Source organism: Sinohyriopsis cumingii, chromosome 1 (assembly GCF_028554795.1).
Source record: "Sinohyriopsis cumingii isolate HCF-2022 chromosome 1, ASM2855479v2, whole genome shotgun sequence".
Classification (NCBI taxonomy): Eukaryota; Metazoa; Mollusca; class Bivalvia; order Unionida; family Unionidae; genus Sinohyriopsis; species Sinohyriopsis cumingii.
In genome coordinates, this window is record NC_142961.1 from 154,198,990 (window position 1) to 154,271,078 (window position 72,089).

A 72,089-nucleotide genomic window follows, 5' to 3' on the forward strand; every position below is an offset into this window, starting at 1 on the left:
GTTATATCCGATAAATGATAAACCCAATGAAATTTTCAAGGCTAAATTGTGTAGCCGAACGACTCGTGGAAACGGACTAACGGATAAAAGACGTAAAATAATAAACGAGTGAGGAGAAATAGTTAAAGATACCAGAGCGTCTGTCAAAGACGTTGCTGAGCTAGGAAAGAAACTAAAATTCCCAATAATAGTAAAAACGATAACCGTAGAGATTTTGTACGAATCGAAGTATAACTCGAAAAGAGCTTCGATTGAAATTATTAATCATAATGCGCATGCGTGGACTAATGCAGTAACGATATTTCCACGAAATCGAACTTTTAAATTTTTTAACGATGATATATTCGATTTTATGAATGAAATAAGTAAAAACGATCCTGTATCCGTGTGGCTGTTTCAAAGTTCTGATGATGGAAACTATGATCAGTTTGTACAATCTAATGGAGTTATTTATTGCACAGAAGTTCTCCACGAAGAAATGAAAAATCTTGCGTTAATATATAACGATGATACTGAACAATTACTCAATAATTGTTTTACAGTTTCGTCAGTCACTCATTTTGCTGGTGAGAAAAATTCGTGGAAACACTCGGTTTTATTTTCTCAGTGATATACTATCGAGTTGTGTCGAATACGGACACGGTGGATTATGGAATAGTAAATACGATCATAAAGATGTTATCTCGGTTGATATGGTTCCATGTTATCCCGGACGTGTTCTTGGAATGGGAGAATATTCTGGATATTTTAAGAGATTTGGACATCCAACACACGAGATGACCAGAGTATCGATGAACGGACGATTGCCAGATCTTGACTTGACTAGATTCGCTTGTATTGAGTCATTTAAGTTTGCCGAAGGTCTTCATCCAATTTGTTATGTCTGGTTTGGCAAGCATTTTTCAGAAAAATTTGGGCTCCAACAGTATTGTTACGATATATGCTCATGTAAAAATACTGATATTTCTAACAGTAATTGAAGCAATTATATCATATCGTCCGCAGAAAGAAGTTTGGTTACCACAACAAAAGAACTAATCTGATGATGAAAATCACGATATAACCGATTAAGAAAATAAAATCGCAAAAGATCTCGGCAGAAAAATAATCGGTAAATTTACCCAAGGAGGATCATATCATCCTAAACGACATTGTACAAGACTGATTATAGACGATACTAAGTTAGATTTTATAATTGCTGATACAACGGAAAAAAAATTACGTTTATAAGTCGAAGTAATGTTAACTTATCGGACGGAACTCAATTAAGTACAATTGTGGGTTACATTGATGGTGAGTCACCGCAGTTTACTCATTTAAGATCTTCAATGCTCGCGTAAGTTTCGAAATTTATTATCGATGATAAATAGAGTTTCTAAGTTTGCTGTCAGAGTCACTACGAATTCGTTTTATATCAATAAAAAATATATTCAGGATTATTAAAAAAAATTGAATATCGGCACTTTTGCACCATGCGGCAAATGGAGAATAAAACAAGAAAATATACTCGATTATTCTGAATCCGCCGACGTTGAAATCAAATATATTTATTACAAAAATAATCAAATATCAAAATTTTATCAGCACCGTCAGTGTATAATCCTGTAGCTAGACATGAAACAGTTTATCTTAATGTATCTGGTGGTTCTGGTAAAACAACTCGTGCGATTGAACTATTTCAGAATTTTGATATGGTCGTTTTAACCCCTACACCTAGACTCTCAAGAGAAACGAGAGAAAGAAATATTAAATCATGTACTTATCATAAATTCTTTTGATGGAAGGGAGATAAATGGTCTCCTGATCGAATGGGCGAAAAATACATTCCATAGATTATCGTTTGGGATGAAATATGTACAGTGTCGTTAGAAACATTAAAAACATTTCTTGATTGGTTATTCACAAAAAATACTACTGTAATAATGTGCGGGAGGCCCGAGTGGCCGAGTGGTCTAAAGCGCTCTCCGTTACGGATCACTGCCATCTCACCTCTGTCTGCGTGGGTTCGAGTATAGGATTCGGCTAATGTGGGTATCTGAGAAAGCTTGCCAGTAGCTTCTCGTGGGTCGGTGGTTCTTTCTGGGGTTTTCCCGGGTTCTTCCTCCACCATTAATACTGGCCGCCATGTATAGCCTTTCGTGTGCTGAAAAAGGCGTTAAACCCTACAACAACAACAACAACAACATAATAATAATAATAATGTGCGGCGATCTTGGTCAACCGCCACCTTTTGTTGGATTGTCTCCACACGAATGGTTGAAAAGCTTTGTGAATTATTATGAAGAAATAACAGATGATCATTGAGCGCTTGATCCAGAATTAAGAGAGCTTAAGAAATTAATCAGACCACAACCGAATAAAGTTCAGTGTGAAATAATGCGTGAAATAATTTCAGAAACTTCTATTAATAATTTTTGGAATTTACGGAGACCTAATGATTTGATAGTTGCAAGTAGAAAAATAGTTCGTGATAAACTTCAACAACAATTATTTATGTTGTTGTTGTTGTTGTGGGGTTTAACGCCATTTTGCAGCACATGATAGGCTATACATGGCGGCCAGTATTAATGGTGGAGGAAGAACCAGAGAAAACCCCGGAAAGAACCACCGACCCACGAGAAGCTGCTGGCAAGCTTTCTCACATACCCACATTGGCTGAATCTTAGACTCGAACCACCGCAGACAGAGGTGAGATGGCAGTGATCCGTAACGAAGAGCGCTTTAGACCACTCGGCCACTCGGGGCCCCCAATTATTTATGTTACATAAAGAAAAAGTTTTCAAATCTACCCGTACCATTGTGTTATTGACCGGCTGATACGCGACGACAGAATATCGACGTTGATATACCAGGACACTTGACAAAAGTCAAGGAGGCAACAAAAGCTTCTATTAAACGATATTGTTTTAGTTCCTGTCAATGTTGTTGAGAGCGCATTAATCATGGACAAAACTCCGTGGACGCTAGGATACGCAATGACAATTGATTCATCACAATGATTAACCATCTCTGATACAAATATTTGGATCGTCGATGATCGTATCGAATGGTCAAATTTAGTTTATCTCGCAGTGTTTCGAGTCAGAAGAATATCTCAGCTGCGGAGAATTGTCAGAGACTTTACAGAAAATAATAATCAAACTGCTAGCAATAAAGATGATATAGTAAGAAAAAATTAATTAGTTATAAACAGTGTGAAAAAAGAGCGCGACTTTGATCTTGATGCTGAATTTATAATGACATTGAAACAACAGCAAAGTAATCATTATGCGATCTGTAATACAGTAATGTTGTGACAGTATTCAAATAATGATCCAAGACAATTTACTGTAGATAGAATGAATAGTAAGTTTGGTCATACACGCGAAAATGTGATGCTGACCTGTCTTGAATGTAATCGACGACGAGGTGCTAGTTTACAAAAGTGAATGTAGTTGTAATTGTGTGCCTTCAGGAATTACTTGCAATTGCCCGCGTACGAATCCACGTTGAGGAGCAGTTGTATCTAGTCTGTATATTGTAGGTCTACCCGTGGATCTTACCACGCTAGAAATTTTATGTGTCGTAATACTCCAAATAGGATCAGTCGCCTTTAAGTTCGCCAGGTTCATATAAATATCTTACAGTAACATTACCTAATACTGGTTGCTTTGAAAATTCATGTATTTGTATTGATATATATATATATATATATATATATATATATATATATATATATATATATATATATATATATATATATATATATATATATATATATATATATATATATATTTAATTGCATTAATAGGTTTCATGGCAGTTGTTCGAGTAATTTCATTATTTAGCGCAGCTATTACATTTGGTAATCTTGCAACCCATTCACGAGATCTCATATCTTTCTGAATTATTTCCGTTGCATATTGATATCCAAATAACCGCTCAGCTAGTGTTCGATTAAATCGTTCAACAATTGCCTGATCACGATGAATTGCAGTATGTCCTCGTCTGATTTTGACGTTATCTTTTTTCATCTGAGACGATACTACACCAAAAAATTCTTTGCCAGGATCAACCTGTAATAGTTGTGGCCATCGCAAGGGTCCTTGTTGATAAATTCGTTCAAAAGCAGATATAGCTTTATTAGCTGTTTTAGTTGATAATGGTCCTGCTTCTTTATACCTACTTGCAACGTCAACGACACTCAACGCATATTTTTATGTTAATTGACGTGTAACAATTTTGATAGTATCGTGTGGTAAAATAAAATATCAGCCTGATGAGCTTCATTAGAAGCGCTAACATCAAAATGTGCATAGTGAATTCGTTTAGGTGGTGGTAGTTAAATTTGCCATATTGCCTGCCGTGCTAACAATTTTGCAGCAACAGAACGTGTAACATTTGCTGCATCAGCAAGTTTACTAATTGTTGCTCTACCCCTCCAATATCATCTTGGGCAATAAATAAATCGATTCCATTATTTTAATAATTGGTTGATTAATTACCGGCTCCAAATAATAATTTACCTTTCATCTCAGATTTTATTTCCAATCTAGCTAATTTTTCTTTAAAAGATAAATCTTTTATGGTATTTAATGCATGAATTAATTCCACATCTGTAATATGTCTTTTTTGTAAATCATTGCTTTTATACGCAACATCATCAATATGACACGCTTTATCAATTTTATTTATTGGATATTCACCAGATATTGTTGATTTGGGTTATCAAGTCCAATATCAAGTCGAGTTCCAGGACCGCAATAATTATATCCTGGAAGATGTTTTTCTCCTGGGTATTTAGCCCAAGGAGTTCCTGGTAATTTTCCTAATAAAGTAGCGATATCACCATTGATTTTACTGGTAGATATAAATTTATATTTTGTGTACCACATTTTACACATTTACCTGTAAGTGCAAGTCTTTTTTGTTATCATTGTTGTCAATCCACTTGTAGGGGTGGATGCTCTACATCGAACACAATATAGATTCATATTATTTCTTATATTTATGTAACATGGATGTCATTGATTTCTCAGCGACACGAAAGCAAGAGCCAGTAAGACATATTTCAGCATTACCGAATTATATCAGAATGATAATAATAGGTCCTTCCGGATCAGGCAAAATGCAATTATTACTTAATTTGATAATGAGATGGTTAAACTGGGACAAATTATATTAGTTGCACCTTCAGTTGATGATCAGAGATGCTACGATGTACTTAAAGATTTTAATAAAAATGCAAAATTGTTAAATAAAGATGGTGACGACATTATTAATTTTATAACTGATGTTGATGAAGCACCGTCCGTAGATGAATTAGATTTATTAATAATCTCGTAGTATACGACGACGTAATACTGGACAAACAAACAAATCCAGCAAGAATATTTTCTCGAGGTAAGCATAAAAATACTGATGTGATTTATGTTACTCAGAGATATACACAAATATCTAAAGTGATCAGAGATAACTGTAATATTTTATTTGTGTTTAATGGATTTGATACACATACTCTGCGAAATATTCACCAGACTTGGTGTAGTGGGGATATGGACATGATTAGGTTCAAAAACTTCTTTTCAGAAGCACAATCTGCTCCACACGGATTTATAACAATAAATTTGTACGATCCTAGAACAAGATATCGTGTAGGTCTTGATAAAATATTTGGTTGATATAATAATGATTTAATTATAGCAGCAGAGAGGGTGCGACCTTAATGTAACGTCGGTGGGTAAACGAAAACACGCATACAAATTTAGAAACACACTAATGACAAAAATAAAGTAACAAAAAAACTAACCCAATTAGAGAAACTCTCGGTAAGTTAGAGGTTTTGGTTTAGCGTTAGTGACCATTTTTTCCCCATTTTTTTCGTATGATGTCTTAGTTTTCAAAATGACGTTTCAGCAAAAGGTCTGTTCACCCTTTCTGCTGCTACATTCAGTACTGCGAGAACGCATTAAAGTGACTTTGTATAGGTTCAAGCGAAACGTAAACTCACTTTGTCTAGATTTTTAAACTATTGCTTTTTCCATAGTATTAAAAGCAAGAGGGAGCTTCTCTCCCCTCCCAAGTGAAGCACAAAGTAAAAATCATTAGATTTTTCAAACCAGTGCTATATTCATACTGTATACAAGGCTGAGTCTTTGTAAAGAATATGTCAGGCACATAACTCTACGTATATATACGGCTCACGATATCACGACCGCTACCATCCGCGTGACACATTACTTTCTTTGATCGTAATTTGACAGATTAGAAGAACGCATTCATTTACAAAGAGTTTGTCAAAATTCAAGTGAAACGCAAAGAAAAGTTGCATAATCTGTGACATAACGTTTTTAACCAATATCCACCTCTGGCAAAACTTTCAGTGCCAGAATTTTTGCCGACAGCATTTGGGTGCTAACCCGAATTCTGTGGGATAAAGAAACGGTTCGAGACTTAAAGAAGTTAGCGACAAGACTCCTTAAAAGGTGTCGTGTGTGAGTTAAGGACTGCATTTCCTGGATCTGAAGGTTCCATTTGGCGCATGTATTGTCATTCCATCAAAAAGAAATTACGGTGAGTGGACTGTTTATTGGAGTACATTCAAAAGCTGCATGAGCGCATCTGCAACTGCTTTTTTTATATTTTCAAGAGAAACATAAAGAACTATTGCATCCGAAATATCATAGACATTTTAAGTACTAGCATCTGAATGCAACAAAAAGCCCGTTTACCTCAAAAATATTCAAATGGTCAAACATTGATAAACTGCGAACAAGCTAAAAATCTTGCGGTGTTACATCACGTTATGTTCAAGGAAGTGTATCATAGCTTGCGGTGTTACATCACGTTATGTTCAAGGAAGTGTATCAGCTTGTGATGTTACATCACGTTATGTTCAAGGAAGTGTATCATAGTGTTCAAAATGTAATGGATTACCGAGGACTGATAAAAGAACGGACTACTCCAGACGAGACGATTCCTTTGCATTTTGGACGACTTGTCGTGTGTGTGTGTATGTATTTCATTTGCCGGCAGATTCTTTTTGGTAAATGTATGAAGAGTACGCGCAAAGACATAACCAACAAAACTGTATCTATTTACCAAACAACTTGTGTTAAAACTGCAACGAATTTACCACCGTGGGAAGAAGATATTCGTGGCACTTATGGACTATTCAAGATTACCAGGAAGCGCAGTGTGTGTGTGATGAAGAAATGATATTGTACTATATCACTGGGAGTCAAGCCTAACTCTACAATGTTGCCAACCTAATAATTACGTTACTGTGTAAAGTTAGGTATTAGTACAGGAAGTGAAAATTACTAGCCTTTATTATATCCTTTCCTTTTTCGATATCTAAATGAGCCGGACTTGTGCTAAGAGAATATTGATTGTAAGAAAAATGGTGCTTATTTGTATTGCGCAGCAAAGTTATTCTCTCTCTCTCTCTCTCTCTCTCTCTCTCTCTCTCACAATCCTAACTTCATAACGGCAAAAATCGTTAAGGCTGAAAAACGTAACCAAATTATTGCTGCGCTGAAAACAAAAAGTCCAAGAGTAATTTTCTGCACTAAACAACTTCAAGCTAAGGCACGCATTTTGAAACGAAATGGGTCAGTGTTTGCCAGTTGGTTAAACAAACTGTGTAGCTTATGTTACGACTCTATGGTCATAAACTAAGTAACAGAAAAGAGCGAAAACCAACAAGTTTTGTAAAAAGTCAACAAATAGTTTATTTCCCTTCAATACAAAGTGAAAATTTAAGAAGAACTTAGAGTATTGTGGATTAAATCCCAAATTGTCCTAAAAGTTTGATGTCAAATCCAAATTTATAAAGCTCGAACTGAATTCCAGTGGTATTCCAAATAAGTCCAATATTAAATGTTTTGATGTGCCTGTAGTCTCGAACATGCTAGTGTGCTAGCAGCCTGGGTTGTGGCAATGTGCTTAGAGTCTTTTGATGTATCACAATAATATGCTCCAACAAATGTGCTTGTCTGAATTTACTATAATTCCAAATTAATGTTCCAGTCCAAGAATATTATTGATGAGCACTTTGTATTTCCAGTGAAGAATAATTTGAATAAATGAAATACTGAACACAATATTAGGATTGATTCTGCAAACGAAGTTAATGCAAGACTGAGTAATTTCTCAAATAAACAGTAAATAAAAAACTAAGACAAAATAGTAGAACCAGGGTGAGTGTCAAAATCTCATTTCTAGAAAATTCTAGGTTGTCAACAGATAACATCTGTTATAAAATTATAATAAAAATCATGCTAAACATCAGGTAGATAAAATTTGCCATGGGGGTAATTCCAATGTCCCAGACTCATACTAAGATAAACAAGTTTACATGAATCATTTTCTGAATATTTAGTATACGCTCATAAAGAAAATTTCAGCTATGTATTATGTTGTTTAACAAAATGAATGGCCCTAGTCAGGTACACAATACACTTGATTTTGGACAAGGTCAGTTACAAATTACAATTATGCACAACATAATGAGGAAAAAAAGAACAAACAATACAGATCGAATTTACACAACACTTATGTGGAGGGTTGTTATGGTTGGGGTGGGGTACTCCCAATATTTTATTCAGATTATTATAGAAGTCCCACCCAGGCTCGATTTTGGTTGGAAGTTAAATTAGTGAAAGATAGATGTAAAGCTCCTAGCCCCCAGTCAGCAATGCTGACGGTTAAATGATTGAATATACAAAAGAGGTGAATTAAACGAATAACAATTTAATAACAATTCAATGGTCAAATGATTAAAATTTCCCAAGTACTCTCCTTCCGCTCGACCTTGTGATAGCCTATTACATTACTTGATTAGTAGCGTGAGATAGATTTCCACCTGTTCTTATATTCTACTCATCTGTGTATTCTTCTCTCCTATTCCTCCCAATTCCTTCTCCTCTTCCTCTCGACTTTATCCAATTTCTTCTTTTCCTGAACTTCTCTATACTCCTCCTTCTCCACTTTTTCATCCTCGACTCCTTTTCCTCCTCCTCCACCTTCTATACAACGACTAGACTTTGGTCGACTCCGACTGCTCTGCTAGTCTCACTTCCGTCTCCACCTCTTGGAAACTCGGGAGTCAACTGAACCGGAAGTTCTGTCCCCTAGAAAGCTTCCTTTTTGAAAATTATGATTGGCTTCCGAGGAGTAATCCTATTTGCTCAGCAATATTCACAGGAAAATTCGGATCTAGATTGTAATCACACCCTCTATCTCAATTCCGATTGTATATCGCTGTGAACCGATCCAATCAAACTTAGCGGACAATGGCCTTCTCGCTGTCTGTCCACATGGGGACGGATGAGAACATACCCCGTTCACCCCCCGGATTTCCTCTGATCTCTGAATAAACTTTTAACATGTAGGTGTGATACGGCAGGCCTTTGTCCAGCTAGCACGATCCATCGCCTGTGTCGATTCAAGATTCCGCTCTCTGGCGGGTTACGGTAACCTTGAGATTAACTCTAGCCCGCGGCAAAGTTTAGACATCAAACACATGACAGCGGCAATTATACATGTCTTAATCCCTGGGGTTAGCAAACGCGACCCCCCACCCACGCTTGAGAATAAAATCGGGATTTTAGTCCCCCAAAATGGCTCCAAATGCAAATGTGCGTTACTACACGCAATAAAAGAAACAAAATCATAACGACGCTACACGCTGACTACGAACACAAATAAACACACAACATACGGTTATCCACTGCGCGATCTATGCCATTTCATCGCTCCTGCTCATGAAATTGGCGCCTACGTTCTCGGTTCCTTTCATGTATCTGATCTGCATCTGGTACTGCTGTAAGAACAGCGACCATCGCATAAAGCGTCCATTCGACAATTTCGCAGTCGTTAGCATTTATAAATTATTGAAACGAAATATTAGAAACATGCAATTAAAAAACACATTTATAATAACGTGAGATTTGGAAAATCAACAGTAGTATTTTTTTTCTTACATTTAAAACAGGCTAAGAGTAACCACTGACACGAAAATTCCAGGAATCAGAGATAAATCTTTTACTCACAGATGCCGAGTAAATGTTTATTTTCGGAAGAAACAAATTGTCTGGAATCCGTTGGTTGCAACCGAAGGAATTCATTTATATCAATGTCAAGTTTTGTTATCGGATCGAAATGGGACAGTTTTCTCGGCTTACCCATATGGGGAAATTAAAGTTAAATTGTGCACAGAAATGTACCAAACATGACAAAGATGGATTATTTTGATTCCTATATATTACCTCTCTTTGAAGACGTTATCGACGACTTTATGGGAAGAAATGCAGCCTCTGCTCAGTTCACTAATGTGAGATTAGAACGATTGTATTCCTATACAGTGGGTACTTAAGAGTACACGTATTTTCTTGATTTAAGTCAATTTGTATATATTGCAGAAAAATCAACTTTCGGTAGGCCTATATGTTTTTGAAATCTCATTGTAATTTTAATGAAAGGGAATATATGCTATAATAAGTGCCAATACTGTATGCGGTTACTTGTTTATGGTCACCTTGAATTTGTGGTCGAACAAGTACTGACTTGTTTTAGACGTGATTTCTGTAGTAAGAAAGACAAAAGATACGTTTGGGATGCGTTTGTAGAATTTTTTTGTACTATTAGGAGAATATACTTCAAACAACAACAGCAACAAAACATATGGTCTCGATGTCTTTATTTGCTGTTGTTGTTGTGTTAAGTATGTACAATATATGCACACACAGACAGACAGACACACACACATCGAGAGTGTTGTTATTAAAGGACCACTTGGTGAAACAATGTGACACACCCTCTTTCTCTCTCTCTCTCTCTCTCTCTCTCTCTCTCTCTCTCTCTCTCTCTCCATGCATAGTTTTGCCCGTCACCCCTGCCGGGGTATAGGCCGCCCACAAAAGATCGCCAGAGGCTTCTGTCCTGTGCCATCCCTTCAAGCTGACTCCGGGTGTGACCCATCTTAGTGATGTCCGCCTCAAGGTTGCGTCGCCAGGTGTTTCTTGGTGGTCCCCTTCTCTACTTGCCTTGAGGGTTCCATTTCAATGCCTGTCTGGCTATGTTGGTTGGTTTACGTAGGGTGTGTCCTATCCAACCCCACCTTCTCTTCTTGATCTCGTCCTCTACCGGAAGCTGGGAGGTTCTCTGCCACAGGTTGGTGTTGCTGATGGTGTCTGGCCAGCGGATCTGGAGAATTATTCTTAGACAGCTGTTGATGAAGGTCTGAACTCTCTTTACGGTCGACTTGGTGGTTCTCCAGGTCTCTGCTCCATACAGTAGGACTGACTTCACGTTGGAGTTGAACAGCCTGATCTTGGCAGTTGAGGAAATTTCTTTGGAGCTCCAGATGTTCTTGAGCTATATGAAAGCTGCTCTAACCTTTCCGATCCTTGCCTTGACATCTGCGTCTGTGCCACCCTGCTGGTTGATAATGCTGCCCAGGTACGTGAAGGACTCTACCTCTTCCAGGGGACTTCCCTACAGTGTGACTGGGTTGTTACTGGCATAATTGATCTTGAGGATCTTGGTCTTGTCTTTGTGGATGTTGAGGCCAACCTGTGTTGATGTGGCTGCCGGTACGTCGGTCTTGTCCTGCATTTGCTGCTGACTATGGGCCAAGAGAGCTAGGTCGTCGGCAAAGTCCAGGTCTTCAAGTTGACTCCACAATGTCCACTGGATCCCATTTCTAGGCCAATTGGTGGACGTCTTCATAATCCAGTCGATGGCGAGAAGGAAGAGAAAGGGCGACAGCAAGCAGACTTGCCTCATGCTAGTCTGCACTAGGAAGCTGTCTGTGTGCTGTCCTGCATGAATGACTCTGCAGGACATTTCGATGTAAGTGTTCTTGATCAGGTTCACCAGCTTGGTTGGGATGCCGTAGTGGCGAAGAAGTTTCCAGAGTGTCTCTCGGTCCACGCTGTCGAATGCCTTCTCATAATCGACACATTTGATGTAGAATGAAGAATTCCACTCCAACGATTGCTCGACTATGATGCGTAGAGTAGCTATTTGGCCCGTACACGATCTGTTCTTCCGGAAGCCCGCTTGCTCATCTCATAACTGTGAGTCAACGGCCTCCTTCATCCTCTCCAAGAGGACCCAGTTGAAGACTTTCCTCTGTAGCTGCAAAAGTTGCTCAGGTCGCCTTTCTTTGGGATCTTGATGAGGTGTCCCTCCTTCCATTCGGTCGGTATTTCTTCTTCCTCTCAGATCTTCTCAAAGAGGTGGTATAAGTAGTATATGGGGTCACCCTAGCGTCAAGTGGACTTACCATGCAAAAACAGTCGATTCACTCTGGCGTCAAGGGGAATTTAACATGGGAAATTTTAACATGGATGGAACTGTAGAGCGTCAAGGGGAATTGAACATGGAAATTGAACAGGACCAGTACTTTAACGTCAATGGGACTTTAACGTTAAAATATGGGGTTTGCACTTTGTCGTAAATGGAAATTGAACATGGGAATGTCACCTGGATGTCAGTGGGAATTGAACTTTGGGTGACGTCATGAGGTTTATAGGGTCAAAACATTTTATAGGGATTTTAATGTATTTGTAAGGACAAAGGGTAGATAGGGACAAACATACAAATACACATTTAAACACACAGAAAAGACGACAGAAATGTTCTAAAACAAACCTCACAGAGAGAATAATGGCTCAAAAAAGAAAAGTCTATTGTATGGGTTCAAAACATTTATTCAAGTATATACATGGGCTCTCTGGCCTGTGCTTTGGTCTAAGCACTATCCATTTAATACATAAACATTTCTACATCAAACAAACCTATTTACTAGTTATTTAGTTCTTGGCTCTAGTAAACCTGTTTACATTTAGTGTTCATTTATAAGAAAAAGCTAACACAAAACAAGTAACATGCAATCAAATAGGACAAAGTTCATGTTTCTCTCTCTCTATTCGTCTCACACGTTGTTAAAAATCTGGTCAGCTAGCACTTGTGTCCCAGCGTAGATATTTCCCATCACTTAATCCGTTTCATTCATAAATCGGCTGTTATATCCATCGTGCTAGGTACACTTATCAGTAAGCAGATCAAGTGCAGTCATCGTCTTCTTCCCATGGAGGTACAATGTATACCATATGAATGGTTACTTTTCCTTCGTTGATGTCAAATTTTCCTCTCATCGACTGCACGTCTTCAATAGCCCTAAAAAGTTGGGACGAAGTTATTTCTGCAGGTGTGCTAAATCCGAGACATACAGGTGAGTTCAAACTGTCGCGATACATAGATAGGCTCAAACGACCTCGATCTTTGACTTGGCAATGACATTTGAGTTCCTCTAACAGTGAGTCAAGTAGGTCCGTAATGAAACCTGCTACTTCCTCGGCTGAAATGTCAGACGCGAAGTCTCTAAATTTCACCGTGTAGGTGTAAGTTGTCGTTCTAAATTTTCTTGAGGTCGCTGTCTGAGTCATTTGGATGCTAAAATACTCCTGTAGGTCTACTGAATCCTTTCCCTTCTTGGACGCACTTTGCTGTGACGGTATGGTAGTGAAAGAGGTCAGTGATGTTTGTTCCTTCTCTTTTTTCATCTGCGTAGAGTGATTCATCTTTCTCGTTGCTTGTCCTCGCAATGAAGTGTCGTTCTTGGAAGTCGTCCCTTTTTATACTGGGTGATATCAGTATGTCCATAAGGTAAAGTTTTGTGGTCTGGAAGTTTCACTAGCTGCACGTAGTTTGTCATGGCGTTAGTACATAAATAACTAAGATGTGTTACTGCATTGGTGATGTGATAGTGAGGCAAAGAATCACACCTGAGTTTCTCGTTGGACTTGAGTCTTACGCTCTATACTTGCTGTTTGAAGGGATTCATTTTTTCTCAATTGGTCTTAGTAGTGACAATGAACTGTTGGTCTTGGACGTTGTCCTTTTTTATATGCTGACCAATATTGATGTGACCGTACGGCAAAGTAAAGTGGTTGGGAAGTCGCACTCGCTTCTGGTACACGATTTGATAGACTTTTTCCAAGGGTCGACTGACGATGTGGTGAGTGGGTAAACGTACAATCTTGTTCGGCTGGTAGGTGGTCACTTTAAAGTTTGCATCCTCTCCAGACTGCAATGCTTCTTTCAATACGCCAAAGTTGACCACACGACTGGTACGATAATTCAGAGTCAATCCTTTCACTTTACACTCTGTGTGCACTTCTCCTTGTGGGTCCCGGTATTCGTAGCCGTAATTTTTAGGACCGCCACTCGCGAAACTTAGAATCTTGTCGTCAGGATGTTCGTCTGTCCAGGCTCCTAAACGCTATCCTTCGATGTTAGGGTGTTGCTGACCCGATCGATCGATGTAGATGCAACTGTCCGTGTCAAAGTACAGGACGCGATCCCCTAACAGTTCTAAAGCTTCGTACAATTTTAAGCGAGCATGAGCTGTCACGTAAGCCGCAATGATGACATTTCCAAAAGGGTCGTCTTGTACAAAGTCCAGATCTTCTTCGTAATTGACCAAGATCAAATTCTCTCGAACGACGTCCACGTGTTTCATGTATTTGGTTTTGTCGTGAATCATCTGGAAGTAGCGGGAAGGTTCTGTCAAATATTCCGTCTTGGGTAAACACGGTCGTTGTGCCATTTTACCCCACAAGCAATTTAACATCACTTTGGCAAACGATCGCCTGCCTTCGTTTTTCTCGATGTGGTCTAAAGTGATGCCTTCTTGTTCCCGGTATTTCTCTTTGAATTTTATTTGGTCTTCGGGAGTGTGACAACAGGAAGGATAGCCGCTGGCTTCTTGCTTCAGTTTCAAAAAGGCATCCACGTAGTCTGCGAAAATGCCTTTCTGAGTAGGGTCACCCTTGTGGTATTGTTGTGTCTTGGGAAAGTGGCAAATTTCGTACACTTCTAACAGTTGGTATCTCATGTCCATAGCTTTGAACAATTCTACGCTGACCCAGGTTCCCGTCAAGGCCCGTTCTTCCTGGGTGTGCTGACAAGGCTGATCTTGGTTGCACGTTTCGGCACAAGTACGGCACAAGGGAAACATCAGTTTGCCTTGACAATGGTGAGGTAAGACGGGATGGTATAGGTTCGTGGGAGGCAAAACTTTGCACTTGATCAAGCCTTCATATTGTCGAATGTTGATCAGTTCGATGTGTTCCGTCAGCAATCGCGGGTGCCCTGTAGGAAAGCGACAATATTTGCACACGTAGGGATACAGCGAACACACATCCAAGTATTTGATTTCTTCTCCTTTCTCTTCGTCGGCTTGGTACAGCAAACAGGTGGCATTGGTCCTTCCTCCGTACAAACTATCCCTCGGGTTCAACGGGTCCATGAACTGGTAACTTTCCACGACACGTTTAAACTCGGGATCGATTTTCAAACGGTGATCGTATTCGTGTTCCCACATTTCCACCACTTGGTATCCTTGCTGTTCTAACTTCAAGCGTCGCTGACAAGTGTCCTGGTACAGGTCTTCCATGGTCCGTTGTAAAAACTGATTTTTAGTGTCACGGTCAGGGTAGCAGACGGGACATCCGTGAAATAAGCAACCGTTAAACTCATACACGATCTTGGGGTTTTTTAAGTCCCAGCCATCGACCGAATACGTTCCGATGGTCCTTTCGCCTCCTCCGTTGCGGGCATGCTGAATCCATTTGCCTTCCTTGTCGCACAAGTAATGTAACCAGCGTAGGGCTTTGACCGAGTATTGACGCTTGACATAGTTGGTCGTTTGAGGACTGATGACAGCCACGGTCTTTTGAGGCATGAATCGTTGGCGGTACACTAAGGAACACGCTTTGGCAATGGTGCAAGCTTCTTTCAAAGGATCGACCCCTCCGTGTTCCATGAACAGTTCTCGAAATTTTCCACAGCAACGTCGTAAAATGTCCACGTCGGAACGACAATACTTTAACATTTCTTCCTGAAAGTCGAAGGGGTCAGAGGCATGAGCCTGGTACCAAGCGTAGAAATCTTCTCGTTGTTCGGTACGCATGTTGTCGGGGTCGTAATAGTGAGCCTCAGGCAAATGGGGTAGAACGGCATGTTGATTGGCTTCCGTATTGAAAAAGTGTGGAAAGTACCCTTGAGCCATTTCTGTCATTCCAAACGTTTTAGGCATTCGACTCAAAGGCATGGCCAAGTAACTCATCGAATCTTTAAACTGCACTTGTCCCACTTGCATGAAAATGATTTTGGCTCCGTTCAAAGTGACTTTAGGACGTTCGGTGCCATGTTCCGTATAGTACCTCAAAAGAAACTGTCCATCGTATCCGGAGAAATTGTGAGCCATCACTGTGGCATGGCGATGACAATCTCGGTAACGTTCGATGTCCTCTTTGCTCCATGTCTTGTCGATGGGGTCTAAGACCCATTTGGCAAAATCGTCTAGCGTCTTTGGTCCTCGAAAGATTTTTTCACGCCCTCCAGGAATTTTGCTGCAGTGAGGGCAATAACTGAAGATAGGTTCTTGAATACACTTCTCGCACGCTCGATGAGCCACGCAGAAATTAGGAATGTGAATGCCAGTCTCTTGCATGCATTCGAAATCGAAAAAGATGAAATTGCCTTTCTTCTTGTGACCGTCCTCTTTCTCTGGTGGGGGTTGGTATTTTTGCACGTAACATTGGTGTTCCAAGTCCACGATGTGGTGACAAATGTGAAATTTTTTTCTTTCCTGAACATACGTGTGCCTTGACACTATTGGTACGTATGCCTTGTCCACACGCGGGGCACAATCTCAGCAGTTGACAAGCGCATTTCTTCTGTGAACCTTGCGTCTTCAAATGTTGTTGGTAACAGGTAGGGCTGACAAACGTGCGCAGACAAGTTGAACAAGGCACTGGTTCTTCGCTCAGACAGGGTTGAGAGGCCAAACATCCTGAGCATTTCCATCCACAATGTTTGTGTTGCTCTCGATTATTATAACCACGGTCACATTTCTCACAATAATAAACATATCCCAGGAATCCAGTGATACTGGTAATGGTATCGAAATGTTCATCGTGATGATAAAGGTGAATGTATTTTCCGTCCTTAAAATGTTGGCCTCGAAACAACAGAGGCCCGCGCATTTCTTGAGGGTGCACTTTCAAGGTGTAGCGTGGAGCTAGGGCATCTTGCAATTTTTGCATCTCAGGAATGCCACAGGGTGTGTCTTTGGACAGTCCGGCTTGTTGTAACAGTTCTGCTTCATTTCGTTGTTTGGCTCGGTCGGATTGTTGAATAGTTTTCCAGGTTCTTTTCCATTCTACCGTGTCGTTCTTGTTGGCATAGGTTCGTCCCACCACGATGGCACGGGCTAAACACATCTGGTCATGAGGGTTGTTAATTCGGACGAGACTTGTTTTGGTGTTGCGAAGGTCGTCCACCAATAAGACCTTTTTGCGTCCTGTCCCTTGAGGAAGAGAGACGTGAGCCATTTTCAGTGTGGCTTTACCATCGGTGATGTCAAACTTGTCATTGGATTGTTGCACCTGTTGTATCTTGTCCATGACTTTGGAAGGGGTCAGTTCTGCGGGTCTGCTAAACTCGATCCAAACAGGGGATTTCAAGCTGTCGTGTTGTATGGATAGTGTCAAGCGATCGTCTTCTTTGGGTTGACATTGTCGCTTGAGTGTGGTGAGCAAAGAATCCCACATCTCGGTGATGAACCCTTCTGCTTTCTCCAACGGTACGTCGGACTTGAAATCTTTAAACTTCACCGTGTAGGTGTAAGCCGTGGTTCTAAATTTTCTAGAGGAGCGCTTTTGCGTCTCTCGAATGTGATAGTACTTTTCAGGGTTGACTGGTGAACTTTGGTTTGGAGTAGACTCTCTCTGTCTAGTCGCAGACGTGGAAGGTGTTGGTTCAGGTTCGCTCATGTCTTCTGTTTGAGCGAACACTTCTTTTCGTGTGTGAGGCGATACGTCACTTCGCTGCCTCTTACGTTCTTCTTCTCTCTCACTGAAATCGTGCGATCGTTTCATCTCGATTGCTGATTCAGAAATGATTTAACCAAGTTCATTCTTTCCATATATACCCTCTCTACCTCTCGTTGTGACAATGACTTGGTATGTTTCACAAGGCAAGTGAAAGCCAGGCATATAGGAACCCAACGACAGCGTTGCGTCTTAAACACCTCATGCATCTTGACGACCCTACACGGTGAAGTTTAAAGATTTCAAGTCCGACGTACCGTTGGAGAAAGCAGAAGGGTTCATCACCGAGATGTGGGATTCTTTGCTCACCACACTCAAGCGACAATGTCAACCCAAAGAAGACGATCGCTTGACACTATCCATACAACACGACAGCTTGAAATCCCCTGTTTGGATCGAGTTTAGCAGACCCGCAGAACTGACCCCTTCCAAAGTCATGGACAAGATACAACAGGTGCAACAATCCAATGACAAGTTTGACATCACCGATGGTAAAGCCACACTGAAAATGGCTCACGTCTCTCTTCCTCAAGGGACAGGACGCAAAAAGGTCTTATTGGTGGACGACCTTCGCAACACCAAAACAAGTCTCGTCCGAATTAACAACCCTCATGACCAGATGTGTTTAGCCCGTGCCATCGTGGTGGGACGAACCTATGCTAACAAGAACGACACGGTAGAATGGAAAAGAACCTGGAAAACTATTCAACAATCCGACCGAGCCAAACAACGAAATGAAGCAGAACTGTTACAACAAGCCGGACTGTCCAAAGACACACCCTGTGGCATTCCTGAGATGCAAAAATTGCAAGATGCCCTAGCTCCACGCTACACCTTGAAAGTGCACCCTCAAGAAATGCGCGGGCCTCTGTTGTTTCGAGGCCAACATTTTAAGGACGGAAAATACATTCACCTTTATCATCACGATGAACATTTCGATACCATTACCAGTATCACTGGATTCCTGGGATATGTTTATTATTGTGAGAAATGTGACTATGGTTATAATAATCGAGAGCAACACAAACATTGTGGATGGAAATGCTCAGGATGTTTGGCCTCTCCACCCTGTCTGAGCGAAGAACCAGTGCCTTGTTCAACTTGTCTGCGCACGTTTGTCAGCCCTACCTGTTACCAACAACATTTGAAGACGCAAGGTTCACAGAAGAAATGCGCTTGTCAACTGCTGAGATTGTGCCCCGCGTGTGGACAAGGCATACGTACCAATAGTGTCAAGGCACACGTATGTTCAGGAAAGAAAAAAATTTCACATTTGTCACCACATCGTGGACTTGGAACACCAATGTTACGTGCAAAAATACCAACCCCCACCAGAGAAAGAGGACGGTCACAAGAAGAAAGGCAATTTCATCTTTTTCGATTTCGAATGCATGCAAGAGACTGGCATTCACATTCCTAATTTCTGCGTGGCTCATCGAGCGTGCGAGAAGTGTATTCAAGAACCTATCTTCAGTTATTGCCCTCACTGCAGCAAAATTCCTGGAGGGCGTGAAAAAATCTTTCGAGGACCAAAGACGCTAGACGATTTTGCCAAATGGGTCTTAGACCCCATCGACAAGACATGGAGCAAAGAGGACATCGAACGTTACCGAGATTGTCATCGCCATGCCACAGTGATGGCTCACAATTTCTCCGGATACGATGGACAGTTTCTTTTGAGGTACTATACGGAACATGGCACCGAACGTCCTAAAGTCACTTTGAACGGAGCCAAAATCATTTTCATGCAAGTGGGACAAGTGCAGTTTAAAGATTCGATGAGTTACTTGGCCATGCCTTTGAGTCGAATGCCTAAAACGTTTGGAATGACAGAAATGGCTAAAGGGTACTTTCCACACTTTTTCAATACGGAAGCCAATCAACATGCCGTTCTACCCCATTTGCCTGAGGCTCACTATTACGACCCCGACAACATGCATACCGAACAACGAGAAGATTTCTACGCTTGGTACCAGGCTCATGCCTCTGACCCCTTCGACTTTCAGGAAGAAATGTTAAAGTATTGTCGTTCCGACGTGGACATTTTACGACGTTGCTGTGGAAAATTTCGAGAACTGTTCATGGAACACGGAGGGGTCGATCCTTTGAAAGAAGCTTGCACCATTGCCAAAGCGTGTTCCTTAGTGTACCGCCAACGATTCATGCCTCAAAAGACCGTGGCTGTCATCAGTCCTCAAACGACCAACTATGTCAAGCGTCAATACTCGGTCAAAGCCCTACGCTGGTTACATTACTTGTGCGACAAGGAAGGCAAATGGATTCAGCATGCCCGCAACGGAGGAGGCGAAAGGACCATCGGAACGTATTCGGTCGATGGCTGGGACTTAAAAAACCCCAAGATCGTGTATGAGTTTAACGGTTGCTTATTTCACGGATGTCCCGTCTGCTACCCTGACCGTGACACTAAAAATCAGTTTTTACAACGGACCATGGAAGACCTGTACCAGGACACTTGTCAGCGACGCTTGAAGTTAGAACAGCAAGGATACCAAGTGGTGGAAATGTGGGAACACGAATACGATCACCGTTTGAAAATCGATCCCGAGTTTAAACGTGTCGTGGAAAGTTACCAGTTCATGGACCCGTTGAACCCGAGGGATAGTTTGTACGGAGGAAGGACCAATGCCACCTGTTTGCTGTACCAAGCCGACGAAGAGAAAGGAGAAGAAATCAAATACTTGGATGTGTGTTCGCTGTATCCCTACGTGTGCAAATATTGTCGCTTTCCTACAGGGCACCCGCGATTGCTGACGGAACACATCGAACTGATCAACATTCGACAATATGAAGGCTTGATCAAGTGCAAAGTTTTGCCTCCCACGAACCTATACCATCCCGTCTTACCTCACCATTGTCAAGGCAAACTGATGTTTCCCTTGTGCCGTACTTGTGCCGAAACGTGCAACCAAGATCAGCCTTGTCAGCACACCCAGGAAGAACGGGCCTTGACGGGAACCTGGGTCAGCGTAGAATTGTTCAAAGCTATGGACATGAGATACCAACTGTTAGAAGTGTACGAAATTTGCCACTTTCCCAAGACACAACAATACCACAAGGGTGACCCTACTCAGAAAGGCATTTTCGCAGACTACGTGGATGCCTTTTTGAAACTGAAGCAAGAAGCCAGCGGCTATCCTTCCTGTTGTCACACTCCCGAAGACCAAATAAAATTCAAAGAGAAATACCGGGAACAAGAAGGCATCACTTTAGACCACATCGAGAAAAACGAAGGCAGGCGATCGTTTGCCAAAGTGATGTTAAATTGCTTGTGGGGTAAAATGGCACAACGACCGTGTTTACCCAAGACGGAATATTTGACAGAACCTTCCCGCTACTTCCAGATGATTCACGACAAAACCAAATACATGAAACACGTGGACGTCGTTCGAGAGAATTTGATCTTGGTCAATTACGAAGAAGATCTGGACTTTGTACAAGACGACCCTTTTGGAAATGTCATCATTGCGGCTTACGTGACAGCTCATGCTCGCTTAAAATTGTACGAAGCTTTAGAACTGTTAGGGGATCGCGTCCTGTACTTTGACACGGACAGTTGCATCTACATCGATCGATCGGGTCAGCAACACCCTAACATCGAAGGATAGCGTTTAGGAGCCTGGACAGACGAACATCCTGACGACAAGATTCTAAGTTTCGCGAGTGGCGGTCCTAAAAATTACGGCTACGAATACCGGGACCCACAAGGAGAAGTGCACACAGAGTGTAAAGTGAAAGGATTGACTCTGAATTATCGTACCAGTCGTGTGGTCAACTTTGGCGTATTGAAAGAAGCATTGCAGTCTGGAGAGGATGCAAACTTTAAAGTGACCACCTACCAGCCGAACAAGATTGTACGTTTACCCACTCACCACATCGTCAGTCGACCCTTGGAAAAAGTCTATCAAATCGTGTACCAGAAGCGAGTGCGACTTCCCAACCACTTTACTTTGCCGTACGGTCACATCAATATTGGTCAGCATATAAAAAAGGACAACGTCCAAGACCAACAGTTCATTGTCACTACTAAGACCAATTGAGAAAAAATGAATCCCTTCAAACAGCAAGTATAGAGCGTAAGACTCAAGTCCAACGAGAAACTCAGGTGTGATTCTTTGCCTCACTATCACATCACCAATGCAGTAACACATCTTAGTTATTTATGTACTAACGCCATGACAAACTACGTGCAGCTAGTGAAACTTCCAGACCACAAAACTTTACCTTATGGACATACTGATATCACCCAGTATAAAAAGGGACGACTTCCAAGAACGACACTTCATTGCGAGGACAAGCAACGAGAAAGATGAATCACTCTACGCAGATGAAAAAAGAGAAGGAACAAACATCACTGACCTCTTTCACTACCATACCGTCACAGCAAAGTGCGTCCAAGAAGGGAAAGGATTCAGTAGACCTACAGGAGTATTTTAGCATCCAAATGACTCAGACAGCGACCTCAAGAAAATTTAGAACGACAACTTACACCTACACGGTGAAATTTAGAGACTTCGCGTCTGACATTTCAGCCGAGGAAGTAGCAGGTTTCATTACGGACCTACTTGACTCACTGTTAGAGGAACTCAAATGTCATTGCCAAGTCAAAGATCGAGGTCGTTTGAGCCTATCTATGTATCGCGACAGTTTGAACTCACCTGTATGTCTCGGATTTAGCACACCTGCAGAAATAACTTCGTCCCAACTTTTTAGGGCTATTGAAGACGTGCAGTCGATGAGAGGAAAATTTGACATCAACGAAGGAAAAGTAACCATTCATATGGTATACATTGTACCTCCATGGGAAGAAGACGATGACTGCACTTGATCTGCTTACTGATAAGTGTACCTAGCACGATGGATATAACAGCCGATTTATGAATGAAACGGATTAAGTGATGGGAAATATCTACGCTGGGACACAAGTGCTAGCTGACCAGATTTTTAACAACGTGTGAGACGAATAGAGAGAGAGAAACATGAACTTTGTCCTATTTGATTGCATGTTACTTGTTTTGTGTTAGCTTTTTCTTATAAATGAACACTAAATGTAAACAGGTTTACTAGAGCCAAGAACTAAATAACTAGTAAATAGGTTTGTTTGATGTAGAAATGTTTATGTATTAAATGGATAGTGCTTAGACCAAAGCACAGGCCAGAGAGCCCATGTATATACTTGAATAAATGTTTTGAACCCATACAATAGACTTTTCTTTTTTGAGCCATTATTCTCTCTGTGAGGTTTGTTTTAGAACATTTCTGTCGTCTTTTCTGTGTGTTTAAATGTGTATTTGTATGTTTGTCCCTATCTACCCTTTGTCCTTACAAATACATTAAAATCCCTATAAAATGTTTTGACCCTATAAACCTCATGACGTCACCCAAAGTTCAATTCCCACTGACATCCAGGTGACATTCCCATGTTCAATTTCCATTTACGACAAAGTGCAAACCCCATATTTTAACGTTAAAGTCCCATTGACGTTAAAGTACTGGTCCTGTTCAATTTCCATGTTCAATTCCCCTTGACGCTCTACAGTTCCATCCATGTTAAAATTTCCCATGTTAAATTCCCCTTGACGCCAGAGTGAATCGACTGTTTTTGCATGGTAAGTCCACTTGACGCTAGGGTGACCCCATAGTAGTGAAGGGGGGCACCCTACGGACAATGGGAATTAACATTACAAAACCCCTTGGGCAAATCTACGGACAATGGAAATTTAACATGGAGAAAAATCGTGGGCAAATCTACGGACAAGGGGAATTAACATGGGAATAAATCGTGGGCCACTTTACGGACAAGGGGAATTTAACATGGCGCTAAATCGTGGGTCACTCCACGGACAAGGGGAATTTAACATGGGATTTTTTTTTTTAAATTTTTTTAAAAAAGGGGTAGGCAATTCAAAGACTATCTCTTTTCGAGAAATATGGCTGGCCCTGAAAAGGGCCTTTGGTTTATGTTAATATGCCCTTAACATAAAGGGCATTTGCGACATCTTCTTTTCCTCAAACTTCGTCTTACAGCAGGGCCATACATCAGAGTCCGCTTGAGGCAACCTTGTCTCTCTATATAGACTCTTCTTATCCACAGGCTGCTGTTGGTCCTGTGGACAACGGTCCACTTGGATCGGACATACATGAGCATGTCCGTCCTGAACATCATCGTTGACACAAGGGTTGAAGATTCAACGTCGGTCCACATGTTGAGGCTCCGAGAATAGGTGAATCAATGCAGTGAACTGCGCTTATTTATAGGGACAGAAAGGATTGAAACGGATTGAGTTCATTCACCAATCCGAACACGCGTTACAGAATTCAGTCAGCCCGCATCCAATCCGAAGAGAGCAGTCTGTGACGTCACGTAGTCAATATAGATTCGCTAGCGCTTGTGTGCAGTCAATCTATGCGATAGTGATTCAACATGACGGAAACTCAGAAAACGATCCATTGGGGTGCACCAGCAGGGGAGACTGCCCAAGGGAACTCGGACTTACTTTCAGAAGAGGTGAATTGGGATTTTGTGGATTTTCTCTCCTCGCAAGAATTTGTTCCGGAACCTTCGTTACCTTCTTCATTACCGCAAGTGGAAAATTTTAGACAGAGACAGAAAGAAGAATTGGAGAAATTTATACAACGACAAAAGGAAGCGGAACAGGCTTTTCTCCTACAGCAACAGCAACAAGAAGAAGAGGTAAGAAAAAAACAACAACAGCAACAGCAAGAAGAAGTAGCAGCAAAGAAACAAGAGGGTGAAAATCAAACGGTCACGGTACTGTTGGACATTTTAGCAGAGTTAAGAAGTCTGAAACAAATGTATCAGACTTCTTTATCACGACCGAAGAGAATACGACCTTCCCGAGCTAAACACGTCAACCCTGTGACTAAGCCTACCGTACCACCCTTAGTGATTTCAACCCAATCATCATCAACATTACGCAGTCCAGAAGTAGGCCTTGGCCGTGGCAAAGGCATAAGGCAGTTAAAGTTGATTGCTTAAACTCACCCTTTCACCATGAAGAAAAAAGGCCCTTTTCAGGGCCACCCACATTTCTCGAAAAGAAATACAATTTCAATTTGCCAATAACTCAAAAAAAAAACTCACCCATTTTACCCTTATAGTACGTGTCTGTGTATGAGTGCGTGAGTGTAGCTTCTTATTTTAAAATCAAAACTCAAAGACTCTTACCTTATATCATTTATTTATTCTTTTCTCCATTTTTTACAATCCAATTCACAATTCACAACTCAACACTTTAATTAAAAGTTCATTGATTTCTTCTTTTCTCCTTGTTTAGTCTCTCTGTTTTTTGAATTTCTTCACCGTCACACTCTTTTCCTCTTCTGCCTCCTCGCTTTCTTCCCTTCTTTTTTTCTCCTGTTTCTTTTTCTTCACCTGTCTTCTTTCTTCCTCAGAAGAATCCCTCTCTTCCTCCGAAGAATCCCTCTCTTCTTCTGAAGAATTCCTCTTTTCTTCTGACTCCTCTTGTTTCTTTTTTGGGCAATCTGGAGACCAATGTCCTTTTTCTTGACAATAATAACAGGTATCTCGACTTTTGTCTTTTTTAGTCCCTGTTTTTGTTCTTTTTTGACGGTCTGGACACTCTGAAGACCAATGCCCTTTCTTCTGACAGATATAGCAAGTATCTTGACTTTTATCTCTAAAGGAAGGAGAGTAGTCCGTAGGCTGGTCTGAAGAGAATTTTCTAATGACCCCTCGCAAAGCTCTGACGAAACGTTCCATCTGGTTAGTCTCTTCCATCGTTGTGCTCGGCTTGAGAGTGAAATGAATAGTGAAAGGACAAGACACACACCCTTTTATATACGCTGGTCTGCTATGACTATAAAGTAGTTTATGGTGTTTGAACTTGAGTCATTTGACTTTTTGCTTTCAAGATGAAACGATCCCATTCATTCGAGAAGAAAGGAGAAGAAAGTAAGAGGCAGAAACGTGATCTATCGCCTCGTACCAGGGCTGAAATCTTGGCACAAATTCATGCCAGTGATTTTGAAGAGGACATGAGTGAACCAGAATCCGAAACCTCTAAACCAAGTTCACCACCCTTAGTTAACCCTGAAAAGTACTATTCCATTCGAGAGACGGAAAAGCGCTCCTCTAGAAAATTTAGTACCACGGCTTACATATACACGGTGAAGTTTAAAGATTTCAAGGCTGAAGTGCCGTTAGAGAAAGCAGAAGTGTTCATCACCGAGGTGTGGGATTCTTTGCTCACCTCACTCAAGCGACAATGTCAACCCAAAGAAGACGATCGCTTGAGACTTTCCATACAACACGACGGTTTGAAATCCCCTGTTTGGATCGAGTTTAGCACCCCTGCAGAATTGACTGCTTCCAAAGTCATGGACAAGATTCAACACGTACAACAATCTAATGATCAGTTTGACATCACCGATGGTAAAGCCACACTGGACATGACCCACGTCTCTCCTCCTCAAGGGACAGGACGCAAAAAGATGTTATTGGTGGACGACCTTCGCAACACCAAAACAAGTCTCGTCCGAATTGACAACCCTCATGACCAGATGTGCTTAGCCCGTGCCATCGTGGTGGGACGAACCTATGCCAACAAGAACGACACGGTAGAATGGAAAAGAACCTGGGACACTATTCAACGTTCCGACCGAGCCAAACAACGAAATGAAGCAGAACTCCTGTTACAACAAGCCGGACTGCCCAAAGACACACCCTGCGGCATTCCTGAGATGCAAAAATTGCAAGATGTCCTAGCTCCACGCTACACCTTGAAAGTGCACCCTCAAGAAGTGCGCGGACCTCTATTGTTTCGAGGGCAAGACATTAAGGACGGAAAAAACATTCATGTCTATTATCACGATGACCATTTCGATACGATTACCACTATCACTGGATTCCTGGGATACAGTTATTACTGTGAGAAATGTGACCATGGTTATAACAATCGAGAGCAACACAAGCATTGTGGATCGAAATGCACAGGATGTTTGGCCTCTTCACCCTGTCTGAGCGAAGAACCAGTGCCTTGTTCAACTTGTCTGCGCACGTTTGTCAGCCCTACCTGTTACCAACAACATTTGATGACGCAAGGTTCACAGAAGAAATGCGCTTGTCAACTGCTGAGATTGTGCTCTACGTGTGAACAAGTCATACGTACCAATAATACCAAGGCACACGTATGTTCAGGAAATAAAAAATGTCACATTTGTCACCACATCGTGGACTTGGAACACCAATGTTACGTGCAAAAATACCAACCCCCACCAGAGAAAGAGGACGGTCACAAGAAGAAAGGCAATTTCATCTTTTTCGATTTCGAATGCATGCAAGAGACTGGCATTCACATTCCTAATTTCTGCGTGGCTCATCGAGCGTGCGAGAAGTGTATTCAAGAACCTATCTTCAGTCATTGCCCTCACTGCAGCAAGATTCCCGGAAGCGTGAAAAAATCTTTCGGGGACCAAAGACGCTAGACGATTTTGCCCAATGGGTCTTAGACCCCGTCGACAAGACGTGGAGCCAAGAGGACATCGAACGTTACGGAGATTGTCATCGCCATGCCACGGTGATGGCTCACAATTTCTCCGGATACGATGGACAGTTTCTTTTGAGGTACTATACGGAACATGGCACCGAACGTCCTAAAGTGACTTTGAACGGAGCCAAAATCATTTTCATGCAAGTGGGACAAGTGCAGTTTAAAGATTCGATGAGTTACTTGGCCATGCCTTTGAGTCGAATGCCTAAAACGTTTGGAATGACAGAAATGGCTAAAGGGTACTTTCCACACTTTTTCAATACGGAAGCCAATCAACATGCCGTTCTACCCCATTTACCTGAGGCTCACTATTACGACCCCGACAACATGCGTACCGAACAACGAGAAGCTTTCTACGCTTGGTACCAGGCTCATGCCTCTGACCCCTTCGACTTTCAGGAAGAAATGTTAAAGTATTGTCGTTCCGACGTGGACATTTTACGGCGTTGCTGTGGAAAATTTCGAGAACTGTTCATGGAACACGGAGGGGTCGATCCTTTGAAAGAAGCTTGCACCATTGCCAAAGCGTGTTCCTTAGTGTATCGACAACGATTCATGCCTCAAAAGACCGTGGCTGTCATCAGTCCTCAAACGACCCACTTTGTCAAACGTCAATACTCGGTCAAAGCCCTACGTTGGTTACATTACTTGTGCGACAAGGAAGACAAGTGGATTCAGCATGCCCGCAACGGAGGGGGCGAAAAGACCATCGGAACGTATTCGGTCGATGGCTGGGACTTAGAAAACCCCAAGATCGTGTACGAGTTTAACGGTTGCTTATTTCACGGATGTCCCGTCTGTTACCCTGACCGTGGCACCAAGAATCAGTTTTTGCAACGAACCATGGAAGACCTGTACCAGGACACTTGTCAGCGACGCCTAAAGTTAGAACAGCAAGGATACCAAGTGGTGGAAATGTGGGAACACGAGTACGATCACCGTTTGAAAACCGATCCCGAGTTTAAACGCCTCGTGGAAAGTTACCAGTTCGTGGACCCGTTGAACCCGAGGGATAGTTTGTACGGAGGAAGGACCAATGCCACCTGTTTGCTGTACCAAGCCGACGAAGAGAAAGGAGAAGAAATCAAATACTTGGACGTGTGTTCGCTGTATCCCTACGTGTGCAAATATTGTCGCTTTCCTGTAGGGCACCCGCAATTGCTGACGGAACACATCGACCTGGTCAACATTCGACAATACGAAGGCTTGATCAAGTGCAAAGTTTTGCCTCCCACGAACCTCTACCATCCCGTCTTACCTCACCATTGTCAAGGCAAACTGATGTTTCCCTTGTGCCGTACTTGTGCCGAAACGTGCAACCAAGACCAACCTTGTCAGCATACCCAGGAAGAACGGGCCTTGACGGGAACCTGGGTCAGCGTAGAATTGTTCAAAGCTCTGGACATGGGATACCAACTGTTAGAAGTGTACGAAATTTGCCACTTTCCCAAGACACAACAGTACCACAAGGGTGACCCTACTCAGAAAGGCATTTTCGCAGACTACGTGGATGCCTTTTTGAAACTGAAGCAAGAAGCCAGCGGCTATCCTTCCTGGTGTCACACTCCCGAAGACCAAATACAATTCAAAGAGAAATACTACGAACAAGAAGGCATCACTTTAGACCACATCGAGAAAAACGAAGGCAGGCGATCGTTTGCCAAAGTGATGTTAAATTGCTTGTGGGGCAAAATGGCACAACGACCGTGTTTACCCAAGACGGAATATTTGACAGAACCTTCCCGCTACTTCCAGATGATTCACGACAAAACCAAATACATGAAACACGTGGACGTCGTTCGAGAGAATTTGATCTTGGTCAATTACGAAGAAGATCTGGACTTTGTACAAGACGACCCTTTTGGAAATGTCATCATTGCGGCTTACGTGACAGCCCATGCTCGCTTAAAATTGTACGAAGCTTTAGAACTGTTAGGGGAACGCGTCCTGTACTTTGACACGGACAGTTGCATTTACATCCATCACCCGATTCAACATCACCCTAACATCGAAGGAGACCGTTTAGGAGCCTGGACAGACGAGCATCCCGACGACAAGATTCTAAGTTTCGTCAGTGGCGGTCCCAAAAATTACGGTTACGAATACCGTGACAAACAAGGAGAAGTGCACACGACGTGCAAAGTGAAAGGACTGACTCTGAATTATCGTACCAGTCGTGTGGTCAACTTTGGGGTATTGAAAGAAGCCTTGCAATCGGGAGAGGATGCAAACTTTAAAGTGACCACCTATCAACCGAACAAGATTGTACGTTTACCCACTCACCACATCGTCAGTCGACCCCTGGAAAAAGTCTATCAAATTGTATACCAGAAGCGAGTTCGACTTCCCAATCATTTCACCTTACCGTACGGTCACGTTGGTATTGGTCTGTATATAAAAAAGGAACCCTAGGCAAGATCGATAGTTCATTGTGACTACCAAGACCGAGCGAACAAGATGAATACTTTCAGAGAAACACAGAACAAGTTGTTTAGAAGGGCACAATTCAAGTGTGAGGCTTCGGAAGTGGAATGCGATTGTGAGCCTTGCGATGGGTACGATGCTGTACCTTGTGACCTGAGCGATGCCGTAAAGCATCATGGGAACTTTAGTGCCCCTACCCCTATCATGGAAAGTGATGCTGTGCGTGTCAAACCTGTGGGATGCGAAAGTGATGCCGCTCGTCCTCTTGGACATTTTACCGGGTTTAAAGGGGAATGTCGACCTTCACGTTTACCTCCCTACGGATGTCATCCAGCCCTGAGCAAACTCCTGTTCATGTCACCCAACCCTCATCGAAACGAATCTGTGAAAGACGAATATTCGTTTCCTGTGCGTTTGTCGGAATACTGCGACTTTGAAAATCGTCTTCAATCGTTCAAAGGAAAATGGCCAAAGTATCTGGGAGGACCGACCCCCGAAGAATTAGCCAGAGCCGGATTTTTCTACTTGGGCGAAGGAGATAAAGTCAAGTGCTTCAGTTGCGGTGTGTCACTTCACCACTGGGAACCGCAAGATTCGGCCTACGTAGAACATACTCGATGGTCACCGAATTGTCATTACTTACCCTTAGTGGGACCGAGACATTGAAGTAACTTCTTACCATAATAATCTGTTCATGGATACTTTACAAGAGAACATTTGTGCTTTGCCTGTGGAGTTGAGAGAACGCATTTATCGAGAACTAGTTAAAATACAAGTGAAACGTAAAGAACAATTGCATCCGTTACGTCACCGGTGTTTGAACCACTGGTACCTGAAGGCTATACAAGGATTGATTCAATTGAAAGTGTTCCATCGGACAGACATTGATCAACGATCCTCTAGTTTTCAAAAGGATTGGTTTGGTATGGACGATTGTAGTTACATCATTGTAAACGTACTGCATCGAATTCCAGAGGAAGAGTTAACGAATTACCAACATCTTGAACACAATGTCAACTTAGTGAAAGAGGAAACTTCTGAACGAATTGTAATGTGTTGATTAGTGACTCAACGATTTAAATTCGACACTGAAGTGAAACCATGTTTGTGCAAAGAGTACATTTCTTGTGTCAGACCAAAGAGAATTTAGTATGACCTATTCATGGATACTTTACAAGAGAACATTCGTGCTTTGCCTGTGGAGTTGAGAGAACGCATTTACCGAGAGCTGGTCAAAATACAAGTGAAACGTAAAGAACAATTGCATCCGTTACGTCACCAGATCTTTAACCACTGGTACCTGAAGGGTATAAGAGAACTGATTCGTCAGAAATTGTTTCAGTGGTCAGACCTTGTTCAATACTTCCAGGCCCCCGATGATTCACGTGTTGATCATTTTGGTTACTTCGAGATTCACCTAGAGCAACCCATTGAGGAAGACGAGGTAAAGGATTACCAACATATTTTACGTGGAATCTACTTAGCGGAAGAGGAAACTTCTAATCGAACTCTGACGTTTCGGTTACAGTATGCAAGATTTACATTACCCACTGGAAAACGAACATCACTGGCTAGAAAGTACGTGTATTCTTTTCGAAACAAAGAGACTATAAAAACAGGCAGCTATGCCACGACTTATGTCGTATGTAATCCAACAGATTCCGTGGAAGGAACTCAATGACCATATTCGAACCGTGGATCATTACCATCGATTATTGCAAGAACTGTATCCATTCAATTTGGGACGACAAGTGGTGTGTGTCTTAGTGACTTGTTTTCTGGGATTTCGTTTACCAGCCGATTCTTTGTGGACTCTTTACGATCAGTACTTACCACCTCCATGGCCTTAAATGGTCACGAAAAACTCCTTTTGCTCAAAGCCTTGCGGTTTCATCTGGATACTTCTCGACCTCAACAGGAAAAAAAGATTCGTCAACTTTTAGTTACCCAAGACGTGTATGACGATGTGTGTGTAGCTTGTGACTTACACCCTCATTGGACAGATGTTCGTGACTGGAAAAAGGGGGGTTTTGAGGTTTGGACCCAAGAAGTGGCCCAGTATGCACAAGAGTTGTTCAAGGAAAAAAGTTACTTTTCAACCTGTGTTAGTGACGGTGCCAGAAGAACCCGTCACCGAGAACAACCACTCGCTTCAGGACAGGACTGTCATGGACATTCCTGAAAGGTCATTCCGGGAGGACACTTGTGTGACAATACCTCATGTAGAGACTGTAAGAACATTACACACTGTCCCTAGGACATCTTGGTTAACCGAAACATGTTGTACAGACACTTGTTTATATTCCACTTTGATCGCTTTGCTGTGTTTTATATTCCTGTACATCACTATTTGGGTTGTATGTATTTTTGTCTTTCGTGTTCATATTTGAAACATTCAATAAACGTGTTCTGAAAAAAGCATATAAACTCTTGTCTTGTTTGTTTTTCGTGTCACAAGTGACATTTCTCACACCATGGCTACCTCTGCTGTCTCTGCTCCCTCTTCCTCTACTGTCAAAGTCATCGACGAACACTTAGATCGTGCCAGTTGGGAGGCTTTGTATCTTCGCCATCCCTTTAACATGCTCATTGCTGGACCTAGCGGTTCGGGCAAAACCGAATTCGTCAAACGTTTGATCGAGCATAAACATCATTTGATCGATCGGCCCCCTCAACGGATCGTGTGGTGTTACAAAGAGTGGCAATCGGCGTACAGCCTTTTGCGAGAAAGTCAAGGTGATTCCATCGTGTTTGTGGAAGGCATTCCTAAAGAAGACGACGGCATCGTCTCTGACTCCCGTCTAACCCATTTGGTCATTTTCGACGACATGTTAGGAGAAGACGAAGAAGAAATTAAATTGTGGTTCACGCGCAAAGGGCATCACCGTAATGCCAGTGTCGTTTACATCACCCAAAATTTGTTTCAACAAAGTAAAGCCCATCGCACCATCAGTCTCAATGCGCATTACGTGGTCTTGTTTAAAAGCCCTCGAGATAAATCGCAAGTGCAAGTCTTAGCCAAACAGTTAGGAACGCCTTGGCTGACTCAGGCGTACGACGATGCCACTCAAACGCCACACGCCTATTTACTCGTCGATTTGAAACCTACCACTCCCGAGGATTTGCGATTTCGTACCCACTTGTTTCACCACTGGTGCCAAGACGGAGGGCCTGTCCTGTACACGTCTCCGTCCTCGACTTCATTTCACTCCCCATGAAAAAAATCTATAAAAACCTCAGACCCTTTTTCGTCTGTCTCACACTCAGTGCGAACATGACGTCCCTTCAGTCGCATCTTCCCGTCAAATTGATTCGTGCCTTGTATGGCATCAGTCGAGAAAAAGATCCACAAACACGAGCTCGTGTCTTAGAAGCTAGTCTCAAAGAAGTCTTACGATGGTTCACGGTGATGGCACGTCAATTACTCCAAGGAATCATTCAGATTCCTCATCAAACCCAACGCTTTTTCGATCGAAACAAAGTCGCTTTGGTCCAACTGGCCGATCCCCGCATCGACACTCAAACCAAAAAACAAATCATTTTGAAACCTGGAGGGAGCGGTACTCTAGGAGGGGTCATCATTCGCTTACTCTTAAGATGGGATCCTAATGCCCCCAAAGTTATCCCCAAGACAAAAGTCCAACGAAGCCCCAAGAAGAAAAAGAAAAAGACCAGGTCCCCAAGAAGAATAACTTCTCCAGTGGCGGGACCCTCCTCTTACCAGACACCACCCCGAAAAAAGAAAAGAAGCCCCCAGAAAAAGAAACAGAGAAAAAGTCCTCAGAAAAAGAAAAGTCCACAGAAGAAAACTAGTCGCAAGAGAGGCACTGCGGCCAGAACGCAGCCTTACACTCGCAAACCACGACCTGCCACAGCGTCTCCGACAGCCTCACGTTTATCCACTTCTCCGTTGATGTCACCAGGAACTGAAGAGTACTTGGAGACGTTGATTACACCAAGAACTTCTCCGTTGATGACCCCCAAAAGAACTTCCCCAGTGGCAGGACCCTCCAATTTAGTGGCAGTGGCTGCTGCTCACAAAGTACCTTCTCCCAAAATCAAAGTCCATGAAAGATCGGGCATGTTACAAAGTTTACTGGATTTGTCCAAGCAAGAACTGGCTCGATTTAGTCCGTTACGTACCCCTGCACGACGTGTCATGCCTGTCCTCAAACTGATACGACGTAAAGACAATCAATGGCGACGCGTTCCAGTATAAAAAAGGCCTGTGACCGAGTAGGATATCAGTGTTTTTTGGTGCTCCTGAAGACTCAAAGATGTCACCCTCCAGAAAACCCCAAGGAAAGAAAAGGAAAGGACTGCCACCACGTTTAGCCAAACATGGGGACATGTTATCTGTCCTGTCCAAAGCTTCTCCACCCCTACGAAAAAAACTCATTCAAACGGCCTCCAAAGAGGTCATCGATACCGTGTGCGAATGTTGTTTGAACGTCTTGAAAGGCACGATCCCTTTGTCCAAACACCAGAAACAATGCTTAGGCAAACATCGTCACGTTCTTCGGAAAATGGTTCAAAAGAAAATTCCCATTCGTCAAAAAAAGAAGATGTTGGTGCAACGTGGAGGCATTTTACCTCTCTTGTTAGGCCCCATACTGAAAGGAGTCTTGGGAACCATGTTGGGAGGACTGGTGGGAGCAAGATAAAAAGGCCCTCGGAAGTCCCAAGATCTCAGAATCGACCCCTGACAACCCCATGGAAGGACGAAAACTAGCTTTAGTGCCTTACAAACGATGGATGGAATACCATCGGTGGCAAGAACAACGCACCCCGCATTTACCTCCCAATCCCAATTTGAGCGAAATGTCCCAGTTACAACACGAATTGCAGTCCTTGATGGATCGCCAAGATTTGTCCGAAACAGAAAAATCGCAAAAGTACGGTCAACTCTTGCAACGACTGCAACTCTTTCACCAGAAAGCTTTAGACGAAACAGCTTTACCCACTCTAAAAGATTTTAAGACCTTGATGAAAAGTTCAGCACCATCATCATTACCACCACTACTGTCATCCCCAAGGGTCACCAGAGATGCTACCCCACAAAGACCTGAGGAAGAAGAGACGCGCGAAGTGTTTCAAACACCGTCAGCAGCTCCCATTTCTAGTAAGATTGCAGCATCCTTGTTTACCCCGTCCCCCACACCCCAACGAGAAGAAATGAAAGCTTGGGTTAAAAAGATGATGTCCACGCCTCCTTCGACAGAAGTGAAAAAGAAAGAAGGGAAACCAGAAGCGAAAAAAGAAAAGAAAACCAAAGCCATTCCATTGCCACCTCCACCACCACTACCTTCGACTTCTACTCCCGTAGCCCATCGGACACGTAAATCCGTTTCCAAACCACCCTTTCGACCCACCCAAAGTAGCATCACCGAAGAGTGGGTGACTTATTAACACACCAACACAAAATAAAAAATGGAAAAAGTCTTAGCCAGCATTTACTACGATCCCTCCCATCCTGCAGGTTACGCAGGAGTTCAAAAATTGTATCGTGCTGCCAAAACGCGACTGAAAAGTCTCCGTTTACCTCAAGTGCAACGATGGTTACAAGAACAAGCTACCTACACTTTACACAAACCCATTCGACGCAAGTTTGCCAGAAGTCGCACCCTAGTGGAAGGCATCGATCATCAATGGCAAGCCGATTTAGCCGATGTCTCTCATTTGGCCAGCTACAATCGCGGCTACAAATATTTGTTTTGTGTCATCGACGTCTTTTCCAAATTTGCCTGGGTCGTGCCCTTGACTTCCAAATCGAGCAGCGAGTTAGTGCGAGCCCTGCAACGGGTGTTGAAACAAAGCGGTCGTCGCCCTCTTCGATGGCAAACGGACAAAGGCACCGAATTTCTGAACCAAGCTTTCCAAAAAGAATTAAAGAAACGTGACATTCATTTTTTTACCACCGAGAATCCCGAAACCAAAGCCAGCATCGTGGAACGTTTTCAACGCACTTTGAAAGAACGCATGTGGAAATATTTTACGCATCACCACACTCTGAAGTACATCGACATCTTACCGCACCTGGTGCAAGCGTACAACCAATCTTACCATCGAAACATCGGACGTGCTCCGCAAGACGTGACTCCCGACAACGAAGTGCTGGTGTTTGAGCGCCTGTTCGGTACGTCCCCGACGAGGTCTGTCCCCAAGAAAAGTGGAGAGTTGACCGTAGGAGATTGGGTGCGCATTGGCAAAACCAAACGCACTTTCGACAAAGGTTACTTACCTAACTGGACCACCGAATTGTTTCGCGTCACTGGACGAGTACATGGCCGTCATCCTGCCGTCTATAAATTGGAAGACATGAACGGAGAAGTACTCAAAGGAACGTTTTATTTGCCCGAGTTACAACGTGTCACCAAAAAAGAAGACGACGTGTACGACATCGAAAGCATTCTCGAACGCAGAACCCGTAAAGTGGGCAAACGACGTGTCAAAGAAGTCAAAGTACGTTGGAAAGGATATCCACCCAGTTTCGATTCTTGGATCGACGCTTCGCAAGTCATCGACTATAAAAAGAAGAAGTGACCATCATGCCCTTTCACACATCAGACGCAGCTACGTCGACCAGTCCTTCTTCCCCTAGTTCTTCTGTGCAAGATTTACAAAAACAACCCTTGTGGGTGTGGTGTGGAGAACGTGTGCCTAAAACGCAAATCGTCTTTTTCTGCCAAATCTTCGTGGTGTATTGTGTCATCGGGGCGGCCATCGCCAATTTGAGTTTGCAACAAGGAGACAAACAATTGTGGACCATTTTATTGAGCAGTTGCATCGGTTACCTGCTTCCCAATCCCTCCCTGAAATTCTCCTCGAACGGGAACGTTGTGTCCAGTGCCAGTGCCAGTCACCACTCCAACAACAACCACAACCAGAACCCCATTTTGGGCGGAGACACACCTCTGACATCCACTAATATTCCCTCGGACAGCCACAGAACTCTGGAATTATGAGTCACCAAAACCAATTTTACTTAACCTTACCCAGTGACAGTTCCATGGAGGTGTTTCCCAACAACACGTTGTGCTGTTACACGGCCAAATTACCTCAAGCCATCCCCTTAGATCACGAAGCCCATTGGGAAGTGGCTTTGGTAGAAATGATTCACCCGACCCAAGTCCTCAATGTCCTTCCCAATCAAAATAAATTTGATGTGGAAGTTCATGACGAGCAAATGCAACAGTGGATGGATACCCATAGCCATTATGACAAGAAAACCCGTACACCAAATCTAAAGTGGACCACCTATCACTTGTTCATTCCCCCAGGCTATTATTTTAGTGGTCAACATTTGGTCAACACCATAGCCACCAGGTTTAATGGTGTGTTTCTGAAAGCTTTGGAAAGTGTCAAAAAAAGTGTCACCCTGGAGTTCCACAAAACAGCTCGTCGCTTCCTGATAAAATTTCCTGAGGGGCCCAAAATCATGTCTTTCTTATTTTGTCCTGAATTGTTTGACATGTTGGGCGGTGACATGGAGCTGAGGAAGAAAGTAGAACAACAAAAAGGCGAATTACTAGTCATTTCTGACAACGATACTTTTGCCAAGTATTTTCGTACCCCGGTAGAACTGAACCAAGGACTGAATTTGATGTTCGTGTACTCCGATGTGGTGGAGTATAACGTGGTGGGACACACCTCTGTGCCGTTACTGCGTGTCATTCCTTTCAAAGTGGATTCTGCCGCAAACGCTGACGAGGAAGGTGGAAACACTTACCACGTCCACCGCGAATTTGTCCATCCTCACTATTTACCTGTCAGCAAGTCGTATTTGGACACGGTCAATATTACTATAAAAGGAGATTTGGGACAAGATATTCCATTCACCAAAGGAAAAGTCACGGTGAAACTCCATTTTCGAAAACGGTTCTCTCACGACTCGTAAGTAAGTCATGTATCCAGTGTACCGAGGGGTTGCTCGACAGCGAGGACACGGTTTAGGAGACATGTTAAAATCGGCCTTTCGTTCGGTGGCCCCGGTGTTGAAACCGATGGTGACACGCGGATTGCACGCCTTGAAAGATGCGGCACTGACGCAAGGCAAAGAATTTCTCCAAAATGTCATCATCGACAAACAAAACCCTAAAGAAGCCTTCATGAGGGCTGGCAAAAATGTCTTGCTGCAAACGGGTAAAGACATTTTAGGCCAACGAGAAACACCTATAAATGCCCTGCACGCTACCGAGTCAGGCATTCAGCAAGGACAAGGCAGAAAGAGACGACGAAGAAAACACCCTTTCACCAGACTTCAAGCGAGAAAGGCCAAGAAAAGAAGAACCGTTCGAGACTTAGACGTTTTCGATTATTGAGAAAAGAGACAAAAAAATGATGCACCGAGAGTCTTGCGCTTGTTCCAAGACGGAACTGGATCTGTTTGCCATGCCCCCCCACCATGATGACGATGCAAGAATCTCAATGGGTGGAATTTCATCCCGTCTCCTCATTGACAGCCTCAGCTCCCATCGAGTTTGAAATCAAAGGACAGCCCGAAGATTACATCGATCTGAATAGCACTTACTTGTACTTGAAAGTCAAAGTTCTAGATAAGGATGATGGTGCAGTAGATGACACTGAGAATATAGCTCCCGTCAACAATTTCATGCATTCCTTGTTTAGTGGAGTGGACTTGTACTTGAATAACAAACTGGTCAGCAGCAGCATGGATACTTACCCTTACCGTGCCTACCTGGAAAATCTCTTGACGTACGGAATAGATGCCAAGGATACCCATCTCAATGCTTGTGTGCTGTGGGAACCTGACGAAGCGGGCAAGTTCGACCTTGTAGATGGAACCAATAGCGGCTTTGAGCAAAGAGAACTCAAAATCTTAGATAAGAAGAGTTTAGAACTGATGGATCGTTTGCATTTGGACATGTGGTTGCAAGAGAAATATTTGCTGAACGGAGTCAATGTCCGCTTGAGACTGAATCGTAGCAGTACCGCTTTCCATTTGTTGGCTGAGAATGCTAAGGTTCCTAAAAGCAAAATCGAAGAGGCCAAACTCTACGTACGACGCGTGGAAGTGTTACCTAAAGTAGGTAACGACATCAGTCAAACGTTGAGCAGAACGACCGCCAAGTATCCCATACGTCGCGTGGAAGTGAAAACCTTCACCATTCCCGTTGGACATCATTCCATGATCGAAGATCATCTGTTCCAAGGACAGTTACCCAAGCGTTTAATCCTTGGTATGGTCTCGAATTCAGCCTTCAACGGAACCTTCGAAGAAAATCCTTTCAACTTTCAACACTTCGACGTGAAGAAAATCGAAGTCAGTCGCGATGGCAAGACCTTGTGTACCCGTCCTTTCGAACCCGACTTTGCCAACAAAAATTACTTGAGATCGTACTTGTCCCTGTACGAAGCCACCGGTCAGTTAGGAACCAATACCAGTCACGGCATTACGTACGATGATTATGCAGGAGGCTATGCTTTGTGGGCTTTCGATTTCACTCCAGACCAAGGCAGCGACGAAGGACATTTCCACCCTATAAAATCCGGTCAGATTCGTGTGGAACTTCAGTTTGCAAAGCCACTGGACAAGACAGTGAACGTCATCCTGTATGCAGAATTCGACAATACCATAGAAATCAACAGTTTGAGAGAAGTCATTCTAGATTACTAGAAACCATGGAAGACTGTTATCCCTCTTTACCCAGTGGAGAAACTTTGGACATGGAATGTGAGGAGACCCTGGAAAAAGAAGAAGTAATCATGATGAAGTCGAGATGGCCAGAACAAGAAGCCCATTTAGTCTCCTGTTTTGCCAAACACTTGGCGGACAAAATGACGGAACTGATCAAGAAAAATTGTTATGGATGTCAAAACGATCATCCTAGTCAAATTCAACACAATAAATGCCTGATGTTAAGTCAAGAAGAAAAATTGGACGAGTATCTGGACGAAGCTTGGAGTCTCATCTCGGACAAAGACGTGTTGCACCAGTGGTATAAAGACTTGCGTGAACATTCTTGTCCACCATTAACCACTCAAGAGATCCATCGTATCGAAGCTCTCCTGAATCAAAGTGAGGAAACAGAACGAATAACCGTTTATTCGTCAGACATTTTCAAGCAAAAAGTCAGGATCGAATTGACGACGTATTATTACCTGTGAAGAAGAAAAAAACCCCACAAATGGATACCTGGGAACTTTATTACCTTTTGAACCACAGTTCGTATACGGCTTCTTGGAATCCTGTCGTCTGTGCTAAAGATGAACTCCCTCATCGCAAACCTAAAGACCATCAAGCTTACGTGATCAACACGGACGACAATCATCTCCCAGGAACCCACTGGGTAGCCGTCTACTTTCCTCAAGAAGGATGTGTGGAATATTTCGATTCGTACGGATTGCCCCCTTTGGAAGACGATATCATCGACTTTATGAGAAGAAATGCTCAAACCACCCGATTCAATAACGTGAAATTACAAGGCACAGATTCCTTGGTGTGTGGACAGTACTGTGTGTATTTTCTGCATCATCGCAGCCTGGGCTATTCCTTAGAACATTTAGTGACTCATTTTGATCCTCGTTCTTCTGCTAGAAACGATGTGAAAGTAGATAGATGTTTCTGTGACCATTATGCTTATCTTTTGTCTCAAGCTAGGAAACGTAGTGTCCATCAATGGCCTAATGATTTCCAACAGTGGAAATCACAATTTCATTCACAACGTTGTCAGCCCTGTTCAAAGTAGATTGTCAATTTGAAAAAAAATTGTTTGATGTTATAGTGTTGGATTATTATTAAAAAATGTTAGAGTTGTTGTTGTTTAGTGTTAAGTGATTTTTGAATAAAAAATGTTGTGTTTTGAAAAAAATGCCTTTGTGGTTTGTTTAGCTATAAGAATGTTGAATTGATGCTCTTTCATTTCTTACTATCCCTCTCATGACACTCACTGAAACGTTGAGACTAGAAAACCGTGTGGGGGATGTTTTCCTTCACGTCCGCGCTTTGACTTTAAGAACCGGGTTGTTCCCAGTCTAACCATCCATTGTCGACTCATCCTCCTACGAAGATGTGCTCCAAACTAGCTAAACTCAACGAAGCCTACGTGAATTTGCATAGGGTCAGACACAGTCTGATACCGAAGCCAGAAGAAATAGAGAATGTGAGAATGTTAAAAATCACTGAAGACCTGATAGAAGAGCTCTTCAGAGAAGAAATGAACAGGGAAAAAGAAGAATGGACAGAGAAGTACAGACTTCAGAGACAGCAGCAACAGCAGCAACAGCAACAGCAGCAACAACCTGAAGCTGACAGAGGCTTTGTCGATTGCCGTATCGACACGAAAGAGTTCTTCTTCTCTTTTCGAAGAAGCAGACCTATCGCCAGAAAGTCTATCCTCAGAGGACATCGCATTCTTATAAACTAAAAAGAATGCCATAGCAAAACAAAAAAACAGCCCTTTTCAGGGCTACCCAATACTCTAGAAAAGAAATAACGATTAATTTGCCAATGTGTGTAGGTAGAGTAGTGTGAAAATAAACACTAACTCTTTTAAAAAATGTGAGGGTATGTGTTGGTGTGATTGTGTTTTGTAAGAGCTAAAGTAAGTTGATGTGGATAGTAGATTAAAATGATGTTTTTTGGTGTTTGAGGTGTATATTTTGAGTTAGATTGAATTGCTTTGAGTATGTGGATAGTCTATTGAAGTGATTTATAAAAAATTTTAAAATAGTGATGGGTAGCATAAAAAGTGAGTGAGTGTTTCTTTTAGGTCCGCGCGTTGTTGTTTTTTTGGTCATGATCTAGGTAAGATGAATTTTATGTTATTAGGGGGGATGTTTTCCTTCACGTCCGTGCTTTCAGTATAAATTGAAACTCGTTCGGCAGTCCAGCTACCCTTGTTGATTGATCAACACAGCCAGAAGAATGACTAGCAGAATAGTGAAACTGTTAGAACTCCAGATGCACCTGGAATATGCCAGGCGCATAGTAAACGAACTATCAGCGGAGGCTATAGTAGAAGAAGCAAGAGTAAAGAAGGAAGAGGAGGAGAGAAGAGAGAGGGAAGAAGAGGAAAAGAAAAGAGAAGAGAGGATGTCGTTCAATATTCCCGAGACAGAGGATTGGGGTGTTGAAGCGAATCATCCTCCCTCTGCGCTCCCCAGAAGAAAGGTGAAAGAAGACTGGGGAAGAAGATGCGTGTGTGGCGCAAGGCCAGGACGGTGCAATCATTAGATAGGTGCATCAGGAGTTCAAAAAACAGCCCTTTTCAGGGCTACCCAATACTCTAGAAAAGAAATAACGATCAATTTGCCAATGTGTGTAGGTAGAGTAGTGTGTATATAAACACTAACTCTTTTTTAAGATAGTGTGAGGGTATGAGTTTGTGTGTTTGTGTGTTTGTGTTTGTAAGAGCTAAGGTAGGTTGGTGTGAATAGTAGATTATGGGTTTCTTAGCGTGTCTGAAGAGTATAGTTAGGGTTATATTATATGAAATGAGAAAAGTAGGGGATGTTTTCCTTCACGTCCGCGCGTTGCTTGGTCATGATCGAGGTAAGATCAATTTTATGTTTTTAGGTGATGTTTTCCATCACGTACGCGCTTTCACTATAAAACTAACAGTGTTGGTCATTGGAGCCCATTCTACGGAATAAGTAAACAAGAAGATGCCAGCAGCTTCAGCTTTATACAACGATCTTATGGGAAGTTGGTATTGGATGGTGGATGGATTGAGTGTAGTAGAAAGGGTTGAACAGGAATGGAGGTATGCAGTGACAAAAGACTTCGTCTCAAGACAAGTAACCAGCCTCCACTTATCCGTAAATATTGTAAAAGAAATGATAGAGGATGAGGAGAAGAGAATCAGAGGTTTAATTAACCCACCGTATGTCAAAGTGGGTAAGTTAAAAGAAGCGATAGATCATGTGACGAGTGCAAGGTGCTTTCTAGAAGACATTGTAGAATGGACAGATTGGTGTTTCGCGAAGTGGGGGTTAGAAAAACTTAAGAAAGCTGAAGAACTAATGAGGAATGTGCTGACCGAAGAGGTCAAGAAGATCAAAGAAAAGTGGTCCAAGGAAAGAAAAGAAGAAGAAAATAGGAAAAAAAGGGATGAATTCGAAAAACTGAACACAAACTGGATGAAAATCCAAGAGAAGTTCCGGGCCATGGGCCACCCGGACTGGTTGCCGGAAACAGAAAAGAAAAAGAAGAAAGGAATGATGGACAAAATAAGAGGATGGTGGAAGAAGTTAAGAAGTTAAAAGAAGAAGAAAAAACCCAAAGGCCCTTTTCAGGGCCAGCCATATTTCTCGAAAAGAGATAGTCTTTGAATTGCCTACCCCTTTTTTAAAAAAATTTAAAAAAAAAAAATCCCATGTTAAATTCCCCTTGTCCGTAGAGTGACCCACGATTTATCGCCATGTTAAATTCCCCTTGTCCGTAAAGTGGCCCACGATTTATTCCCATGTTAATTCCCCTTGTCCGTAGATTTGCCCACGATTTTTCTCCATGTTAAATTTCCATTGTCCGTAGATTTGCCCAAAGGGTTTTGTAATGTTAATTCCCATTGTCCGTAGGGTGCCCCCCTTCACTACTCCCCATATACTACTGGTATAGCATTTCTACTGAAGCATCTAAGTCTGCTCTGAGGGCTTCTGCTGAGATGTCATCAGGTCCAACTGCCTTGCCGTTCTTCAGCTGGGTGATGGCTTTCCTGATCTCGTCTCTGGTGGGATTGTCACAGCTTATGGGGAGATCTGCGTTGGCTGGGTGGATTTCTGGGGGATTTAGTGGGGCTGGCCTGTTCAACAGTTCTTCGAAATGTTCCGCCCATCTCTTAATTTGGTGTTCTGTACTTGCTATGGTCTTTCCCTGCTTGTCCTTTACGGGTCTCTCTGTTTTGTTGTACTTGCCGGACAGCTTCTTGGTGATGTCATACAGCTTCTTCATGTTTCCACTTCTTGTCGCTTCTTCTGCTTCTGCTGACATTCCTTCAACATAGTTTCTCTTGTCTATCTTGATGCTTCTTTTCACTTCTTTGTGGGCATCAATGTACTCTTTTTGTACCTTCACTTTTTTAGTTCTTGTCCTACTGCTATTTACTGCTGCTTTTTTTTTTGTTTACGCTCCTGGATTTTGCACAATTTTTCGACTGAACTGCATTCATTCTGCTGGTGCTTCATGGGGCCTAGTACTTCTTGGCATGTTGATTTTATTGCCTCTTTAACTTTCTGCCATCTGTTGTTTGCATTGTCTTCCTCATCTTCAAGAAGCTCTTGTAGCACTTGGTACTTGTTGTTAAGCGTCATTCTGTATTCTTCTTTAGTTTTTTCATCTTTCAACAGGGCTGATATTATACTTTTTTTATCTTCTCTTTTGTGCCCATCCAGTTCTTCTTCAGCTTAAGTTTCAGCCTTGCGACAACTAAGTGGTGGTCAGATGCCACATCTACTCCCTCTTCACCCTCACATCTTGCAGGGATCTTCTGAGCTTCTTGGCTATGCAGATGTGGTCACTCTGATTTTCTGTCACATGGTCTGGTGATATCCATGTGTTCTTGTGGATTCTCTTGTGGGAAAGATGGTACTACCAATGACCAGGTTGTTCAGTGAACAAAGATCTGCGAATCTCTCTCCAATTTCGTTCATCTCGCCCAGGCCGTGGATCCCCATGGTTTGTTCATACCCTGTGTTGTCTGACCCAACTTTGGCATTGAAGTCACCCATAAGGATGTTGATGTCTTTGTCTGGGAATTTCTCTACTATATTCTGTAGTCTGTTGTAAAACTAGTCCTTATCTTTTTCTTCACCGTCATTTGTTGGAGCGTAGCACTGTATGACGTTCATCTTTATTTTCTCCTTGTTGGTCCTAAACGTTGCCGTGAGGATTATGGGCCCATGTGGTTCCCATCCTATCAGTGCCATTATATGCTTGCTTTGACAGCAAGAGCCCCACCCCTGTGTATGAGGCGCATTATCTTCCTCGTGTCCTGAATACGGTAGCATCTCTCCTGTCATCAGTCTTCTTTGTCCAGATTGGGTCCATCTTGTCTCACTAATGCCCAGTAGGGATAGGTTGTAGTTCCTCATCTCTGCTGCTACCTGTGCTGTTTTTCCTGCCTCATACATTGTAATCACATTCCATGTTGCGATGTTAATTCTCCTGTTGGATAGAAGGGTGGTCTGCTTTATGGCTTCCGCGGGCTCGCGGATTTCATCACATAGCGTCATTAAAGTTCCAGAAGAAGACCCTTCCTCTCTCAGGCTTTCAGTTTCTGGTTTTTCTTCTGTTGGCGTTTTTGTAGCAAGTTGGGTTTTACAGGGTCGGGTTGCTAGCCCCACGCCAACCCTCCTCCTTTTACACCCGGGCCTGAGACCGGCAATGGCGGAGTTCTCTCCATGCCTGTTTAATCTTTATTCTCTGCACTGTGTCGAAATTCTGGTTTATCAATATGCTCTACATTAGGTCAATGTTTCATTTATCGGATGATAAACTCTGTAAAAAGCGCACAGACCGACATTTATCCATGGTCATTGTGTTTATCAAGCTAAAATTGGTTTTATATACTTTGTATACAAAATGAAACAATGAAATAATTGCCAGTCTTATGCCAATAAATAACTGGATGATAGTAAAGCTAGCCAAATGTGCACGTGCTTGTGCATGTGTAAACATACCCTTTGTAACGTACGTAGCAATGGTATTGGATTATTCTTTGGAGAAATACAACGGATTGACAATAAGGCGGTCATAACTGATAGCTGAACAGAAAAACGGTCAGCCAATTTGAATATGACTGTTTTTGCAAACATACTATCCCTAGTAAGAATGCTTCATTTCCATTAAAAGTCGTACAATCTATTTATAACAATTTATTAATCTGTAATTAGGATTTGTCCACTTTCATTTCTTTTGCATTCCCAATTGTATTTTCATATAATGTTTAAATAGTATCGGACGTCACTTATAAATTTGTCAGCATACATCTACATTTGTTGTATATGTAACATGTCATTTGTTCATTGTCAATTTTCATTTATAGATTTGGATTTGTATTTCCATCATTTAGGATTAATCTATAAATTTATCATCTCTTTATACTTACACATCTTAAATTGTGGATTTTTTATTATTATTAATAATTTGTTTTGGGAAATGAATTCAAACGTATAATTATCAATGCCAATAAAATTTTCGTACTTGTTACACAATACGTAATTATTGAATTCCTTGTAAACGATGCAATTTTCAGCGATATTTGATGAACTGAATTCAGTGCATTATGTATATCGATATTATGGGTGTTATTTTCATAATAAGATTTATAGCGATAGTTACAATGAACTATCGGTCTTGGACATTGTACCTTTTTATACTAGCCATAATGAAGTCTCGAGCTTGTACGTAGTTCTTTTTTTATGCCTAGTTTTGGAAATCTTCCTTTTTTTCTTCCTGGACAAAGGTACTACCTTCTCTAAGGTACCGTCATAAATGTACCGCAGTGTGATGGGTGGAAAGGCCATAGAAAGGTAAGGACAGTGCGGAGACCATCGATTATGTTCCAGAATAGCTGAATCTTTATAGATAAATTGATCCATTCGCAGCTTCATTGTAACTACCAAGACCAAGCGAAAAAGATGAATCCTTTTAAACAGACATCATTCAAGTTTGGGGACTCTCACGTGGAGTGCGATGATGTGCCTTGCGATGCGAGCGATGCCGTACGCTGTGACCTTAGAGATGCAGTAAAGCACCATGGGAACTTTGTTATAACTACTACTACCACTACACCTATTATGGAAAGTGATCCTGTGTGTGTCAAACCTGACGGATGCGAAGTGGTGCCACTCGTTATCGTGGACTCTTCACTGGTTTTCATTGTCAATGCCAACCTTCACGCGAGACCATGCGTCTACCACCCTGCGGATGTCATCCAAAACTAGCAAACTTATGTCGATTTCACCTTGTGAAAGACAAATATTCGTTCCCTGTGCGTTTGCCTGAAAACTGCGACTTTGAAAATCATTTTCAAACCTTCCAAGGAAAATTGCCTAAATATCGGAGATGACCAACCCTCGAAGAATTAGCCAGAGCCGGATTTTTCTACTTGGGCGAAGGAGATAAAGTCAAGTGCTTCAGTTGCGGTGTGTCACTTCACCAATGGGAACAAAAAGATTCGGCATACCTGGAACATGCTCGATGGTCTCCGAATGGTCACTACCTACCTTTAGTGGGACCGAGTTATTGAAGTGACATACCGTGTCATTTAAGAAACCAGATTGGCTAGGAGTCTAACGTTGCACGCCACCGAGACCAATATTTTTAAACCCCATTTAAAAAATAATATTCAATGATTACCAAACGAACTGCAAGAGAAGATCTACAAGGAAGTTTGGCAGGGACTTGCCAGAGCAAAATCTCAGTGCGTGACTGTAGAACGTTTGTGTCGAGAAATTCACAAGAGGAAAGTGAAAGAAGTCAACAAACAAGCTGACGAAATGGGGATTGTATCACTCTTTCATGATAAAGACGAGGCCATCAAACATATGACGGACCATAAGATCGTCTTTAATGCGAGGAACCACGAACTGCAGCCCAAAATACCGCTAACAAGCAAAGCGGTTTTAAGGAAGGCCCGTAGAGCCATCTGAATGAGAGGGTTGAAATATACCAAGTGTTCGGTCATGGTTGCTCGCATGATTGCCAGCCATCTTATACTCTTACATGACCTTCCAGACCCAGAATCCTGGTTACTGACTGTGAGCGGAAGATTTTTGCACAGCGGTATAGCAGATATGGTCGACCCAGGTCCCGAGAGAATCCATGTTCCAGCCCAGCAAGTGGAATTCCCGACCCACTTAAAGCAACGGGTCATGTGCGAGTATGGGTATCCATCGGTGATATCAAGTGTGGAAACCGATTGTATGCCTTGAGGTTTTCTATTTTGGCTTGAAAACCATTTCGATAAAATCTCTATATTTACACTAACTTGATCCACTGGATTGCCACGTCAAAGCTTAAAAACTTTTTATGACCTGATAGTGACCAAACTTTTTAAATGTCGCTCAGACATAAAAAGGAAATAGGTAAAATAGGGAAATTTTATCATGTACACTAAGTACTAGAATCAGATAGAAATGATAAGAAGTAGGAAAATTTTACGACTTGTTGGATTTGATTTAATTGCACAGGTGGCTAACACATTACTGGTATTTTTTTTATTGTCCATTAGAAAAACTGGACTAAATTTGAAATAAGTGCGTGGCTGGCGTTTTTGGGAGTACACAACATCCATGGCTGGCTTTCCGAGTATCTTTCCTCCTGACCTAGCTCGGACATCGTACGATGACGGAATGTGGAACCATTTCCACCCGAAAAAAAAGGTGTCCTAATGTGACGTCATCGCAGCCGACCAGTCGTAGCGGACGTTACATACGGCTTGGGTTGACACGTGGTACGTTCAATCGCAACTGAATTTCAATCCTTTTTCCATGAGTTCGTGTTGGGTTCATTCCTACTCATGACGGCCCTACATTTAGGTCGTTAGGGACTAATTAGTCCCACGATCTGATGGCCAAATTAATTAGTGTTCCTTGAACACAGAAATGCTTGGGGGATGAGGCACTAATTTCTTCCTCGAGGAGTAATTAAATATCCAGCTGTGCTGGAATAAACCGTCGAACATGCCCTAACGGGTGAAATCGACGTTAGTTTAACTTACTCGTTCGCGCCATTCTACACAGAATAAACTAAGATGATCATAGAACTGTTTAACCAGTTAAAGGGCAGTTGGTACTGGATAATGGATGCCGCCTATGTGGAGGAAAGGCTAGAGAAGGAATTGAGGTATCCAGTTACCAATGACTTTGTGACAAGTCAAGTGACCAGTCTGAAAATAGAAAGGATCTGGTTCAGGGCATGATTGAAGAGGAAGTCAAAAAGTTACAAGGCTCCATTCATCTTTCGTATGTGAGACTGGGAAGCTTGAAGGAGGCCCTTTATAATGTATTGACAGTCAGGTGTAATTTGGAAAACATACTGAATTGGACAGAGTGGTCTTTTGTGAAGTGGGGGATGGAACAGCTAAAGAAAGCAGAAGGACTAATGAGAAAAGTGATGGAAGAAGAAGTGAAGAAGATAAAAGAAAGGTGGTGTAAGGAAAGAAAGGAAAGAGAAAACAGAAAGAAAAAACAGGTGTTTGACAGACTAAATGAAAACTGGATGAAGGTGCAGGAGAAATTCAAATTGATGGGCAATCCTGACTGGATACCAGAGAAAGAGAAAAAGAAGAAGAAAGGAATGATTGAAAAAATGATGAGTTGGTGGAAGAACTGGAGAAAATAGAAGAACCCAAAGGCCCTTACTCATATGCCTCGAAAAGATTTGCTTTCTTGCCTATTTTTTTAAAGTTAGTTTTATTGTTGTTTGTCTGTTGTATAATGTCTGTGTTATCTCTGTATCAGTCCCGCCAGTCCCGTTCCCGCCAAGCGTTCTAGCCCCCCCCCCCCCCCCCCGGCCTGGTGTTGGGTCCGATTGAGGTCAGCTTCTTGCTACATTGTTGCTCATCGTCAGTACCGTAACGTTACCTTACCTGTTCCATTCATATTGTCCCTATATTAATTGTCCCATTAATAAGTCCCATTGTCGCTATACAGGCCCACAACCTTTTTGATTGGATTTTGCCTTGTCGCTATAAATCTTGTCGTTATACAGGCCCACAACCTTTTTGTGGGTTTTCCCTTGTCGCTATATCGCCCCACTTCACTACTTAATATATATATATATATATATATATATATATATATATATATATATATATATATATATATATATATATATATATATATATACACACACACACTTACACGGCCCTCGGGATTTATTACGTCAGTATTAATTGGGATTATATATATATATATATATATATATATATATATATATATATATATATATATATATATATATATACATACACACACACACACACACACACACAAAGGAACATTATATAGACGATAGAAATATTTACATTTTGATTATATTGGAATCAAGATTCACTATTTACCAGCATTGTCAGTTTAAAACGTTTGAATTCCGTCTTGCCATTTCTTTCCGTGTGTTGGTCCGTCTTTGCATTGTCTTTGCGTGTCCTTGCGGTCTAACTGTAAAACTAATCAGCATATTCTCTTTTCCCAATACTTAGCATATGCATATCAAAAATATATAACCAACGGAATTTACTGCATCATTTTGAATAAGATAAACGAGGAAAATGTGTTGCAGATAATGAGAAGATTCAATTTTTGTTGACGTAAGACCTTGCTGATAATTAAAGATAATTCATTACAATTGTGATGCACATAGATATTGAGAATTTAAAAAAATCGTATGGATAATAGAATCAGCTATTTTTGTAAAATAAAATCAACATTCAGTACTAGTAGTAAGGTGGGATACTTTACGGACAATGGAAATTCCAGTCAAAACACCCCTGGGACACTTTACGGACAATGGAAATTTAACATGGCGAAAAATCGTGGGAACATATACGGACAAGGGGAATTAACATGGGAATAAATCGTGGGACACTTTACGGACAAGGGGAATTTAACATGGGAATAAATCGTGGGACACTCTACGGACAAGGGGAATTTAACATGGGATTTTTTTTTAAAATTTTTTTTAAAAAAGGGGTAGGCAATTCAAAACACTATCTCTTTTCGAGAAATATGGCTGGCCCTGAAAAGGGCCTTTGGGTTTTCTTCTTCTAATTTCTTCTTTTCCTCCACCAACTTCTTATTTTATCTCCAACACTCTTTCTCTTCTTTTTTTTCTCCTTCTCTTCTTTCTTCTCTTCCTCCTCTTCTTCTTTCTTCCTCTTCTCATTTTCCTCTTCTTTTTCAATTTTTTCGTTCCATGTTCTTATTCTTATCTTTTCCTCTTCATCCTCCTTCTCCTCCTTGATCTCTTTCATTACACCACTAATCTTGTCCTTTGCTTTCCTTAAATTGTTAATTTCCATCTTTACACGATGGGGACTATAGGAATAATGGTCTTCAACCAGTCTTAATAGCATCTGTTCCATTATTCCTAAGTTGTCTAAAACGTCTTGCAAGGTTTGTAATTTGTCCATTTGGTTTGACGCCATCTTCTTTGTATTCTTTGCAGAATGGTTTGAACGACGAATACTGTGGATTCTTATACGAAAAGCGCGAACGTGAAGGAAAACATCCCCTAAAACATAAAATGGATCTTACCTAGATGATGACCGAACATCGCGCGGACGTGAAGGAAAACATCCCACTTTTCTCATTTCATATAATATAACCCTAACTATACTCTCCACATTTGCTTAGAAACCCATAATCTACTATTCACACCAACATACCTGAGCTCTTACAAACACACTAACACATACACTTCCACTATTAATAAAGAGTTAGTGTTTATTTTCACACTACTCTACCTTCATACATTGGCAAATTAATAGTTATTTCTTTTCTAGAGTATTGGGTAGCCCTGAAAAGGGCTGTTTTGTTTGGAACTTCATGGACACCTGGTTAATGGTGGCACCTTCCAGGCCTGGCGCCACATACACATCTTATCCCCCAGTTACTTTTTACCTTTTGGGGGGAGAGAGCAGAGGCAGGATATGTCGCTTCAGAATCCCAATTTTCACTCTCTGGGATTCTGAAATTTTTTCTTCTCTCCTTTTCCTCCTCCTCTTCTTTATATCTTCTCTCCTCCTCTTCTTTTTTTCTTCTTTCCTCCTCTCTTATCCTTCCCTCCTCGACAATGGCTTCAGCGGCCAGTTCATTTAATATGCGCCTGGCATATTCCAGATGCACATGAAGTTCCAACAGTTTCTCCAGTCTCGTGTTCATTTTTGGTGTTGATCAATCAACAAGGGTAGCTTGACTGCCCAACGAGTTTCAATTTATACTGAAAGCGCGGACGTGAAGGAAAACATCCCCCTAAAAACATAAAATTCATCTTACCTAGATCATGACCAAAAACAACAACAACGCGCGGACCTAAAAGAAACACTCTCTCACTTTTTTTATGCTACCCATCACTTCAATAGACTATCCACATACTCAAAACAATCCAATCTAACCCCTAATATACACCTCAAACAACCCCAAAAACAAACATCATTTTAATCTACTATCCACACCAACCTACTTTATCACTTACAAACACAATCACACAAACTCATACACTTCCACTATTAATAAAGAGTTAGTGTTTATTTTCACACTACTCTACCTACATACATTGGCAAATTAATAGTTATTTCTTTTCTAGAGTATTGGGTAGCCCTGAAAAGGGCTGTTTTTTTTTGTTTTTTTGCTATAGCATTCTTTTTTAGTTTCTAAGAATGCGATGTCCTCTGAGGATAGACTTTCTGGCGATAGGTCTGCTTCTTCGGAAAGAGAAGAAGAATTCTTTGGTGTCGATACGACAATCCACAAAGCCTCTGTCAGCTTCAGGCTGTTGCTGCTGCTGTTGTTGTTGTTGTTGTTGCTGCTGTCTCTGAAGTCTGTACTTCTCTGTCCATTCTTCTTTCTCCCTGTTCATTTCTTCTCTGAAGAGCTCTTCTATCAGGTCTTCAGTGATTTTTAACATTCTCACATTCTCTATCTCTTCTGGCTTCGGTATCAGACTGTGTCTGACCCTATGCAAATTCACGTAGGCTTCGTTGAGCTTAGCTAGTTTGGAGCACATCTTCTTAGGAGGATGAGTCGACAATGGATGGCTAGACTGGGAACAACCCGGTTCTTAAAGTGAAAGCGCGGACGTGAAGGAAAACATCCCCCACGGTTTTCGAGCCGCAACGTTCATGAGAGGGATAGTAAGAAATGAAAGAGCATCAATCCAACATTCTTATAGCTAAACAAACCACAAAGGCATTTTTTTCAAAACACAACATTTTTTATTCAAAAAATCACTTAACACTAAACAACAACTCTAACATTTTTTAACAATAATCCAACACTATAACATCAAACAATTTTTTTTCAAATCACAAACATTTTTTTCTCAATGCACAATCTACTTTAAACAGGGCTGACAACGTTGTGAATGAAATTGTGATTTCCACTGTTGGAAATCATTAGGCCATTGATGGACACTACGTTTCCTAGCTTGAGACAAAAGATAAGCATAATGGTCACAAAACCATCGATCTACTTTCACATCGTTTCTAGCAGAAGAACGAGGATCGAAATGAGTCACTAAATGTTCTAAGGAATAGCCCAGGCTGCGATGATGCAGAAAATACACACAGTACTGTCCACACACCAAGGAATCTGTGCCTTGTAATTTCACGTTATTGAATCGGGTGGTTTGAGCATTTCTTCTCATAAAGTCGATGATATCGTCTTCCAAAGGCGGCAATCCGTACGAATCGAAATATTCCACACAGCCTTCTTGAGGAAAGTAGACGGCTACCCAGTGGGTTCCTGGGAGATGACTATCGTCCGTGTTGATCACGTAAGCTTGATGGTCTTTAGGTTTGCGATGAGGGAGTTCATCTTTAGCACAGACGACAGGATTCCAAGAAGACGTATACGAACTGTGGTTCAAAAGGTAATAAAGTTCCCAGGTATCCATTGTTTTGTGTTTGTTTTTTTTCTTCTTCTTCACAGGTAATAATAAGTCGTCAATTCGATCCTGACTTTTTGCTTGAAAATGTCTGACGAATAAACGGTTATTCGTTCTGTTTCCTCACTCTGATTCAGGAGAGCTTCGATACGATGGATCTCTTGAGTGGTTAATGGTGGACAAGAATGTTCACGCAAGTCTTTATACCACTGGTGCAACACGTCTTCGTCCGAGATGAGACTCCAAGCTTCGTCCAGATACTCGTCCAATTTTTCTTCTTGACTCAACATCAGGCATTTATCGTGTTGAATTTGACTGGGATGATCGTTTTGACATCCATAGCAATCTTTCTTGATCAATTCTGTCATTTTGTCGACCAAGTGTTTGGCAAAACAGGAGACTAAATGGGCTTCTTGTTCTGGCCATCTCGACTTCATCATGATATCTTCTTCGTCTTGAGATTCTTCTCCTTCCACGGTCTCCTCACATTCCATCTTTAAAGTTTCTCCACTAGGTAAAGAGGGATAACAGTCTTCCATGGCTTCTAGTAATCTAGGATGACTTCTCTTAAACTGTTGATTTCTATCGTATTATCAAATTCTGCATACAGGAGGACGTTCACCGTCTCTGTTAGATTTGTAGTAAACTGAAGTTCCACACGAATTTGGCCAGATTTTATAGGGTGGAAATGTCCCTCGTCGCTGCCTTGGTCTGGAGTGAAATCGAAAGCCCACAAAGCATAGCCTCCGTCATAATCGTCGTACGAAATACCGTGACTGGTGTTGGTTCCTAACTGTCCGGTGGCTTCGTACAGGGACAAGTACGATCTCAAGTAATTCTTGTTACCAAACTTAGGTTCTAAAGGCCGGGTACACAAGGTCTTGCCGTCGCGACTGACTTCGATCTTGGACACATTGTAATGCTTAAACTCAAAAGGATTTTCGTTGTGGACTCCGTTGAAGGCTGTATTCTTGACGATACCAACAATCAAACGCTTGGGTAACTGTCCTTGGAACAGATGATCTTGGATCATGGATTGCTGTCCAGCAGGAATGGTGAACGTTTTCACTTCTACGCGTCGTATGGGATACTTGGCAGTTGTTCTGCTTAACGTTTGACTGATATCGTTTCCCACTTTAGGTAACACTTCTACGCGACGCACGTAGAGCTTGGCTTCTTGAATGATAGTTTTGTATTCATTGGCATGGGCCATCAAATGGAAAGTGGCACTGCTACGATTCAGTCTCAGGCGGACATCCACTCCGTTTAGCAAATACTTTTCTTGTAACCACATGTCCAAATGCAAACGATCCACCAGTTCTAAACTTCGCCCTTGCAGAATTTTCTTACGACGGTCATTAAACCCCACATTGTGAGGATCGTCATCTGCTGTCAGGACTGTGTCGCTAAACTTGTCTGTACCTGCCGTGTCAGGTTTCCATACCACGCAAGCATCCAGATGAGTATTCTTGGCTTCTTTTCCGTACGTCAAGAGATTTTCCAAGTAGGCACGATATGGGTAAGTATCCATGCTGCTACTGACCAGTTTGTTATTCAAGTACAAGTCCACTTCGCTGAACAAGGAATGCATGAAATTGTTGACAGGAGCTACTCTAGCATCGCCTCCTGGAATGGTGTTGTCCGTTTTGATCACTTTCACTTTCAAATACAGGTAACTGCTATTCAGATCGATGTAATCTTCGGGTTGTCCTTTGATTTCAAACTCGATGGGAGCGGAATCGGTCAATGAGGAGATGGGATTAAATTCCACCCATTGGGATTCTTGCATGGTCATCATGGTGGGGGGCATGGCAAACAGATCCAGTTCCGTCTTGGAACAAGCGCAAGACTCTCGGTGCATCATTTTTTGTTGTTGCTGTGTTTCAATAATCGAAAACGTCTAAGTCTCGAACGGTTCTTCTTTTCTTGGCCTTTCTCGCTTGAAGTCTGGTGAAAGGGTGTTTTCTTCTTCGTCGTCTCTTTCTGCCTTGTCCTTGCTGAATGCTTGACTCGGTAGCGTGCAGGGCATTTATAGGTGTCTCTCGTCGACCTAAAATGTCTTTACCCGTTTGCAGCAAGACATTTTTGCCAGCCCTCATGAAGGCTTCTTTAGGGTTCTGTTTGTCGATGATGACATTTTGGAGAAATTCTTTGCCTTGCGTCAGTGCCGCATCTTTCAAGGCGTGCAATCCGCGTGTCACCATCGGTTTCAACACTGGGGCCACCGAACGAAAGGCCGATTTTAACATGTCTCCTAAACCGTGTCCTCGCTGTCGAGCCACCCCTTGGTACACTGGATACATGACTTACTTACGAGTCGTGAGAGAACCGTTTTCGAAAATGGAGTTTCACCGTGACTTTTCCTTTGGTGAATGGAATATTTTGTCCCAAATCTCCTTTTATAGTAATGTTGACCGTGTCCAAATACGACTTGCTGACCGGCAAATAGTGAGGATGGACAAATTCGCGGTGGACGTGGTAAGTGTTTCCACCTTCCTCGTCAGCGTTCGTGGCAGAATCCACTTTGAAAGGAATGACACGCAGTAACGGTACGGAGGTGTGTCCCACCACGTTGTATTCCACCACATCGGAATACACGAACATCAAATTCAGTCCTTGGTTCAGTTCTACCGGGGTACGAAAATACTGGCCAAAAGTCACGTTGTCGTAAATGACGGGTAATTCGGGTGATGTTTTTTGTTCTAAGTTCTTCCTCAGCTCCGTGTCCCCGCCCAACATGTCAAACAATTCGGGACAAAATATAATGGAGACGATTTTACTTCGCTCAAATTTCATCAAGAAGCGACGAGCTACTTTGTGTTACTCCATGGTAACACTTTTGTTCCTGAAAGTTTCCTTCTTAAAAACTTCCCCAAACACACCATTAAACTTGGAGGCTATGGCGCTGACCAAATGATGACCACTGAAATAATAGCCTGGGTTAATCACAAAGTTGTAGGTCCACGTTTTAAGTTTTTCATCATAGGTTCTACTGGTAGATGTGCTACTAGTCTTATCCAACTCTACTTGCAATTGTTGGTCATGAACTTCCACCTTAAAAGTATTTTGATTGGCAAGGACATTGTGGACTTGGGTCGGGTGAATCATTTCCACTAAAGCCACTTCCCAATGGGCTTCGTGATCTAACTGGATGGCTTGAGGTAATTTGGCTGTGTAACAGCACAACTTGTTGTCGGGAAACACCTCCATGGAACTGTCACTGGGTAAGGTTAAGTAAAATTGGTTTTGGTGACTCATAATTCCAGAGTTCTGTGGCTGTCCGAGGGGATATTACTGGATGTCAGAGGCGTGTCTCCGCCCAAAATGGGGTTCTGGTTGTGGCTGTTGGAGTGGTGACTGGCACTGACACTGGCACTAGACACAACGTTCCCGTTCGAGGAGAATTTCAGGGAGGGATTGGGAAGCAGGTAACCGATGCAACTGCTCAATAAAATGGTCCACAATTGTTTGTCTCCTTGTTGCAAACTCAAATTGGCGATGGCTGCCCCGATGACACAATACACCACGAAGATTTGGCAGAAAAAGACGATTTGCGTTTTAGGCACACGTTCTCCACACCACACCCACAAGGGTTGTTTTTGTAAATCTTGCACAGAAGAACTAGGGGAAGAAGGACTGGTCGACGTAGCTGCGTCTGTTGCTGTGTGAAAAGGCATGATGGTCACTTCTTCTTTTTATAGTCGATGACTTGCGAAGCGTCGATCCAAGAATCGAAACTGGGTGGATATCCTTTCCAACGTACTTTGACTTCTTTGACACGTCGTTTGCCCACTTTACGGGTTCTGCGTTCGAGAATGCTTTCGATGTCGTACACGTCGTCTTCTTTTTTGGTGACACGTTGTAACTCGGGCAAATAAAACGTTCCTTTGAGTACTTCTCCGTTCATGTCTTCCAATTTATAGACGGCAGGATGACGGCCATGTACTCGTCCAGTGACGCGAAACAGTTCGGTCGTCCAGTTAGGTAAGTAACCTTTGTCGAAAGTGCGTTTGGTTTTGCCAATGCGCACCCAATCTCCTACGGTCAACTCTCCACTTTTCTTGGGGACAGCCCTCGTCGGGGACGTACCGAACAGGCGCTCGAACACCAGCACTTCGTTGTCGGGAGTCACGTCTTGCGGGGCACGTCCGATGCTTCGATGGTAAGATTGGTTGTACGCTTGCACCAGGTGAGGTAAGATGTCGATGTACTTCAGAGTGTGGTGATGCGTAAAATATTTCCACATGCGTTCTTTCAAAGTGCGTTGAAAACGTTCCACGATGCTGGCTTTGGTTTCGGGATTCTCGGTGGTAAAAAAATGAATGTCACGTTTCTTTAATTCTTTTTGGAAAGCTTGGTTCAGAAATTCGGTGCCTTTGTCCGTTTGCCATCGAAGAGGGCGACGACCACTTTGTTTCAACACCCGTTGCAGGGCTCGCACTAACTCGCTGCTGGATTTGGAAGTCAAGGGTAGGACCCAGGCAAATTTGGAAAAGACGTCGATGACACAAAACAAATATTTGTAACCACGATTGTAGCTGGCCAAATGAGAGACATCGGCTAAATCGGCTTGCCATTGATGATCGATGCCTTCCACTCGGGTGCGACTTCTGGCAAACTTGCGTCGAATGGGTTTGTGCAAAGTGTAGGTAGCTTGTTCTTGTAACCATCGTTGCACTTGAGGTAAACGGAGACTTTTCAGTCGCGTTTTGGCAGCACGATACAATTTTTGAACTCCTGCGTAACCTGCAGGATGCGATGGATCGTAGTAAATGCTAACTAAGACTTTTTCCATTTTCTGTGTTTGTGTGTTAATAAGGCACCCACTCTTGGAAGAGGCTACTCTTTTTCTCTTGGGGTATTTTCTTGGATTGCAAGGCTTTGCGTGTGCGACCGGCAATAGGTGTCGAAGAGGAGGATGTCTGAGCAGGGGATATCGGTTCTTGTTTCACTTCTGTCTTCACTTCTGTCTTCACTATCTTTTTCTCTTGTGATGAAGAAGGGGTGGCCATCATCTTTTTAATCCATCCAATTCTGGAGGTAGGTGGTGTTGTTAACTTGCGTACTTTTTCGGGTGGAGTTTGAAACCCTTCTTCTTCTTCTTCTTTTCCTTTTTCTGTCTTGGTCACGGGTAGTGGTGGAATTGGTACTGGTACTGGTGATGGTGCTGGACTTTTCATCAAGGTCTTAAAATCTTTCAAAGTGGGTAAAGCTGTTTCGTCTAAAGCTTTCTGGTGAAAGAGTTGCAGTCGTTGCAAGAGTTGACCGTACTTTTGCGATTTTTCTGTTTCGGACAAATCTTGGCGATCCATCAAGGATTGCAATTCGTGTTGTAACTGGGACATCTCGCTCAAATTGGGATTGGGAGGTAAATGCGGGGTGCGTTGTTCTTGCCACCGATGGTATTCCATCCATCGTTTGTAAGGCACTAAAGCTAGTTTTCGTCCTTCCATGGGGTTGTCAGGGGTCGATTCTGAGATCTTGGGACTTTCGAAGGCCTTTTTATCTTGCTCCCATCAGTCCTCCCAACATGGTTCCCAAGACTCCTTTCAGTATGGGGCCTAGCAAGAGAGGCAAAATGCCTCCACGTTGAACCAACATCTTCTTTTTTTGACGAATGGGAATTTTCTTTTGAACCATTTGGCGAAGAACGTGACGATGTTTGCCTAAGCATTGTTTCTGGTGTTTGGACAAAGGGATCGTGCCTTTCAAAACGTTCAAACAACATTCGCACACGGTATCGATGACCTCTTTGGAGGCCGTTTGAATGAGTTTTTTTCGTAGGGGCGAAGAAGCTTTGGACAGGACAGATAACATGTCCCCATGTTTAGCTAAACGTGGTGGCAGTCCTTTCCTTTTCTTTCCTTGGGGTTTTCTGGAGGGTGACATTTTTGCTTGTGGGTTCCGGGACATTCACCGAACAGACACTAACGTCGATGACTTAACGCACACCCTTTTATCTTTTTTTTGGGACTATCGCTTTGTCATAAAGGTGACAATGTTTTTCCCAAAATCGCCAAGGAATCCTCCCCTTTGTTGACGCCTCTTTTTCTTGGAACGACTGTGTCTTTTCTTAGGGTAATGTCGATGCTTGGCTAAGCGCTTTGTCGGATGACGCGTCTGCCTTTGTCTCTTTCTTTTGTGGCTTCTTGGAGGTGACATCTTTTTTACAAGTTCACTGATACCCCGACTTGGTCACAGGCTCTTTTTATACTGGAACGCGTCGCCACTGATTGTCTTTACGTTTTATCAGTTTGAGGACAGGCATGACACGTCGTGCAGGGGTACGCAACGGACTAAATCGAGCCAGTTCTTGCTTGGACAAATCCAGTAAACTTTGTAACATGCCCGATCTTTCTTGGACTTTGATTTTGGGAGAAGGTACTTTGTGAGCAGCAGCCACTGCCGCTAAATGGGAGGGTCCTGCCACTGGGGAAGTTCTTTTGGGGGTCATCAACGGAGATGTTCTTGGTGTGATCAACGTCTCCAAGTACTCTTCAGTTCTGGGTGTCATCAACGGAGAAGTGGATGAACGTGAGGATGCCGGAGACGCAGTCACTGCCGTGGTGGCAGGTCGTGGTTTGCGAGTGTAAGGTTGCGTCCTGGCCGAAGTGCCTCTCTTGCGACTAGTTTTCTTCTGTGGACTTTTCTTTTTCTGGGGACTTTTTCTCTGTTTCTTTTTCTGGGGGCTTCTTTTCTTTTTTCGGGGTGGTGTCTGGTAAGAGGAGGGTCCTGCCACTGGAGAAGTTATTCTTCTTGGGGACCTGGTCTTTTTCTTTTTCTTCTTGGGGCTTCGTTGGACTTTTGTCTTGGGGGTAACTTTGGGGGCATTAGGATCCCATCTTAAGAGTGAGCGAATGATGACCCCTCCTAGAGTACCGCTCCCTCCAGGTTTCAAAATGATTTGTTTTTTGGTTTGAGTGTCGATGCGGGGATCGGCCAGTTGGACCAAAGCGACTTTGTTTCGATCGAAAAAGCGTTGGGTTTGATGAGGAATCTGAATGATTCCTTGGAGTAATTGACGTGCCGTCACCGTGAACCATCGTAAGACTTCTTTGAGACTAGCTTCTAAGACACGGGCTCGTGTTTGTGGATCTTTTTCTCGACTGATGCCATACAAGGCACGAATCAATTTGACGGGAAGATGCGACTGAAGGGACGTCATGTTCACACTGTGTGAGACAGACGAAAAAGGGTCTGAGGTTTTTATAGATTTTTTGATGGGGAGTGAAATGAAGTCGAGGACGGAGACGTGTACAGGACAGGCCCTCCGTCTTGGCACCAGTGGTGAAACAAGTGGGTACGAAATCGCAAATCCTCGGGGGTCGTAGGTTTCAAATCGACGAGTAAATAGGCGTGTGGCGTTTGAGTGGCATCGTCGTACGCCTGAGTCAGCCAAGGCGTTCCTAACTGTTTGGCTAAGACTTGCACTTGCGATTTATCTCGAGGGCTTTTAAACAAGACCACGTAATGCGCATTGAGACTGATGGTGCGATGGGCTTTACTTTGTTGAAACAAATTTTGGGTGATGTAAATGACACTGGCATTACGGTGATGCCCTTTGCGCGTGAACCACAATTTAATTTCTTCTTCGTCTTCTCCTAACATGTCGTCGAAAATGACCAAATGGGTTAGACGGGAGTCAGAGACGATGCCGTCGTCTTCTTTAGGAATGCCTTCCACAAACACGATGGAATCGCCTTGACTTTCTCGCAAAAGGCTGTACGCCGATTGCCACTCTTTGTAACACCACACGATCCGTTGAGGGGGCCGATCGATCAAATGATGTTTATGTTCGATCAAACGTTTGACGAATTCGGTTTTGCCTGAACCGCTAGGTCCAGCAATGAGCATGTTAAAGGGATGGCGAAGATACAAAGCCTCCCAACTGGCACGATCTAAGTGTTCGTCGATGACTTTGACAGTAGAGGAAGAGGGAGCAGAGACAGCAGAGGTAGCCATGGTATGAGAAATGTCACTTGTGACACGAAAAAACAAACAAGACAAGAGTTTATATACTTTTTCAGAACACGTTTATTGAATGTTTCAAATATGAACACGAAAGACAAAAATACATACAACCCAAATAGTGATGTACAGGAATATAAAACACAGCAAAGCGATCAAAGTGGAATATAAACAAGTGTCTGTACAACATGTTTTGGGTAACCAAGATGTCCTAGGGACAGTGTGTAATGTTCTTACAGTCTCTACATGAGGTATTGTCACACAAGTGTCCTCTCGGAATGACCTTTCAGGAATGTCCATGACAGTCCTGTCCTGAAGCGAGTGGTTGTTCTCGGTGACGGGTTCTTCTGGCACCGTCACTAACACAGGTTGAAAAGTAACTTTTTTCCTTGAACAACTCTTGTGCATACTGGGCCACTTCTTGGGTCCAAACCTCAAAACCCCCCTTTTTCCAGTCACGAACATCTGTCCAATGAGGGTGTAAGTCACAAGCTACACACACATCGTCATACACGTCTTGGGTAGCTAAAAGTTGACGAATCTTTTTTTCCTGTTGAGGTCGAGAAGTATCCAGATGAAACCGCAAGGCTTTGAGCAAAAGGAGTTTTTCGTGACCATTTAAGGCCATGGAGGTGGTAAGTACTGATCGTAAAGAGTCCACAAAGAATCGGCTGGTAAACGAAATCCCAGAAAACAAGTCACTAAGACACACACCACTTGTCGTCCCAAATTGAATGGATACAGTTCTTGTAATAATCGATGGTAATGATCCACGGTTTGAATATGGTCATTGAGTTCCTTCCACGGAATCTGTTGGATGACATGTGACATAAGTCGTGGCATGGCAGCCTGTTTTTATAGTCTCTTTGTTTCGGAAACAATACACGTACTTTCTAGCCAGAGATCTTCGTTCTCCAGTAGGGAATCTAAATCTTGCATACTGTAACCGAAACTTCAGAGTTCGTTTAGAAGTTTCCTCTTCCTCTAAGTAGATTCCACGTAAAATATGTTGATAATCCTTTAACTTGTCTTCCTCAATGTATTGCTGTAGGTGAATCTCGAAGTAACCAAAATCATGAACATTTCGATCATTCACTAACTCAAAGTGTTGAACAAGGTCTGACCACTGAAACAATTTCTGACGAATCAGTTCTCTTATACCATTCAGGTACCAGTGGTTAAAGATCTGGTGACGTAACGGATGCAATTGTTCTTTACGTTTGACTTGTATTTTCACCAGCTCTCGGTAAATGCGTTCTCTCAACTCCACAGGCAAAGCACGAATGTTCTCTAGCAAAGTATCCATGAATAGGTCATACTAAATCCTCTTTGGTCTGACACAAGAAATGTACTCTTTGCACAAACATGGTTTCACTTCAGTGTCGAATTTAAATCGTTGAGTCACTAATCTACACATTACAATTCGTTCAGAAGTTTCCTCTTTCACCAAGTTGACATTGTGTTCAAGATGTTGGTAATTCGTTAACTCTTCCTCTGGAATTCGATGCAGTACGTTTACAATGTAGTAGATAAAATCGTCAATACCAAACCATTCCTTTTTATAACCAGGAGGTCGTTGATCAATGTCTGTCCAATGGAACACTTTCAATTGAATCAGTCCTTGTATAGCCTTCAGGTACCAGTGGTTCAAACACCGGTGACGTATCGGATGCAATTGTTCTTTACGTTTCACTTGTATTTTGACCAGTTCTCGATAAATGCGTTCTCTCAACTCCACAGGCAAAGCACGAATGTTCTCTTGTAAAGTATCCATGAACAGATTATTATGGTAAAAAAGTTACTTCAATGTCTCGGTCCCACTAAAGGTAAGTAATGACAATTCGGTGACCATCGAGCATGTTCTACGTAGGCCGAATCTTGCGGTTCCCAGTGGTGAAGTGACACACTGCAACTGAAGCACTTGACTTTATCTCCTTCGCCCAAGTAGAAAAATCCGGCTCTGGCTAATTCTTCGGGGGTCGGTCCTCCCAGATACTTAGGCCATTTTCCTTTGAACGATTGAAGACGATTTTCAAAGTCGCAGTATTCCGACAAACGCACAGGAAACGAATATTCGTTTTTCACAGGTTCGTTTCGATGAGGGTTGAGTGAAATGGGCAGGAGTTTGCTCAGGGCTGGATGACATCCGTAGGGAGGTAAACGTGAAGGTCGACATTCCCCTTTAAAACGAAACCCAGTAAAATGTCCAAGAGGACGAGCAGCATCGCTTTCGCATCCCTCAGGTTTGACACGCACAGCATCACTTTCCATGACAGGGGTAGTGAGAACAAAGTTCCCATGATGCTTTACGGCATCGCTCAGGTCACAACGTACAGCATCGGTCCCATCGCAAGGCTCACAATCGCACTCGTCTGCAAACTCCGTTACGCAATTACAATGGTAACCACATGGACAATCGCAGTTTCCTTCCGGACATTTTCCGTCGCAATGCATGGGTCTTATCCATCCAGTATTAGTCACACTAGAGGAAGATACAGCTTTTTTACAATCCCCAAACTGGAACGATGTCTTTTTCAAAGTATTCATCTTGTTCGCTCGGTCTTGGTAGTCCCAATGAACTATCGATCTTGCCTAGGGTTCCTTTTTTATATACAGACCAATACCGATGTGACCGTAAGGTAAGGTGAAATGATTGGGAAGTCGAACTCGCTTCTGGTACACGATTTGATAGACTTTTTCCAGGGGTCGACTGACGATGTGGTGAGTGGGTAAACGTACAATCTTGTTCGGTTGGTAAGTGGTCACTTTAAAGTTTCCATCCTCTCCCGATTGCAAGGCTTCTTTCAATACCCCAAAATTGACCACTCGACTGGTACGATAATTCAGAGTCAGTCCTTTCACTTTGCACGTCGTGTGCACTTCTCCTTGTTTGTCCCGGTATTCGTAGCCGTAATTTTTGGGACCGCCACTGACAAAACTTAGAATCTTGTCGTCGGGATGCTCGTCTGTCCAGGCTCCTAAACGGTCTCCTTCGATGTTAGGGTGATGTTGAATCGGGTGATGGATGTAAATGCAACTGTCCGTGTCAAAGTACAGGACGCGTTCTTCTAACAGTTCTAAAGCTTCGTACAATTTTAAGCGAGCATGGGCTGTCACGTAAGCCGCAATGATGACATTTCCAAAAGGGTCGTCTTGCACAAAGTCCAGATCTTCTTCGTAATTGACCAAGATCAAATTCTCTCGAACGACGTCCACGTGTTTCATGTATTTGGTTTTGTCGTGAATCATCTGGAAGTAGCGGGAAGGTTCTGTCAAATATTCCGTCTTGGGTAAACACGGTCGTTGTGCCATTTTACCCCACAAGCAATTTAACATCACTTTGGCAAACGATCGCCTGCCTTCGTTTTTCTCGATGTGGTCTAAAGTGATGCCTTCTTGTTCGTAGTATTTCTCTTTGAATTGTATTTGGTCTTCGGGAGTGTGACACCAGGAAGGATAGCCGCTGGCTTCTTGCTTCAGTTTCAAAAAGGCATCCACGTAGTCTGCGAAAATGCCTTTCTGACTGGGATCACCCTTGCAATACTGTTGTGTCTTGGGAAAGTGGCAAATTTCGTACACTTCTAACAGTTGGTATCCCATGTCCAAAGCTTTGAACAATTCTACGCTGACCCAGGTTCCCGTCAAGGCCCGTTCTTCCTGACTGTGCTGACAAGGTTGATCTTGGTTGCACGTTTCGGCACAAGTACGGCACAAGGGAAACATCAATTTGCCTTGACAATGGTGAGGTAAGACGGGATGGTATAGGTTCGTGGGAGGCAAATCTTTACACTTGATCAAGCCTTCGTATTGTCGAATGTTTTTCAGGTCGATGTGTTCCGTTAACAATTGCGGGTGCCCTACAGGAAAGCGACAATATTTGCACACGTAGGGATACAGCGAACACACGTCCAAGTATTTGATTTCTTCTCCTATCTCTTCGTCGGCTTGGTACAGCAAACAGGTGGCATTGGTCCTTCCTCCGTACAAACTATCCCTCGGGTTCAGCGGGTCCATGAACTGGTAACTTTCCACGAGGCGTTTAAACTCGGGATCGGTTTTCATACGGTGATCGTACTCGTGTTCCCACATTTCCACCACTTGGTATCCTTGCTGTTCTAACTTCAAGCGTCGCTGACAAGTGTCCTGGTACAAGTCTTCCATGGTTCGTTGCAAAAACTGATTTTTAGTGTCACGGTCAGGGTAACAGACGGGACATCCGTGAAATAAGCAACCGTTAAACTCGTACACGATCTTGGGGTTTTCTAAGTCCCAACCATCGACCGAATACGTTCCGATGGTCTTTTCGCCCCCTCCGTTGCGGGCATGCTGAATCCACTTGTCTTCCTTGTCGCACAAGTAATGTAACCAACGTAGGGCTTTGACCGAGTATTGACGTTTGACAAAGTGGGTCGTTTGAGGGCTGATGACAGCCACGGTGTTTTCAGGCATGAATCGTTGTCGATACACTAAGGAACACGCTTTGGCAATGGTGCAAGCTTCTTTCAAAGGATCGACCCCTCCGTGTTCCATGAACAGTTCTCGAATTTTTCCACAGCAACGCCGTAAAATGTCCACGTCGGAACGACAATACTTTAGCATTTCTTCCTGAAAGTCGAAAGGGTCCGAGGCGTGAATCTGGTACCAAGCGTAGAAAGCTTCTCGTTGTTCGGTACGCATGTTGTCGGGGTCGTAATAGTGAGCCTCAGGTAAATGGGGTAGAACGGCGTGTTGATTGGCTTCCGTATTGAAAAAATGTGGAAAGTACCCTTTAGCCATTTCTGTCATTCCAAACGTTTTAGGCATTCGACTCAAAGGCATGGCCAAATAGCTCATCGAATCTTTAAACTGCACTTGTCCCACTTGCATGAAAATGATTTTGGCTCCGTTCAAAGTCACTTTAGGACGCTCGGTGCCTTGTTCCGTATAGTATCTGAGAAGAAACTGTCCATCGTATCCGGAAAAATTGTGAGCCATCACCGTGGCATGACGATGACAATCTCCGTAACGTTCGATGTCCTCTTGGCTCCACGTCTTGTCGACGGGGTCTAAGACCCATTGGGCAAAATCGTCTATCGTCTTTGGTCCCCGAAAGATTTTTTCACGTCCTCCAGGAATCTTGCTGCAGTGAGGGCAATGACTGAAGATAGGTTCTTGAATGCACTTCTCGCACGCTCGATGAGCCACGCAGAAATTAGGGATGTGAATGCCAGTCTCTTGCATGCATTCGAAATCGAAAAAGATGAAATTGCCTTTCTTCTTGTGACCGTCCTCTTTCTCTGGTGGGGGTTGGTATTTTTGCACGTAACATTGGTGTTGCAAGTCCACGATGTGGTGACAAATGTGACATTTTTTCTTTCCTCGACATACGTGTGCCTTGGCATTGTTGGTAAGTATGCCTTGTCCACACGTAGAGCACAATCTCAGGAGTTGACAAGCACATTTCTTCTGTGAACCTTGTGTTTTCAAATGTTGTTGGTAACAGGTAGGGCTGACAAACGTGCGCAGACAAGTGGAACAAGGCACTGGTTCTTCGCTCAGACAGGGTGGAGAGGCCAAACATCCTGAGCATTTCCATCCACAATGTTTGTGTTGCTCTCGATTATTATAACCATAGTCACATTTCTCACAGTAATAACCGTATCCCAGGAATCCGGTGATACTGGTAATGGTATCGAAATGGTCATCGTGATGATAAACATGAATGTATTTTCCGTCCTTAAAATCTTGGCCTCGAAACAATAGAGGCCCGCGCATTTCTTGAGGGTGCACTTTCAAGGTGTAGCGTGGAGCTAGGGCATCTTGCAATTTTTGCATCTCAGGAATGCCACAGGGTGTGTCTTTGGGCAGTCCGGCTTGTTGTAACAGGAGTTCTGCTTCGTTTCGTTGTTTGGCTCGGTCGGAACGTTGAATAGTGTCCCAGGTTCTTTTCCATTCTACCGTGTCGTTCTTGTTGGCATAGGTTCGTCCCACCACGATGGCACGGGCTAAACACATCTGGTCTTGAGGGTTGTTAATTCGGACGAGACTCTTTTTGGTGTTGCGAAGGTCGTCCACCAATAACATCTTCTTGCGTCCTGTCCCTTGAGGAGGAGAGACCTGGGTCATGTCCAGTGTGGCTTTACCATCGGTGATGTCAAACTGATCATTAGATTGTTGTACGTGTTGAATCTTGTCCATGACTTTGGAAGCAGTCAATTCTGCAGGGGTGCTAAACTCGATCCAAACAGGGGATTTCAAACCGTCGTGTTGTATGGAAAGTCTCAAGCGATCGTCTTCTTTGGGTTGACATTGTCGCTTGAGTGCAGTGAGCAAAGAATCCCACACCTCGGTGATGAACACTTCTGCTTTCTCTAACGGCACTTCAGCCTTGAAATCTTTAAACTTCACCGTGTATTTGTAAGCCGTAGTTCTAAATTTTCTAGAGGAGCGCTTTTCCGTCTCTCGAATGGAATAATACTTTTCAGGGTTGACTAAGGGTGATGAACTTGGTTTAGAGGGTTGGGATTCTGGTTCACTCATGTCCTCTTCAAAATCACTGGCATGAATTTGTGCCAAGATTTCAGCCCTGGTACGAGGCGATAGATCACGTTTCTGCCTCTTACTTTCTTCTTCTTCTTTCTTCTCGAATGAATGGGATCGTTTCATCTTGAAAGCAAAAAGTCAAATGACTCAAGTTCAAACACCATAAACTACTTTATAGTCATAGCAGACCAGCGTATATAAAAGGGTGTGTGTCTTGTCCTTTCACTATTCATTTCACTCTCAAGCCGAGCACAACGATGGAAGAGACTAACCAGATGGAACGTTTCGTCAGAGCTTTGCGAGGGGTCATTAGAAAATTCTCTTCAGACCAGCCTACGGACTACTCTCCTTCCTTTAGAGATAAAAGTCAAGATACTTGCTATATCTGTCAGAAGAAAGGGCATTGGTCTTCAGAGTGTCCAGACCGTCAAAAAAGAAAAAAAACAGGGGATAAAAAAGACAAAAGTCAAGATACCTGTTATTATTGTAAAGAAAAAGGACATTGGTCTCCAGATTGCCCCAAAAAGAAACAAGAGGAGTCAGAAGAAAAGAGGAATTCTTCAGAAGAAGAGAGGGATTCTTCAGAGGAAGAAGAGGAAGAAAAAAGACAATTCTATTTAAATGAGGCAAAGAAACAGGAGAAGAAAAGAAGAAGGGAAGAAAGCGAGGAGAAAGAAGAAGAGGAAAAGAGTGTGACAGTGAAGAAATTCAAAAAACAGAGAGACTAAAGAAGGAGAAATCAATGAACTTTTTATTAAAGTGTTGTGTTGTGAATTGTGAATTGGATTGTAAAAAATGGAGAAAAGAATAAATGAATGATATAAGGTAAGAGTCTTTGAGTTATGATTTTAAAATAAGAAGCTACACTCACGCACTCATACACAGACACGTACTATAAGGGTAACATGGGTGAGTTTTTTTTTTTTGAGTTATTGGCAAATTGAAATTGTATTTCTTTTCGAGAAATGTGGGTGGCCCTGAAAAGGGCCTTTTTTCTTTATGGTGCAGGGGTGAGTTTAAGCAATCAATTTTAACTGCCTTAAGCCTTTGCCACGGCCAAGGCCTACTTCTGGACTGCGTAATGATGATAATGATTGAGTTGAAATCACTAAGGGTGGTACGGTAGGCTTAGTCACAGGGTTGACGTGTTTGGCTCGGGAAGGTCGTATTCTCTTCGGTCGTGATAAAGAAGTCTGATACATTTGTTTCAGACTTCTTAACTCCGCTAAAATGTCCAACAGTACCGTGACCGTTTGATTTTCACCCTCTTGTTTCTTTGCTGCTACTTCTTCTTGCTGTTGTTTTTTTCTTACCTCTTCTTCTTGCTGTTGCTGTTGCTGTAGGAGAAAAGCCTGTTCCGCTTCCTTTTGTCGTTGTATAAATTTCTCCAATTCTTCTTTCTGTCTCTGTCTAAAATTCTCCACTTGCGGTAATGAAGAAGGTAACGAAGGTTCCGGAACAAATTCTTGCGAGGAGAGAAAATCCACAAAATCCCAATTCACCTCTTCTGAAAGTAAGTCAGGGATCCCTTGGGCGGTCTCCCCTGCTGGTGCACCCCACTGGATCGTTTTCTGAGTTTCCGTCATGTTGAATCACTGTCGCATAGACTGACTGCACACAAGCGCTAGCGAATCTATATTGACTACGTGACGTCACAGACTGCTCTCTTCGGATTGGATGCGGGCTGACTGAATTCTGTAACGCGTGTTCGGATTGGTGAATGAACTCAATCCGTTTCAATCCTTTCTGTCCCTATAAATAAGCGCCGTTCACTGCATTGATTCACCTATTCTCGGAGCCTCAACATGTGGACCGACGTTGAATCTTCAACCCTTGTGTCAACGATGATGTTCAGGACGGACATGCTCATGTATGTCCGATCCAAGTGGACCGTTGTCTACAGGACCAACAGCAGCCTGTGGATAAGAAGAGTCTATATAGAGAGACAAGGTTGCCTCAAGAGGACTCTGATGTATGGCCCTGCTGTAAGACGAAGTTTGAGGAAAAGAAGATGTCGCAAATGTCCTTTATGTTAAGGGCATATTAACATAAACCAAAGGCCCTTTTCAGGGCCAGCCATATTTCTCGAAAAGAGATAGTCTTTGAATTGCCTACCCCTTTTTTTAAAAAAAATTTTAAAAAAAAATCCCATGTTAAATTCCCCTTGTCCGTAGAGTGTCCCACGATTTATTCCCATGTTAAATTCCCCTTGTCCGTAAAGTGTCCCACGATTTATTCCCATGTTAATTCCCCTTGTCCGTATATGTTCCCACGATTTTTCTCCATGTTAAATTTCCATTGTCCGTAAAGTGTCCCAGGGGTGTTTTGACTGGAATTTCCATTGTCCGTAAAGTATCCCACCTTACTACTAGTACTTTCCACATTTGTCAGTGTATGTTCCGTATTTGCATATCTTTCCCGTCTTTGACCTATCGTTGCGCGTCTTTGCGATGTTTATTAGGACCCTAAATTTGGTTTAACCTTTCAACCGGAAATTGTAACCCTTTACCAGCGGTAACTTCGAACTTTAGAGTGTACCCTTTTAAACAACCGTAACGTTCACTAAGAATATTGTAAACCTGGTAGTTTGCTGCTTATGTAAGTTATCTATGGAATAATCATTCGCTAATTGATTTCACCCCAGTTGTAGTTTCCGAATTGTAATTGTAGTTTCAGAGCATCCCACTCGTGGGACCACTTGTAATTTTTCATTTCTCCAGTGAATCATTGGACTTGCATATAATTTGTTGCTCTTAGTTTGCATTTTGGAATTATTTATGTTATTAGAACTTGACCTGTAATGGGCATCACATAACCAGTATTATGCAGAAGTGTTATTAAACACATAGGCTTACATAGATGTATCACAATGTTCAATAACTGACAAAAATATCTCGAGTATTAGGCCTACCTCGCCACTATAGCATTCGCAGATCCTCACGATTTTCTGCAATCCTACCCACAAACATTAAGGATGGTTAAGAAATGTACAGAACTTAGTAATTTCAGTCATCAATTTATCATTTCTAACCTGATTGTCGCCAGTGGACATACCAGCGGACAAATACCTGACCCTAACATATAGCTAAACTAGCTCAAACCACAGGAAAAAGTTCCAGTTAAAGTCAGCATCAACAAATTGTTTTAGGTTCAGCTTCTTCCCATGTACATTAGGGGACTTGGAACAAATTACCATCAATAATTGCAGAAGCTCCTGCATTATCTCACAAGCAGGAGCTTTCCAAACTCACATTATAATGAACTAGCCAGCTACAAGTAAGACTTAGTGATTCTCATGGCTATGCCAGTTAAGGTTTATTATCTCATTGGTTCTACAGTAGCTGGATTGGTCTGAGTATGAAGGGACAAAATAGTACACTACCACTCTTTTACTTATATCTGCCTTTCCTATCATTACTCTTCTAACTGTCCTATCACTTCCATCTTTACTTTATCTTTGACCACACACAAACCGTTGCTTAATAGTCAAGTGTGTCTGCATCAGTGTATTTATAGATAGATTGATAGCCAGGGGATCCCAATGTCACTAGTGTTTGTAATTTGGATTTTTAATGTCGCTTTAACAATTTTTCAGTCATATGACTATGATTCTGCAGTGTGGCAGTTAATAGTGATATCTAACATTGGGGCATCATGCTGCAGACATGTTGCATCATGTCCCACCCAGTCATATTATCCTGACACCAGGCTGACCAGTCCTAACACTTACCTCTTAATGCTGAGCGCCAAGTGAGGCAGCTGCTGGTACCATTTTTATAAGGTTTTAATATGAATCAGTCAGGGTTCGAACCACGACCTCTTGCATCCAAGGCAGATGCTTCAACCACTTAGGTCAATGGAACAGTCAGCTGATGTCGGGACGTTGGATCAATCATAACAAAATAACAGGGTAGTATGAATTTTTTAAACATGCATGGCTTTCATTATAGCATCAACATTCAATCCAGTTTCTGCTGGATCAAACCTTTAGGTTGACCTGGTCCAAAAATGTCCACATACTATTGTGTTGAATTTTGATGATTTTACTTGTCACGGCATTTGCAGGGAGATGCAGAAAGATTGATGGATGATTATCTATACACAATGGCTGTTTTTGGTTTAATGGCCATTACGAATCTGTTTCTCTTCTTGTCCAACAAGGATTTT

General features: G+C 42.5%; 1 pseudogene; it reads right to left on the bottom strand.

Annotated features, from left to right (window-relative positions):
- Positions 1-8,268: 8,268 nt before the first annotated feature.
- On the bottom strand, positions 8,269-45,055 carry LOC149808191 (uncharacterized; annotated as a pseudogene).
- Positions 45,056-72,089: the final 27,034 nt, after the last annotated feature.